At 38.2% G+C, this 72,089-nt stretch overlaps 1 protein-coding gene across 2 annotated transcripts; it reads right to left on the bottom strand.

Annotated features, from left to right (window-relative positions):
* Positions 1 to 20,520: 20,520 nt before the first annotated feature.
* Positions 20,521 to 68,507, bottom strand: GUCY1B1 (guanylate cyclase 1 soluble subunit beta 1). 2 transcript variants are annotated; one of them, XM_045997908.1, is made up of 14 exons: positions 68,362 to 68,507; positions 67,612 to 67,685; positions 50,429 to 50,529; positions 48,847 to 48,965; positions 37,579 to 37,776; positions 33,727 to 33,957; positions 32,385 to 32,501; positions 31,288 to 31,421; positions 28,345 to 28,542; positions 25,217 to 25,454; positions 24,045 to 24,185; positions 23,375 to 23,529; positions 22,903 to 23,029; positions 20,521 to 21,709 (listed from the first exon to the last, which is right to left on the bottom strand). In XM_045997908.1, the coding sequence occupies exons 1-14, from the start codon at positions 68,362 to 68,364 to the stop codon at positions 21,686 to 21,688; spliced, it is 1,860 nt and encodes a 619-aa protein (XP_045853864.1). In that variant the 5' UTR covers positions 68,365 to 68,507; the 3' UTR covers positions 20,521 to 21,685. The 2 variants fall into 2 exon arrangements, with proteins under 2 accessions (XP_045853864.1, XP_045853865.1); XM_045997909.1 differs by having other exon boundaries at positions 67,608 to 67,685; positions 68,362 to 68,506.
* Between the last annotated feature and the right edge of the window lie 3,582 nt (positions 68,508 to 72,089).

Raw genomic sequence — 72,089 nt, 5'->3', positions numbered from 1 at the left:
GGCAAGGACAAGCAGTAAGAGAAACAGGCAGAGCTAAGGTCTGATTGGGTATATTATCCTTCTGGTTTCTGGGATGCATGTCACTTGAACCTGCCATAGGTCAAGGACTGGGCTGTTCTTCCTTGAAAAATTTGCAATAATTACCTCATATCATCAAGTATTTGCTTGCTTGTTTCTCATTTTTAAATTGCAAGCAGCTCCAGCCCCATTCCTGTATTCCTGATCCTCCTTATTCTTATTATTTATTTTTTTCCCATAGAACACATCATCTTCTTTCAGTTTTCTTTTGTATTAGTAATTATTTAATATTATTATATTACAATAGTCTATTATTGTCTGTGTCCCTCTCCCAGAACATAGTCTTCCAGGTGACAAGGAATTTTAGTCATTTTCCATTGATCTATCCCTTGCTCTTAGGACTAGAATCTGACTCTGTGGGAGCTCAGTGAGTATGTGATGAATGAACGAGTAGGCCCCACGTCACTGCACTTAGGGCTGCACTGGGTAGATAACCAACACAGCCCAGAAAAATGGGCTGGATCTCACTACTCAATCCGTCTCCAGCTTCTGAGTGCTGATGCCTGGCTGTGCTAATCCAGGTGAGAAAATAATTGTAGATCCACAAGATGAAATTTAATGCGAACATTGTATATCCACTTAATGAAAAATTTTAAAAAGACAAAGAAAAATGATTGCTTATGACATAGAGTGAAAAGGAAAGGTACAAAATTATGTAATTTTTAATACAAAAGATATGAACAGGGAAAAATGCTGTGAATAGCTGTATAATGGTGTTTCCTGAGCACATTTTCTGAAAAAGAAAAATTTTTTTTTATTAAACTAAGTAGAGTGTAACACAGTGAGTTATTTTGAAATGTTCAAACTACTTTTTATAGGGAAAGGAATCTTCTAACCAAAAATATAAAATAGTTCAGTTCTAGGTACCTGCTGGCTAGTTGGATTTCACTTTAGATTACTACTCAGACTCTCTAGATCCTTCCCTTCTGTCCCTAAGTAGCTAATCCATTAATAATTGCTTCTACTGAAGCAATTCAGTAGAAGAGTTATCCCTTCTGGGAGGAAGAGTTAATCCCTTCTCCCTTATTTTTTTAATTTATTCAGTCATTTATTTGTATCAGTGTGGATTTGGGAAGCTTGTTTTTTACCCTTGGTTATAATCTAACATTATTATTTACTTTGTTGCTCAAGTCAGAGTCATGATATGAATCACTGAAGAAATCAGGTCCTTTCTACACTTGGAACCTGTTACAACACCAGAAGAATGAATAAAGATTTCATATGTCAGTGTCAGGGAGATAATTTGTTTTCAGTCAAGTTTGGCCCCATAAATAACTTATGCTTGGAAAATGGTACTTTTCTGTTATGGAAATAATGTTATCCCATTATGTTAAAACGTTGGTATTTTTGTTTTTGCTGTTATTTAGTTTAACTCATGCTTTAATAAGGAGTAATATTTTATAAATGATACTTTCACAATTTGATGATTTTTGAATGATTAACACAAGATAGTAGATAATATTCAAAAAATCTATTTAAATTCAGTTATTAAAATGAAGATGAAGATATACAATCCTGTGTAAATAATGTGTAATTCCTAAATTTCTTTTTTTTTTTAATTCCTAAATTTCTAAGTGAGAACCAGGAGGATGATAATACCTTATCTTTTGGCTTAAAATAGTTGTTGCTTATTGCAAACAACCAAAAAAAAATTACCAGGGAAAAAAGGCAAGTAAATTGGTAAACCCAATGCATCACATTTAAAAATTGCAAGAAAAAACCATGAGCAATTACATTTCTGAGAAAACCCAATAGATGCTTTAGTTCTAGATTGAAGATCAGCATGATCTTGGTTATATTGCTTGTTTTTGACAACAAGGAAAGGTTGAATACAATTAAATCTTTTACATATACAAAAGCTAATTAAAATGCTAATCTGTTAGTAAATGGTCCATTGGGAGCTCATATATTTAAAAGTTTAAGGAACTGTTAAGTCTTCATCTTTTTGCCCTTTGCTCTCCTTGTTATATATAGATTTATGGGGACGCCTGGGTGGCTCAGTTGGTTAAGCGTCTGCCTTTCGGCTCAGGTCATGATCCAGGGTCCTGAGATTCAGTCCCTATGTCAGTCTCCTCATTCAGCAGAGAGCCTGCTTCTCTCTCTCTCTCCCTCTCCCTCTGCCCCCACCTTATGCATGTACCCAAATAAATAAATAAAATCTTTCAAAAAATATATGTATATAGATTTATGATACAATGCAAATATTAACTAATTTAAAATACCTTTAAAACAGAGGGAAAATAGAACAACAAAAGTTGAGTAAGTCTTTGAATCAGCAGTGAGCATTTTGTGTTTACTTCCATGAGCCCTTTGCTGAGTGGCAAGGATGAATTTTAACACTGAAAGCCAGACTTTGACAGTGGTGAGCAAAGGACCAGGTGGCATTTTCTCTTACTTGAAGCCCACAGATCAAGTAACGGTGGCCTCTCTTTCCATTTCACCTCTTACAACCAGGTGTCTATTAATACGGAGTTACAGAGACAAGTAAACAAATAAGGCTGTGATTCATTTAGGCCCTATTTAAGGTAGAAAAAAAAAGTAAAAGAATATCCAGTTTTGGAGTCTCCTTAAATTTTCAAGACTCAAAAATTCAAATCTTTATATCTAAGTGTGACTCAGATTCCTTTAGATTGATATATAATTACTATTTTAAATCTGGTTAATACCTTCACACACACCCTTGTGCTAGTGAGGAAAGTGGAAAATGTTTATGGGGACATCGAGGTGAATGGAATAAGAATAGGCTGTAAAATCTGTATGCGAAGAGAAGGCTGTTTGAATAAGTAAACTCACAGTCACTCAAAGAACAAACTGCTAAGCAGAAAAAACAGATGCTTTAGAAATTACACAAATATCGTAGTTCCTCCCCAGTGGATTTTTCAGTATTTGGAAGAAGGACACATGACAATCCTGAGCTCCAACTGCAGGGCAAAAACTCTAGCCAGGCTGCAGAGACTGGAGTGGATATGTCAGCTTGGACTTGCATCCTTTCAGTCTATTTGACAAGAAAGCAAGTCATCAAAATTTTAACAGATCGAAGGATGGCAGTGGGTCATGCTCAGGTCCCATGGAAGCAGAGACCAAAATTAGGATAGGGGAAATCAGGACAATTTCTTCTGAATTTCTGAGAGATCTTGCTAGAAGACTTAAGAAAGACTTAAGAAGACTTAAGAAAGAAAACCAATAAAAGTTCTTTGGGTCAACAACCCCTACAAAAACAATGAAAATGCTAGTGGATGGAGGCGAAAAGCATGAGGGTGAAGTTGGCGAACATTCACAGAGGCTTCCCACCCCATCCAAGGAGTTTGTGCTCTTAGAAAACGCCTTCCTCGAAGGATACAGTAAAGGACTTTCTATCCCAACTTCGACCGCCCATCAGAGCATATTCCCGCAACCTGGAAACTCCAGGGTAAATCTGGTTTTCAGGCAGAACATAAGCCTCTTATTCTTAGACAGACCTGCTGTATACCACGTGATCCTCTTGTTCTGTCGTTAGGACTGTTGCTTTGTGACCTCCTCTGAGTTTTATCACGTGTCCCTTCTCTGGTCTTGATTCCGTCCCCTGCCTGTGCCCCAGGCTTCCAAATCCTGACATTCAGTGTTAGGCCTGGGGATTAAGGCTAAAACCACCTGTGGTAGCTCCCTCACAGTCTGTGCTCACTTGTCCAACTGGAACTTCATCGCCTGGCGGATAGCAATCTAGTGTTAAACTCTCAGAAGAAACTCACCTCTGGCCAGCTGCTTTGCCTCCCTCTGATTGGATAGCCATCAGACATGCTGGTTTGGAAGTGGGTTCTGGTATCTAACTGCCATGTGTAATTACTAGCTCTTCCACTCACTCTGTGTGACTTTTGGCAAGTTACCCAAACTTCGTGGACTCCATTTCCTTTTAAGTAAAACAGATGTACAGAAGTGTGAAGCAGAGGCAAGAGCCCAGGGCGGCCAAGGCCAAGGCCGAGATCTGGCTGCCACCACAGCCATGCGCAAGAGGAAGGCTGAAGGAGATGCTGGAGGAGATAAAAAGCCAAGGTGAGGGACAAGAGAAGATTTGCACAGTTATCGGCTAATCCTGCTCCTCCAAAACCAGAGCCCAAACCTAAAAAGGCCCCTGCCAAGAAAGGAGAGAAGGGACAGAGGGGAAAGCTGCTGCTGGCAAGGATGGGAATAACCTTGCAGAAAACGGAGGTGCCCCACAGAAACGGAGGTGCCCCACAGAGCAGAGCGGAGAGCAGAGCGGAAAGCTGAGCGTGCTGGCGTGCCATGTGAGGTGTATGCACTCTAGAAAACCGTGCCCTTCTGGTGACTGTACAGTTTGAAATATTGCCTCTTTTTTATCAAGCTTTGTAAAAATGTAGGATTTTGTTTCACTTTTTTTTTTTTTTTTTTTTTTTTTTTTTTTTTTTATTTTTTTTTTCTCATTTTATTTATTTTTTCAGCGTAACAGTATTCATTCTTTTTGCACAACACCCAGTGCTCCATGCAAAACGTGCCCTCCCCATTACCCACCACCTGTTCCCCCAACCTCACACCCCTGACCCTTCAAAACCCTCAGGTTGCCCCAACCTCCCACCCCTGACCCTTCAAAACCCTCAGGTTGTTTCACTTTTTTTTTTAAGCTATATTGTTAAAATACAGAGCATTTCATTGTTGTTTGAGGAGAAAGGCACATGTCACTAATAGGATATCCCTGAAGCTAGACTGATACAGGGGGGAAACGCCTTTCTCTTCTCAGGGGGAGGGTATTCCTTGATGTTGACACACATTAGCCACAATGTTAGAGATGCTTTGTAGTGTGAAAAAAAAAAACAAAGTTCACTATTCATGATCTCTTCTCCTCTGCCTTCGCCCTAGACTTGACTCCCTTAAACCCAGAGACCTGTTGAAGCCTGATGCCAAAACGCAGTTCCCAGGATGTCAGGCAATCTGGACTTTGCAATGTCCCCATGGAGACAGCATCCGACCACAGAGTTCGTTTTTTCAGCTTGTGGATCTTCGGATTGGTGATTCTGCCATTTCCGTTTCATTTCCTGAAAGTCAGGGCTGGCTTATGGAAAGCTGTTAAACAACATGCTAAACATGAACTGCCAGCCCTCACTCTGATGCTCAGAGAATCCCATGAAGACTTCCCTGGTTTTTATGGTGGCTTGGTGATTTCGGGAGTCCGCTGAAGAAAAGAGTTGGGAAATTGTTGTATACTGTTAACAACTGTCTGTCCATGTCCTGCCTGAAATACCATGATTGTTCACGAGAAGTGTCTTTAATAAAACTGGATACAGTTTGAAAAATTAAAAATATAAAATAAAATAAAATGGAGGTGATAGACCAAAGATGTCACCAAAGGTGATAGAACAAGCCTTGCTGTAAGGATTAAACAAAAGTTTAATGCAAATGCAAAATGTTCCAAACAGTATTGGGCTCATGGCGGTTTGCAGGGACAGTAATATTGCTCCCTGACTGTCATCGGTACTGTAGATTTTATTATGAGCTTGAAGGGCAGTAGAGATGCTGATCACCTCTGATCACATCTTTTTCTAGCAAGTTCAAATAACTGTTACAGTATGCTACAACATTTAAAGAAATGTAGGGGCGCTTGGGTGGCACAATTGGTTAAGTGTCTGCCTTCTGCTCAGGCCATGTTCCTGGGGTCCTGTGACTGAACCCAGCATGGAGTCTCACATCTGGCTCCCTGCTCAGCAGGGAGTCTGTGTCTCCTTCTCTCTCTGCCCCTCCCCCCACCTCAAGCTCGCTTCTCAAATAAACAAATGAAATATCTTAAAATTAAAAAAAAATTAAAAAAACAAAGAAATGTATACTGAAAGAGGTTTGTAATATTTATTATAGCTTTAACACTATCTTTTTTAAAAGATTTTATTTATTTGACAGATAGAGATCACAAGTAGGCAGAGAGGCAGGCAGGGAGAGAGGAGGAAGCAGGCTCCCCGCTGAGCAGAGAGCCCGATGTGGGGCTCAATCCCAGGACCCTGGGATCATGACCTGAGCCGAAGGCAGAGGCTTTAACACACTAAGCCACCCAGGCGCCCCTATTTTTAAAAGAATTTTTAAAAGGGGTTTATATGTTAACAAATGCAATATATATATATATATATATATATATATATATATATATAAAAAATACATAAGCTATATATAAAGTTTCGAATCTCAAAAATGTATAAGGAACAACGTTTTAGCACAAGAGAGAAGAGCATATGGTCAGTATAGTAAGCACCTTCTCTCCCACTAAAGTCTGAAGAGATCCTATATTTTGAGGACATTTTATTGAGTACAAGTGAAGGAAAAATTTTTCATGTTCATTTGCACAAGTGTGCAAAACAGCTAGTAGTTAGTTTTTGCATAATTCATTTTCAGTAAGTACTTTGGTAATATTCTTGTCAAATGTAAAAATAGGCTCAGTCAACAGGTGAAGAGCAACATTTAACATGAATACAAATGAAAAGGAGAAATGGAATGTGGGTGGGAACTGAAAAACTAGATCTTTGTAGCCTTAGCTTTGTCAGAAAACAATAGGTGCTGCTTAGTGCTTTGTAATAGCTTCTTGCAAAACTTTCAAGAGAATTGTCAAGTGAAAATGTAAGGTTCTTTACAATCTTTATAATATTAAAACATTAAGTTGCTACTGTTAGCAACTTATTAAAAAGGTCCAATTTCTCTTTCCTTAAATATTTTTCTAAGACTCTCTCAGCTAGAATTCATTTTCCTTTTTTAGTCTTCTTATCACCTTTTACTTTATATTGTAATACATAGAGTGTTGAAGCTCAAAAGAAAGGCTCTATTTGTGGCGCCTGGGTGACTCAGTCAGTTAAACATCTGACTTCAGCTCAGGTCCTGCTCTCAGAGTCTTGGAGTCCAGTCCCCACATTCACTCTCCACTCAGTAGGGACTCTGCTTCTCCCTCTCCCTCTGCCCCTCCCTCCCCCCTCATGCTCTCTCACTCTCACTCACTTCTCTCAAATAAATAAATAAATTCTTTAAAAAATAAGGATCTATTCAAAACTGCATATTATAAATTAAATTTAAACACACACACACACACACACACTTTTATCTTTATCCCATGACCACTTTCACTTTCAACTATTCAGCTATTTTTCTTGTTCTGGTTTTTTTGTTTTTTGTTTTTTGTTTTTTTTAATTAACACGTAATGTATTATTTGCTTCAGGGATACAGGTCTGTCAATCATCAGTCTTACACAATTCACAGCACTCACCACAGCACATACCCTCCCAATGTCCATAACCCACCCACCTTATCCCTCCCTCTACCAGCCCTCAGCAACCCTAAGTTTGTTTTGTGAGATTAAGAGTCTCTTATGGTTTGTCTCCCTCCCGATCCCATCTTATTTCATTTTTTCCCTCCCTGCCCCCCACAATTCCCCACCCTGCCTCTCAAATTCCTCATATCAGAGAGATCGTATGATAACTGCCTTTCTCTGATTGACTTATTTTGCTTAGCATAATACCCTCTAGTTCCATCCACGTCATTGCAAATGGCAAGATTTCAGTTTTTGGATGGCTGCACAGTATTCCATTGTATATATATATATATATACCGCATCTTCTTTATCCATTCGTCTGTTGATGGACAGAAACAGTCAAAAAAAGCAAAAGACAACTGGCAGAATGGGAGAAGATATTTGCAAATGATGTATCAGATAAAGGGCTAGTGTCAAAAATCTATAAGGAACTTAGCAAACTCAACACCCAAAGAACAAATAATCCAATCAAGAAATGGGCAGAAGACATGAACAGACATTTCTACAAAGAAGACATCCAAATGGTCAACATGACACATGAAAAATGTTCAACATCACTCAGCATCAGGAAAATACAATTCAAAACCACAGTGAAATACCACCTCACACCACTCAGAATGGCTAAAATCAATAAGTCAGGAAATGACAGATGTTAGCAAGGATGGGGAGAAAGGGGAATCCTACTACACTGTTGGTGGGAATGAAAGCTGGTGCAGCCACTCTGGAAAACAGTATGGAGGTTCCTCAAAAATTTGAAAGTAGAGCTACCCTATGGCCCAGCAACAGCACTACTGGGTATTTATCCTAAAGATACAAATGTAGTGATCTGAAAGGGCACAAGTACCCAAATGTTTATAGCAGCAATCTTGTTCTGTTTTTATAAATAACAAATTATGATTCAATGTGCTGGCAAGGAAGAAACAAAACAATCAAGTATTTCAGAAGACTCTTCACTTTTTGTAGAAGATTCAGTCAGCATTCTGTGTAGTTAGACCTCAACTGTCCAATAATGACCATTGGCTTCACTGACCACTGAGAACTTGAGAAGGAGCTGGTGTTAAATTAATTAAATGAGGCCATTAGACTGATGTGAGTGGAATGCCATGGAAACTAACATAAACAACCCAAGATCTAAGCCTGTAAATGCCTCAAGGTTGTGAAATTGAAACCTTCAGACAACCAATCACAAGCAGCTATGTAGTCTTTAAACTATAGCCAATCAGTAATTTCCTTATTTGACTTCCACCTTTTCTCCAGAAAAGTCTCCTGTCAGTGTAGTCCTCCTAACCACTCCCAGTATGGTGCTGCCATATGAACGGCATTTTTGTTCTACTACAAATGGATTTTTATTCAAATAAACTCTTAAAATATTTAATACACCTATTTATCTTTGAACACTAGTCTGAATTGAGATGTATTACAAGTATAAAAGAGACACTGGATTTCAAAGTTTTAGGATGAAATAAATAATGTAAAATGTTTCGTGAATAATATCATATATGGATTACATGCTGAAATGATAATATATTTTTTACATATTGGGTTAAATAAAACAGATGTTTATTGCACCTGTTTCTTTCTACTTTTTTAATGGGTGGTTACTAGATATTTTTTAGTTTAAAATTTCACATATCTGATGTAGCTCAAATTTATATCATATTTCTTTTTGACTCTGCTCATAGAGACCACCCTTGAAATTTCCAAACTAAAAAATATGGAGCTTTGGAGGAAGAAATCATTATACTAATGCATCAAGGAATTTTAACCACCACCCTATTATTTTATATGAAGCTCTATATTTAAAATTGAGGCTATAAAATCATTAAAAGTATGTGTTCATGAATAACATTGCACAGACACAATGGCCACCATGCTTTTAAAAGGCTTTCACCTCCAGACGCACTTATCTCCCCAATCTTTCCCACTTTGAACTATGTAGTTTACAGGCTTCTATCACTAAGACCCTAGGCTTTCTTGTCAGATCCTAAATTTGATTTCTACATACTTCCTGAGACTGATGTTTTCTTCAGGCCCTGCCTTCCCTTTGTCCCAGATTCCAGGATACAGACTCAACTCCTCGAGAAGCCCCAGGGCCACTCCCCAGATTGCCAATTGCCCAGGAGTTGGCTCAGCCTATACTGTACACTGTAATGATTTTTACATAAAAATAACCTAAATCCCTTTGGTTATGTTATTTGTCCTAATACATTTGATCTACAATGCCAGATTGTGGTGCTGTATTGTATTATATGTAAATCATTTTGAAGTTTCTTCATGTGATGCAGGAAACCACAAAAGGGCAAGTGTTTATGAATTTTTTAATTTATTTTTTAATTTTAATTAAAATTTTAATTTTAATTTATTTTTTAAGTTGACAAAACCATTTTTCCCCAGCTTTACAGAGGTATAAGTTAAAATTGTGTACATTTAAGTGAGCAATACGAAGTTTTGATGTATGTATGTATATATTATGAAATGATTACCATAATTGAGCCAATTAGTATACCTATCACTTCTAGTATTTACCGTGTGTGTGCGTGCGTGCATGCATGCATTGCAACCCTTAAAATCTTGGCAAATTTCAAGTATATGATACATCATTATTGCTAACTGTAGTCATTATGCTGTACATTAGGTCTCCAGAACTTATTCATCTTAAGTTTGTACCTTTGTTTTTTGTTTTGTTTTTGTTTATTTTAGAGAGAAGAAGAGAACAAGCTGAGAGAGAGGCAGAGAGAGAGAGAGAGAGAGAGAATCTCAAGCAGATTCCTCACTGAGGGCAGAGCCTGACACAAAGCTGGATCCCAAGATCCCCAGATCATGACCTAAGCAAATCAAGTGGGACGCTTAACTGACTCAGCCACTCAGGTGCCCCAAGTTTGTACCTATAAACAACATCTCCCCATTTCCTCTAATCCCTATTCCTTGGTAACCATCCTTCTATTCCCTGTTTCTAGGAGTTCACCTTCCTTAGATTCTATAGATAAGCTGAAATATGCATTATTTGCCTTTCTGTGTCTGGCTTATTTCACTTGTCACAATGACCTTAATGCCTTCAGAGTCTATCTCTATTGTCACAAATGGTAGGATTTCTCCTTTTTAAAGGCTGAATAATATTCCATTTTATATGTATATATCACATTTTCTTTATCCATTCATCCATTGATGGACATAGATTGTTTCCATATTTCAGTTATAGAGCTTTTTTTAAGGGAAATATTTCATAAGTTAATACAAAATGGGCAATAAATTTCACTAGTAACAATCTTTAAAGTCGTACATGTAACATAGATACTTCCTGTCTTTAAGAGGTAATTTTCTATTCAAAGGATGACAGCTTGAAATAGAGGTACATTTTTAGAGAATCCAAAACACAACTCTTTTTTTTTTTAATATTTTATTTATTTATTTGACAGAGAGAGAGGTCACAAGTAGGCAGAGAGGCAGGCAGAGAGAGAGGGAGAAACAGGTTCCCCACTGAGCAGAGAGCCCGATGCGGGGCTTGATCCCAGGACCCTGAGATCATGACCTGAGCCGAAGGCAGAGACTTTAACCACTGAGCCACCCAGGTGCCCCAAAACACAACTCTTTATTTAAGAATTTGAACTTATGTAACATAATTAAGTAAATAATATAAGGCCAATTGTTAACAGAAACACATACATTAAGACTTTCATAAACTAATTGGGATCTAGTCATCCTGATTTTAGCTTGCAGCCAAAAGCCCACACCAGGTTTTTGCCTTGGATCTGTTTATTTCTTAGAAGTTACATTTAAAATCCCTCAACTGACCTATTCAATGTTCCTAAGCCATTAAAGTGAGTACAGTTAAGTACAGATAATATAAGTATTTCCAAAAGGGCCAAAGTCATATAGCATCACTACACTGGAATTTTTACTGAAGAGACAGTGGAATTTTAAAGTAAGAATTAACTTTAGATATCATCTTTCCAACTCCTTTTTTTAGAGATTAGTCAAGTGAATCTTGAGAAATTAAATGATTTATCAAGACCACAGGGCTTGTGAGAACTGGACTCAGGTTCCTGACATTTTTTTTTTAACATCTTAATTTTATTTTATTTTTTTCATGTTCCAAGGTTCATTGTTTATGCACCACACCCAGTGCTCCATGCAACACATGCCCTCCATAATACCCACCACCAGGCTCTCCCAACCCCCACCCCCCACCCCTCCAACACCCTCAGTTTGCTTCTCAGAGCACATAGTCTCTCATGGTTCGTCTTCACCTCCAATTTACTCCAACTCACTTTTCCTCTCCATCTTCCCATGTCCTCCATGTTATTCCTTATGCTCCACAAGTAAGTGAAACCATATGATAATTAACTCTTTCTGCTTGATTTATTTCACTCAGCATAATCTCAACTTTCTGTCCTTTTGGCTCTATTTTTTTTTTTTTTTTGATGATGGTGGTTTTTTGTTTTGTTTTGTTTCAGTCTACCCTATGCTATTTCTTCTCTCCATATGGTAAAAGTAGCAAGGAAGAATCATCTAAATATGCTTTTAATTAATGCAAAAGAAGTTTTCTAATTTTCTCCCTTAAATAAATAGTACTCTTATTTGTATTTAACAGCTTTTAACATGAGACAAATACAACTCAGTTTATCTATAATAATTCTGTACAAAATTATAGCTTCTGTCACAATTGCCTGTTTTAATAAATTTGGACAGCTTCCTACAGAATTTGGGTGAAGTATTTGGGTGAAATCTTGGAACAAGATATGTTTGAATAGGTTTCATGCTACACAAATGGTTAAAATGAGATAGAAATAATTATTTTCATGACATTCCTTTAAACCTAGGGGAGGGTAGATGGGTGGAAGGGATGGATTCAAGGCTGCACTCAGGAAGTGACCTTCAGTTTGGAGCCAATGTGGTGAATTGCCCTTCTGAGAGATAGATACCCTGTGTCCCACTCAGGTTTTCCAGACTCACATTCTAAAGAGCATTCTCTGCTGCCCTCTAGAGCTTCTGAGAGTCATTAGTGAGGACAGCAAAAAGAGAAATCTACTTACTGGAAGCAGATAAATAAATGACTTTTCCCCTTTAGGAATTCTGCACTCTCCCAAAAAAAATTCTGCACCCACTTACAATGTAGGTTTTGGGTTTTGTTTTCATATTTTCCCATGCCACCAACCAGTCTCAGGAAGTTAACTTGGTGTCTTACATTTCAACTCCACTCTGATACAACCTACTCAGAGACCTCATCAAAATCCATAGGATGAGCTCAGTCCCACAAGATTGTCCCCACTTCAGAGGACAATTGCAAGTCTAGGTTGTCACTTGTGTTTCTGATATAAGATTCTTACAATCCTCTATTTGGGTTTATTAATTTACTAGAGTGGCATACAAACTGAAAGAAACATTTGCTTACTAGATTAACAGTTTATAATAAAAGGCTATAACTCAGGAAGAGTCAAATGGAAGAGATGAATAGGGCAAGGTTGGGTAGGGGGAGGAGCTTCCATGCCCTCTCCCAGGACTACATTCGCCCTTTATCTCCAAGTTTTCACCAACCCAGGAGCTCTCTGAACCCTGTCCTCTTGGGTTTTTATGGAGGCTTCATTACACAGGCATGATTGATTAAATCATTGGCCATTTGGCAATTCGGTTCAACCTCCAGCCCTTCTGTACTCCCTGGAGTTCAGAGCTCAGATGTGGTACTGAAAGGGAAACCCTTTAATCAGTGGTTGGTTCCACTGGCAACCAGCCTCCATCTGTAGGTGGGACCTCAAAGTCAACTCTTTGATGTAAAAAAGACAACTGCATCACTCTCATCACTTAGGAAATTCAGAGATGAGAGATATATATTCTTATCATCAATTACGATATCATACACTTCAATGACAAAGAAAACAGAACATGTCATTTGGTGAATCATTTTGTATTCAATCCAAATAAAACAATGAATTAGTTCTGAAAGATACATTTGTGTGTATATATAAACTGGCATTCTACTGTGAACATTTTAAAACACGTACTGATATCTTCTTTTTTTAAAAATGTCTTTTCAGTGTTCCAGAATTCATTGTTTATGCACCATACCCAGTGTTCCATACAATACATGCCCTCCATAATACCCACCACCAGGCTCACCCAACCCCCCCACATTCCTCCCCTCCAAAACCTTCAGTTTGTTTCTCAGAGTCCACAGTCTCTCATGGTTCATCTCCCCCTCCAATTTCCCCCAACCCACTTCTCCTCTCCATCTCCCCATGTCCTCCCTATTATTCCTTATGCTCCACAAATAAGTGAAACCATATAATTGGCTCTCTCTGCTTGACTTATTTCACTCAGCATAATCTCCTCCAGTCCTGTTCATGTTGATACAAAAGTTGGGTAATCATCCTTTCTGATGAAGGCATAATACTCCATAGTGTATATGGACCATATCTTCTTTATCCATTCATCCATCCATTGAAGGGCACCTTGGTTCTTTCCACAGTTTGGTGACTGTGGCCATTGCTGCTATGAACATTGGGGTGCAGATGGCCCTTCTTTTCACTACATCTGTATCTTTGGGGTAAATAACCAATCATGCAATTGCAGGGTCATAGGGAAGCTCTATTGTTAATTTCTTAAGGAATCTCCACACTAAAACATGTACTTATATCTTCAGTTCAAACTGTCATAACATTTAAATAGCTTTTGGCTCTATTTTTTTTTTTTTTTTTTTTTTTGGTGGTTTTCACTAGGTTTGTTTCACTGAACTTTGATCTGGCTTCAATAAAACTTCTGTTCTGCCACCACATCAAGGCAGGCCCAAAAACAAAGTAGGAGAGGCTCCCTACCACCCTCAATCCTGATTCTCCTCTCTCTAACTCAGCCCCTGCACCAAGGACAGTATGGTTTCCTCCAAGTACAAATTGAGTAAAGCCATTTTTTGAAGTCTTTTTTGGCTTTCTTTTTTGTCCAGTTCCCATTTCTCCTTCCCTGCAATTCTGATTTTTGGCCCCACCACTCAAAGAGACCACTCTCTTCCTTCCTTCACTCAACAAGTATAGAGTGTCCATTTTGTGATGGGTTCAAGGGATAAACCTAGGAAAGGAGGAAATATTTTAGCCTTAAAAAACTTAAATCCTAACATAGAAACAGATATATACACAATGTGCTAACCATGGTAAGTACTGTGAAATAATAAGGTAAGGAAGAACTAAATTTGCCCAGGAAATCTCCAATGAGAGCACACTGAACTGAGTGCCAAAGAGAATTGGAAATTTGCCAGCAGAGTATGGGTACAGGGCATTCCAGAAAGAGCAAACTGGAAAATTACAAAAGCAGCGACTAACAGATAAGGCTGGTCAAGGTGACAATTGTGTATGCTCTCCCAGGGTGTCTAGACAATGGATAGCAATTAAGTTATCTTAGGCAAAGGGTAGTTTTGATTTGAGGAAGACCACTCTCACAGCACAGTGGGGAATGGAGAGGGAAGAGACAGGAAGTAGGAAAACTTACAAAGATCTTGTAATTGTTTAGCTTAGAGACAATAAATACTTAAAGTAAGGAGTGTAAGGGGAATAAAGCAGACTTTTAAAAATATTCAAGATGCCAAAACTGGAATTTAAGTGCCTCAAACGCTGGGATGTTTGTTCACTGAAACATCCCCAACACTTACAGCAGTGCCCGCCACAAGTAAACATTCAATAAATATATGTTGGATTCTGGGAAGATGGCAGTTCACTGCAGTTTTGGACTCTTCCTGAATGTCCCTTAAAAACGGGGCATAACAATTAAAATTGCAAAGTCCAAAACCCACAGATGCCTAAACCAGTACAAAATTACTTAATTGCCACCCAAATGTACCTCAAACATATGGATTGGGAACACTGGTAGCTAAAATCAGAGGGGGTTATTATCGATGAGGGACGAAATAGGAGGAAGGACCTGGTGCTCCAAATCTGAGAATCTGATATCACAAATTCATACGTACTAGAAAGTCCAGTTGACCAATCTGAGACTACAGCAACCAAAACTGGAACAGCAGTCTACAGAAACCAATTATTGAGTGAATATGAGGAAACAAGGGCAAGGTCTGATGATGATGGGATGGGATGGGATCGACGATAACTGAGAATAACCTACAAATTCTCCTTCCCAGGACAACTACCTATACAGAAAAGAAGGTGCTAGGAATAGGATCTCATCAGGACAGAAGAGTTGGGACAAAGAAAAGAGAAAATACAGGGAAAAAAGTGAAAATTAAAAACACATGATTATAGGGGCGCCTGGGTGGCTCAGTGGGTTAAAGCCTCTGCCTTCCGCTCAGGTCATGATCCCAGAGTCCTGGGATGGAGCCCCGCATCGGGTTCTCTGCTCAGCAGGGAGCCTGCTTCCTCCTCTCTCTGCCTGCCTCTCTGCCAACTTGAAATCTCTGTCAAATAAATAAATAAAATCTAAACAAACAAACAAACAAACAAAAAAACCACATGATTATAGAAGTCCTGGAACAAAAGGAAATACCAAATAAAACTGGAAAATTAAAACACAATAATAGTGAAAAAATCATGATAGCTAAAATATGGCATATCAGAATACTTGGTCCAAATGGTTTCATCAGAGGACATTTTATAGCACTCAATTTTGTTTTTTTTTTTAAGATTTTATTTACTTATTTGAGAGAGACAAAGAGAATGTGCATGCAGGAACGAGAGCACAAGCAGGAAGGAGAGGCAAGGGAAGACAGAGAAGCAGACTCCTCACTGAGCAGGGAGCCCGATGGGGGAATCGATCCCAGGATCCTAGGATCAGGACCTGAGCCAAAGGCAGATGCTTAACCAACTGAGCCATCCAGGTGCCCCTATAGCACTCAATTTTTAAGACAAACATATAACTCAAAAAAGTGGAACAAAAAAAAAAAAAACCGAATTAACTACAACAGAAAGAAGAAATTAATGATTAAAGAAAAATTTTAAATTTGGAAAATAGGAAAACTAAGCAATCCAAAAGCCAGTTCTATGAAAACAGAAAAAAGTCACTAATTAACAGGACTAAGGGACAAATGAAGAAAACAAACACTATTTGAGGCAAAATAATCCTCTAAAGTGAGAAAAAATTTAAATATCATAAAAGCTTACTTTGTATGCCCGTTAAAATATTTTTAAAAATCTGAATGGGTAGTTTTTTTTTTTTTAATAAAAACTAATATTAAGTCTAATAAGTTGAAAAGTTAAGAGATCAGTTCCCAGAGAAGTGACAGAGAAAACAATAGAGAGTTACGCCACAAACAAAAATAAAACAAAGGCGCTGAATCTGGAGATCTTCCTGGGAAATTGTTTCCAACTTTTAAAGGATCAGGTAATGAAAATATTAGTTAAACTATCCTAGAAAAAAATTGCGCCAACTTTCACATTTCTTTCTTTCTTTTTTTTTTTTTAAAGATTTTATTTATTTATTTGACAGAGAGAGAGAGAGATCACAAGTAGGCAGAGAGGCAGGTAGAGAGACAGGAGGAAGTAGACTCCCTGCTGAGCAGAGAGCCCCATGAGGGGCTCGATCCCAGGACCCTGAGACCATGACCTGAGCTGAAGGCAGAGGCTTAACCCACTGAGCCACCCAGGTGCCCCAACTTTCACATTTCTTATAAGATGAAATATATAATCAATTCTCCCATCGCTTCTCGGCTAAGATCAAGTGTATGGTCAGTTCACCCAACCTGACAAAGACAGGCATCAAAACATGTACAACTACAGACTGTTCTTCTCTATAAAAATGGATGTAACAAAGTGAAATGGTAACAAACAAAATACAGCGGCACGTTAAAAAATAAAACATACTTATTTAGGTTGTGAGGGTGTTGATGAAATAAACCATCTAAAGTGGCAAGAATAAAACCTTGCACAAAGTACAGGTGCCACCACTATTAGTCATGATCATTAGTCATGACAGATTGGACAAGTGAGATTATTAAAGGCCATGAGGAAGAAATCAAGGAAAGTCGATGCTTAACTAGCTGCTAGAGAACAGTTAGAACATTTGTATTTCCCAGTCTCAAAACTCACTACAAAGCGTCAGTGAACAAGATTGTGTGGTACTGGCCTAAGGATAGACCTAAGTCAATGGGAGAGAATTGAGATTCCAAAAATAAACCCTTACTATGGTCAATTTTATTTTCAAGTAGGGTGCCAAGACAATTCAATGAGGGAAGAATGGTCTTTTCAACAAATGATGCTGAAGTAAGTGGACCTCCACCAGCAGAAGAAGGGCATTGGACCCCTATAGCCACCACATACAAAAACTGACTCAGGAGGTACCAAATACCAAATACTTAAATGGAAGAGTTAAACTATGAAGCTCGTGGTAGAAAACACAGTTGTAAATTTCTGTGATCTTGGATCAGACAATGTTTCTTAGAGACATCTAAAGCATAAGCAACCAAAATAAAACAGAGAAATTTAACTACATCAAAATTCAAAAATTTGAACTTCAAAGTGCACTACCAAGAAAGTGAAAAAACCCACATATTAGGTGAAAATATTTGCAAATTGTGATCTGATTAAGTTTAGTGTACAGAATATAAAAACTACAACTCCACAATTAAAAAACAAATAACCCGGGGCGCCTGGGTGGCTCAGTGGGTTAAAGCCTCTGCCTTTCGCTCAGGTCATGATCCCAGGGTCCTGGGATCGAGCCCCACATCGGGCTCTCTGCTCTGCAGGGAGCCTGCTTCCTCCTCTCTGTCTCTCTGCCTGCCTCTCTCCCTACTTGTGATCTCTGTCAAATAAATAAATAAAATCTTTAAAAAAAAAATAACCCAATTTATAAAGGGGCAAATAATTTGGGTTTTTTTTTTCAACTTTTCAATAGCCAAATATCTTTCATTGGTAATGTTATTCAGCTTATATTTTGCAGAATAGGCACAAGAAGAGGAAAAATGTCCATAAAGTGGTGAGAGAAAACAAAATCCCAAGACCCTCTCACCCATTCATTTCCTCTGAAAAAATTCATGGGGGGGGGGGAATTCATGGGGAGATCATTCCGGTATTACAGATGATGGTAACCATGGTTCAAAGAGGTTCACAGGCCTTCTGACTTTGACCACTGCCAAGTTCCTCACCCATGTGGTGTCACAGTAATCATCCACGCTTTCCCCCCTGACCACAGTCATGATAAACTGTGACACCTCACCAAAGCCCAGCGCACTTCAGCTCTACTTCCCATACCATCACCATCACTCCTGCACCTCTGTGGGCCCCTCATGCATCAGTCTCCAGTCCCAGGTACCGGGAAAGCTGCTGGGTCCCTCTGGAGCTATGGGAGGTCCATGGTGGGAATAAGCACCAGAGAAGAGCTCAGTAGTGGTGGAAGCCTGGAGATGGACGGAGTTGGGGGTGTGGATCCTGGGCATCCCAGCGGACAGCTGGATGCTCCCGCTCTAGCTCTGGATCTTCAAGGAGAGGGCGACTGTCAGGTGGTCATTGCGAACCATGGGTGGCCTGGTAGGGCCACCCACCACCCAACGGCACATGAAAAGATGTTCAACATGATTAGTCATTAGGAAAATACCAATCAAAACCACAGTGGATGGCTCTTCACGCCCACCAGAATGGCTTAGATCAAAAAGATGGACAATATGGCAAGTGTTGTGGAAGATGCAGAGAAATTACAGGCTTCCTACACTGCTGGTGGGTAAGAAAATTGGTGCAGCCACCTTGGAAAACTTGAGCAGTTCTTCACAAAGTTAAACCTGGAGTTCTGTAGGACCCAGATATTAAACTTTTAGGTATATACATAAGAGAAATGAAAACACATAGGCACACAAAAGCTTGTACACAGATGGTCACAAGATCATTATTCACATTAACCAAAAGTGGAAACAACTCAAATGCCCACCAGTTTATGAATGGGTAAACAAAACATGATATGTCCATACAACAGAATATTATTCAAACATAACAAGTAAGGACATACTGATTTATGGTTCAACATAGACAAACCTTAAAAACATTATACTCAGTGAAAGAAGCCAGATACAAAGGCCACATATGTATGATTCTGCTTATATGAAATGCCCAAAGTGAGCCAATCCTTAAAGACAGAAAATAGATTAGTCTTGCCAGGGTTTTGGGGGAAGCTGTCAATTTGGTATAGACTGCTAATGGTTACAGTTCGTCTTTTGGGCATAATGAAAGTATTCTGGAATTAGATGGTTATACAACTGGGTGAATATACCAAAACTACTAAATTGTACACTTCTAAAAAGTGAGTTTTATAGTATGTGGTTTATAGCTCTACAATAAAAGAGCCAAAAAATGGATTAAAAGGGAATTGACAAAAATTTAGGAAATTTTTAATAACTCTAGAATCCAGGTGGCAGGAGAATGGTGGTACCCTGTACAAGTCCTTTGACCTTTTCTTTATGTTTAAAATTCTTACCAAAAAATGTGTGTGAAGTAATTGACCAGAAAAAAAAAAAAAAGAGTGAAAACAAATAACTACAAAACGGTCATCAGGGTCAGTGCAACAAAGAGACTTCAAGGAATTTAGAAATTAGGAAGGGAACTTGCAAAGCCAACTCAGTGCACAGAATTCATGCTGCCAGTGAGGACTGGGCAGGGGAGAAGCTGGAGATACTGAGCTAGGCTGCTGGACTTGGCCTAGGGCCTTGCTAGTGTTTTATCACTGCAAATGTCACATATTTTAATTATTTGTATCTATGTTTTCACTCCTAAAAGACTGAGATCCTCAAGGGCTGCTGTCATTTCCTATTGATCTGTGGATCTGCCCCTCCAGGTCTAGTCTTGCTTCTCCCACTTTGTTGGTACTAAAGATAAGCAGTGTTTGAGGATAAAGCTAAGGGGAGCCATTTAACTGTATAACAACAGTGAATCAAAATTAAAGTGCAGAATCAGGGGCACTGGGGTGGCTCAATGGGTTAAGCCTCTGCCTTCAGCTCGTGTCATGATTCCAGGGTCCTGGGGTGGAGCCCTGCATCGGGCTTTCTGCTCAGCGGGGAGCCTGCTTCCCCCTCTCTCTCTCTGCCTACTTGTGATCTCTCTCTCTCTGTCAAATAAATAAATAAAATCTTTTTTAAAAATAATAAAATGCAGAATTGGGAAAATTATAAAATGTACTTATAAAAATGGCAGTAATAAAATGGCCAACAATAACATTAACAACATTTTTGTTGAAATACAAACTATCTAGAGACAAGTGGAAAAAATAATTTATTGCAGATTCTCTTACACATGAACATGGAACATTTATACATATATAGATGTGCTGATATGAAATGCTAAATTTCAAGACAAACATTTTTACACAAAAATGTTGCACTATATTTTATAAAGGTAAATATTAATAAATTATCAGAGATACTTAAGAACAATAGGCCAATTATTCCAACAGGAATGCATTCGATGCCAAAATTAAAGTAACTTTTCTGAACATGATGGCTTGGATATAATCACATTCTTCCAAGCTAAGAAAAGGAAGCTCATTTCTGGAAATAAAAGGCCAGAAATGGCTCTTTCAGGAGTATCCCAGCGGTGTCTCCAATTTTATTCTTGGATGTGGTTAGAGAGCCTAACATTTATCCCAAGCTAAGGTAATTGTTCAGTGTGAAACAGTACAGCTTTTTGTAACAGCTGCAAGTGGTTAACGAGATTTAGTATAAGGGATATACTACAAACATAGAATTTTAGAGGAATTATAATGCCATATTATATATAATTTGAGTGAGCAACCAAATATTTTGGAAAAGGAATGTGCGCCCTCTATTTTTGAAGGAAAATGAGCATAATTCAAAATAGTCACTATTTTCTTAGTGTGATATATTAATTATTTTTGGAATCTGAAAATAAATGGCATTTTTTCCCCTAAAACTTAGAACTCACTCTTTTAGAAAATGATTTCTATAATGATGTACACTGGCACAATATAAACTTTGTTTTATGTTATTATAGTCATTAAAACATACATAGACATCAAACACTAAACAGATTTGGTACGCCATGATATGATATATACACATGACCAAATACTGTTCAGTGTCATTTAATAAATTCAACAAATATTTATTGGGTGCCTACCACTTGCAAATTACCATGTTTAGTGGTAGATCTTAAGACACAGGAAGCTCACGTCATTCACATCTAAAGCCAAACTTCAGGTAATATTACTAAACCTTGTTAATAATCAAAAGCAGAGCTAAGGTTGAGTAGTGAATCATGAAAGCTATACCAAGGAGAAAGGCTTGGGATAACTGCAAAGGACAAAGCGAAATCTGTATCCACAGGAATAATGGCTTCTAGGCCAGACATGTGACTCGGGGCCACGGGAGCCCTTTCTGCGGTCCTCTTCATCCCATGGTCCAACATTCAGTCGTCATCCCGAGCTGTTTCCTTTCGAGAGTGGAATAAACAATGATTCACTTTCGGTGATAATAAAGCTGGTAGTATCCGCCCAGATATTTTTTTTTCGTCATACGAAAATGTGATCTGCATTCAGATCTGTTTTGCTGCCTCCCGCCCTCATTCCGGGGAAACAGGGCCACCCACCTCAAATGAGCAACACTTGAGGTAGAATTTAATTTATCAGAAGAACATCTGCAAACATGCCAACACCACAAGTAAACTATTTAAGGTAAAAAGACCAGAAAGAAGATGAAGATAAATATTTTAAAATTTGGCATTCCATTCCTTTTAGGACTTAGACCCTACCAGCATTTTTAGGGGATGCATGCCTACGAAAAAAAGAAATACACTCAGTGAGTCTCTCCCTCCCCCTCTAAAGAACCAGTACATCGACACGGGAACAAAGTATCCAACTCGCTTCTGACGCAGCGCTCTGTGCTTGGCAACAGAGTGGGCATGACCTTGGTGTGCGCAGGCCCAGTGGGAGTCGGGGCGGAGGGCCAGTGTCTGAGGACGGCTTAGCGGGCCTTCCAGCCGGAGTGCGACCCTAGCATGAGCACCAACCTGAGGCTGCCCTACGCAGTCATTCAGGTGCAAGAAGGTTACAAATCGCTCTTCTTTCTAGGAAAAACGCCTAGGACGTCTAAAGATCACCAGACTTTCCACAGGGAGACAGCTTGGCCCTCAGATGGATCCGAAGCTTCGTGATGAAGGGACGACCTACAAATAGCGGTCCTGACTCTGCCCGGACGGTGATCTCAGAATGGTTTAGGGAGCTAAGGGAAGAGGACGGGGAACTCCCCCACACACAGCCCTCTCACCTCAGCCGTGTTTAAACCGGATTGTGCAGAAGAACAAAAATAAACAAACAAAAACAGGTCTTCCCCTTCTGGTGCTTTTGGTTTTCATTTCATTAGAGGACAAAAGCTGGCAACGTTGCATAAAGTATCCCCTAAGTTTTTATTGTTCTAACTGGCTCATTAATGTTTCAGTATTTCCGCTGCTTCACTGGAGAGTTCATTTCTGTAAACAAGAGTTCTTTTCAAATGAAACCGATTCCCAGTGATTATAATCTAGCTCTGTCTCTATTTTATTTATTTATTTACTTATTCACTTATTTTTAGCGCTCTGTATTTATATTCTGTCTTTAAAAAAAGGAATTGCATGCTGATTAGTCATACCTCTGTTCCCGTATTTTTTCTGGAAAGAAACCAAACTTGCATTGGCTCTTTTTTGCCCTTCATGGACACGGGGCCTCGGTGCTCCAAATGAAACTGTGGATCTGAGTTTTCTGGTGTCATAAGACATCTAAAAGACAGGGGACAGGGAAGAGGGAGAGTCGTATGGAGTATGGTTGTATAGATAAAGTGGTATGAACCGAAATTAAAAATCGAGACAGTAATGACCCACGCTACAGTTGTATTTAAAGGTAACACAAGGTTTTAGTGACAATGATCATATAGGGAATTCCTAAGGTGGTGTGGAACCATTAAAAGTGGGAGTAATGACCCAGTCTTCTCAAATAAGAAATAAACAATCCTAAGAGCATAAGCAATGACTGTTTAAAAATAATAAAACCACTGAGAGTTAAGCCACACGTTAAGAGACTTTTTCTTGAAAATCAGTCAATAATACTAAGACATGTTTTCTTACCTGTAGGTATATTCAGACACATTTATTTTTCCTTTTTCGCCAGTGGTTTCTGTTCTGCTTGTGAGGTTAACGGTGTTTCCAAAAAGGCAGTACCGCGGCATCCTCTGTCCTATCACACCGGTAACAACCTCTCCAGTGTGTATCCCTATTGTTATCTGCAGAAATCCAAACTTTGTTTCCATAAGTTCAATCACCAAAACACTAATTTTTTTATTACTTTATATTACAGAATGTAGAATCATCATATAAAAATCTTAAGGATTCTCTAGAAGAACCCCAAATGCATTTATAGCATATTTATAAAATAAAAGAACTCCAAGTGTATTTATAAAAACAAAAAACCCTCACAGAAATCTCTTCCAAGAGGAACGTTCATTTTCTAAAGTCTGAAGATTTCAAAGATATGACTCTGGCAACTTAGATGAGACATAGGAAAGAGGTATTTAAAAATAAGCCAGAAAGGACAAGAAGTTTTATCTCACCCTCATGATTTTACTACATGGAATAGACTAGGTAATTTCAAATAGGTGGACAGATTTCCCATCTTTATGAAAAAATGGGATATAAGAAAAGATTATAATCTATACATAATTAATGACTGCCTGGTAAAGAATGGGTCACTTGTCCACAAAGGTCTCCTACTACTATTATATGCGTTTTATTCACTAACCTGAACAGATTCGCCATCCACTTGAACCTGACCAGCAATTTCCATCATGTCCAAGGCCAGGTGGCAGATGGACCGTGCATGGTGGATGCATGGCTCTGGTAAACCACTCACTGTCATATACTTGTCACCAACTGTTTCCACCTAACACAGCACATATAATTCACATGTTCCTTGGTTAGAATAAACATTACCATTTCATTTGCTACCCTTATATATAAACAATGTTTTTTCAAGGCTACCGGTAACTTTAAACTCTCCTTCTCTGAATTCTTTTAAAATTCTAATGCTTTCAACTCCAACAAGATGAAACCTTATAATTTCAGATTTACACACATGGCACTTGAGGTCTTTGATTACAGGCAGGTCCAGACACAGCATTATTCTCTCCCTAGTGATTCCGGGTTTCTCACCCCAGATACCCTTACAATTCAATGGACATTGAATTACCATTAACTCCCTAAAATAATGATGGTTTACGGCACAAGGGCCACTACCCAAAGCCCAGTGATTTATCATGTTCATTAACTATTTATATTTTGATGTGCTCACAAAGTGTTACATTGTACCTCAGAAAACCACTATAAAATCAAAAGTCTTTGTGGCACTCCTATTACTCCAAATGCCTGGAGATGGTTTAGCTAACATTCTTACTTTTATGAAGCAATAATCTCCTGACTTCATTTTTCCAAAATTATATTTGTTTTCGATTGAAACAAAGAGCAGAAATATCTTATAAATGTTTATCTTCAAGTCGGTGTTATCTAAAAGCAGATCTGAGTCCCCAGTACCCTTCTCCTGATCTCCAACTTCTTTCTCATGCTAAGCATTTATATATTTCAGTAAAAACGTCTCCTGCAGAGCATACAACAAATGTTACATTTATATTATGTGTCATAAACAACCTGCACAGATTCATTAACGTAAGTGCCAATGAGCTGCTGAACACTTCATTTTCACTAGGAATCATCAGCACTATTCCTTTTGTTTACTAAGAGAGAAAGTTTTATAACAAGAGGGAATTATTTAAGAAAATGGTAAACAGTAAATACATGGAGGCTGGCTGCTACATGGCTATATGGCTAGCGTCAGAGAAGGTGCTTGTGACGCCTCGGAGTATAGGGCCTCGGAATTCAGACTCAGAAGAGTCCCACTAGGATATGACCTGGACTTGCCTTATAAACAAATGGATTTTTCCGAGAGTCAGTCAATGTGTCAAATCTGGTGTAGAGGTCATTAAGGAGGTTAACAATCTTCATTGCCCCTTCTCCAGATGCGTGCTTGCTACAGAAAGCATTGAAGCCCACAATGCCGCTGAAGAGGATGGTTACGTTGTCGTATCTTTTGGCAGGCACCGGACGCTTGTGTCTCAGCTCATTGGCAACAGACGGAGGGAGGACAGAATACAGCAACCTGTTCAGTTCAGCGGGGTGGGGAAAAAGCCACAGTAAGAAATGATGGGAAGAGCTTTAGTGCTTCTGCTGTCCACCTCCTAGTGCTTTGATGTCGTGTGTACTGTAAAATTCTGGAGTGGTAATAGGACACCCATTACCGGCCATATATGTAAGGGAAGTATCGAAGATACCGCAATTTATTTGTTTTCATCACATACAACATCTGCAAATCCAAACCAGTTCACACCAAATGAAAATAAGCCAAACAAATAAACAGGCAAAACGCAAGACTGGTAATAGGACAAAGTTTTCATGTGTGGTACTGAATTCTGACCTGCCATTATGGTTCAGTTTGAAAGCTGTCATCACTAGCACTTAAAACACTGTCTGAGTAGCAAATACCAGAGCCACATTTCTCTCTTAGGAATAAGAAATCTACCTGAATTTGTGTAAATAAGATTAAAAGAAGTAGATTTCTGGGCATCTGGGTGGCTCAGTCTGTTAAGCACCTGCCTTCCACTCGGGTCACGATCCCAGAGTCCTGGGATCGAGTCCCACATTGGGATCCCTGCTCGGCGGGGAGCCTGCTTCCTCCCTCTGCCTCTGTCCCTATCCCTGCTTGTGCTCTCTCTCTCTCTCTCTGTGTGTCAAATAAATACATAAAAATCTTTAAAAAAACAACAGTAGATTTCTCCCCAGTCTCATTCATGACTCACTCTTCCATAAGACACTGATAAAACAGATGAAGACTGAACTAGGCACGAAAGGATTGTATTTCTACAGGCAATATGGAGATTACTTTGATGACTTCAGGGATTATGCTGAGGGGCAAGTGTGGTAAACACACAGGAAGGGGATGAGGGCCAAGGGATGACAGGAGAGAAGCAGAAACTAGGGCGATCGATGTCTCTTGGCATGAGGACCCAGCAGAACAAATGAGGCTCCTCTGCCTTTTTCCTCCCTAGAGCCAGAGGGCATACCATGCTAAGTTTAATGGTACAGGCTTCATAAAATACGTTATTTTCAGGGATGAAGTTGTACCACTCACCAGTAAAGGATACAGTTTGAATTGGTTTTCAAGCAGCAGGAGGAATTTGAGCTGCCTGCCCTAGGGACTTCCTGAAATTTGCAAAATACCTGGTAGGCTAAGGAGTTCACTTAGGGTCACAAGGAAAGTGAAGAGGTCTCAAAGAAACTACACATAGCTTTCAGTTTCCTCATATAAGGGTCAAGACAAGTGAATTAAGCAGCTAAGGATAAAGATGGACTTTGAATGGCATTCTCTATGGCATCCATGCTATCAATAAATAGTGAACTGGTGTGTTTATATGTGGGCAGAGCATTCATCCAAGGGCAGCTACACATGTATCAATAGAAAGAAAAGTACAGAAAGTGATGCTGTTATCTATATATATGGGTGTTCGAGAATGAAATAGCTCTTATGGGAAGTAAGACAGAGCAGTTCAACTTTCCAACAAGACAGTTGCCAATTATATCGCATTAAAAATGAACACATAAGACCCTGGGTAAAATATCTATGAAACTCCAGTGATTTAGTGCCTTTAACTAAAATATGCAAATGAGACCAAGTAGTGTGCACACTGCATGTTCAAATGAATTTCTTGAAAATGAAGTATTACCTTTTTGTGTTTTTTTAAGGTTTTCCTTTTCTCCCGTGACAGGGAAAACTATTGGCATGAAATGATCAGATCACAAAATTCGTGGGTTTTTATATATCCATTTTGAGTCTAAAAGTTCCTATAAAGATGCCAATATAGCATTTTATTTTATTTTTATTTCTTTTAAAGATTTTATTTATTTATTTGACAGAGATCACAAGTAGGCAGAGAGGCAGGCAGAGAGAGAGGAGGAAGCAGGCTCCCCACGGAGCAGAGAGCCCGATGTGGGGCTTGATCCCAGGATCATGACCAGAGCCGAAGGCAGAGGCTTTAACCCACTGAGCCACCCAGGCGCCCCCAATATAGCATTTTAATTTATTAAAATTCTACTTATTTTATTCAGAAGCACATACAAAAGGCACAATTTTATTCCTTAAGTTTTAATAATATCATATATGTATTTTGAAGTTATTGACACTTACGGAACTATTACCTTTAATGCTATTTGTCCAATAGTTCAGAATTTAATACACCATTCATAGAAAAATAGGAGTTTTAGATTTTGTCATTTTTTTCAAGATTTATTTATTTGGCAGAGAGAGAGAGAACATGTGGGGAGTGAGGAGCAAAAGGAAAGAGAATCTTACAAGCAGACTCCCCACTGACCACAGAGCCTGAAACAGGACTCAATCTCATAACCCTGAGATCATGACCTGAGCCAAAACCAAGAGTCTGACGCTAAACTGACTGAACCATCCAGGCTCCCCAGATTTTGTTATTTTTGTTAACATATCTCATTACAGATGTAATTGTTGTGATTACAGATGACATCACAATCTGCCAAATTCCTATCTGTCAAGCCCTAAAATAACCTAGACTCCGAGAATCCTTTAAAAGACAAAGGCCTATTCTAAGTACAGTGTTCCTCGTAACCCTCAGAACCCAGCCAGCCCCTGGCACACAGAGGTTGCTCAGTACATAGCTGTCACGTGAAGGAATGAATGAATGGAGAGTTCCACTTTAAAGACACGTTTGAATTATTGTACTGGTTTTCCAAGAGAGATATTTTGGCATCTGTTCTTTCAACTTAAAAACTGAAGACATATTCCCACTACCAGTAAGACTGACTTATTTCTGTATGCATAATTTCTTTTTAAGTGACACAGAAGATTTTATTTACTATTCGGAGCTACAGCGGGTTCCATGCCTCTTTGGTGTGCTGATCAGACTTAACTGTAGTGGAGTCACACTATACAAAGCCCTTCCTTCACCACGAGGCTCTGTTCTTACGTGTCTGTCTTTTTCTTTTCATCTTCCAAGGCTCTTAATGTGAGCTGCAGCCGGTCTGTGAGGATTTCCAGTTCCTGGGTCAGTTTGTATTCCTCCCTGAATTGTTCTCCCAAAAGAACGAGGTCGCGCGTGGCATCGTGCAGAGGGATGTCACTCAGATACAGACCTCTCCGTGTCAGATCGTCCAGATTCATTACACTGTTATACAGGGAAATGAGGCAAAATCAGCACCAACTTTTCTACTTTTTTTTTCAACTTTTTTGGGATGATAATCCCGAGCCTGGTAACTGTCAAGGAGTATAATCCTGTCACCTCCTACCATTCAGTTCCTCCTACCCATGCAACAGGTCAGGCTACAGACACGAAAATTTGGGGAGTTACATGAAGGTTATGACTTCATTCTTTTATATATTAAAAATCTATCAAAAAGCAGTGATGAACTTGACATATATTTTGCCAAATCACACTTTTGGTGCCATCTGCCTAAACGGCAAGATAAGGTAGAAACCTGTCCCGTGCGACCTGATCGGGTATTTAACACAAGACTGTTATTCACTACTATCGCATTTCCCCCTCATGATAAAGAGATGAAGAAAAATGTCCTTTTGCCTTCTGGAACAGGATAACAGTGCCTCTCTTGAGAAACCAATTTATTTTGGTCTTACATAACTGGTTACTTTTCCCTCTTAGATGCAATGATTAAAAGTTTACAATCAAATTTATGACCTATCTTCCACATGTATTTTATGTATTTATAACTCTTTGACATGTATTTTATGTGCTACTCTCCGTTCTGGTTCTAATTTCTTCTACTACTCTTGTTTCCTTTGAAAATTTTTCTCATTTTTGAAACATTTAATCCTGCTAGATTTTATGCATCTCTCTAACCTAAGTTATTTTTTTTTTTACCTAAGTTATTTTTAGAATAGCATACTAATATTTACTGATTCAGCTATGATCTGGTAAGCGACTGCTTTTTAAAATCTTATATTTTGGTTAAAATGTCTTAAGGTTACGTTATTGGTTTGAATATAAAGTAATTACTTCTGGGCATTCCCAATAAGAATTTCTCTAAAATGATATAACAAGTTATGACTTTACTGAAGAATTTTGGACTGATAAAAAGTCTCCTTCTTACATATTTTCAGCAGAAATGTCCACAAATGAAAGCAAAAATTAGCATGTCAATATAGAGAAATAAAATGATTGAAAAGTTTACTAATGAAGCACATGGTCTCTTTAGATTGTGTTAAAATGCTTATGTATGTTAAAGCTCACTTTCAGAATAGACCCATCTGAAAAGAGGCCAGATCATCTGACAAATGGTAGATAAGACCATGAGCAGAGGAAAAAAAAAAAAAAGAGATTATAAGCTTAAAATGAAAATGTACATATTGAGTTAGAAAACAATCAAATTATGTCTCACTTTTCTACAAATTTACTTATTATTTTAATGAATTATTAACATATTTTTTTAAAGTTAAACTAATTGTCTTGAAATTATTTACTTTATAAGTAAAACTGCTTTTTTTTTTTTAAAGGTTTTATTTATTTATTTGACAGAGAGATCACAAGTAGGCAGAGAGAGAGAGAGAGAGAGAGAGGGAAGCAGGCTCCCCGCGGAGCAGAGAGCCCCATGCGGGACTCGATCCCAGGACCCTGAGATCATGACCTGAGCCGAAGGCAGCGGCTTAACCCACTGAGCCACCCAGGTGCCCCTAAGTAAAACTGCTTTTAGGTGATCTCACTTAATGTGAAAACAAACCTTTCTATACACATGGACAGGTACCACATGATAAACTGTGAATGTGTCACTATGTGTATTTCTGCATATGGCAATTTACAAGACTCCAAATTGTCTGCTTCTGTTTCCCAAGAGAACTTTATCTCCATGAATAGAAACTGTCTCTACTGAAAAGCTCTCATTCTACTTAAAGCTCAGCCGGAAAAGAGGCAGAAGAAACAAACTTAGGGACAGTCAATGAAATATAGTAGATCAATGTGGGTGACTAAAAAATATAAAGAATTTATGTTCTCTAATTTTGCCTCTTTTATTTTCATGATACATATTCTCAGGAAAAAAAGTCATTAGTCTTACATAGTCTTTAATAGCTTATTGAAGTTGTAGAAAGTTCCTTATGTTTTTCGGAGATTTTAAGGCAGTATATTTAAATGAAAAGTGACCATGGTGGACTTTAAATTTTTAGCCAATAGCTCACCAAAACATGCTTAACTGAATGTATTAACTAAATAATGTGCATAGCTTTCAGTTATGCAAAGCTACAAATACACAAAATATGACCTAACAAGTCTATTACCTTTTTCTATTTTTCTAACTAAATGTAGATATAGTTTTCTTATTGTGAGTTCCCATGCATCTTTTAGTAAAATGGTTTGTCAAATTGGAAACACAGCATCCTACAGTTTTACTGATGGCTATTATAAATAACATAATTTACATATGTTTCAGTGTAATAATATATTTTGAATAGTGAATCCTGATTAAGGTTGCTATATATTTTCGATATAAAATTATTCGAATCCAGAAATATTTTTAAAAAGTAATTTCTCAGTGCCAAACATATCCATGTATTCACACCATCATATCAGATGGTCTACAGAATTGTTTTTCTACGTGACACTCCCTTGGAAGGTATAAAGCTATAGAATTAGCTACCTGCAGATTAGATTTTTCCATTATCCAATGGCATAAACACTCAGCAAGCTGATTAAGACAGGGCAAATAAAAAAGAATACATGATTTCTTCTGAGCTTATTACAAGTGTTAAATGAAATTATCCTTGTTATAGAGAGGTATATAAACAAGGGTTATAAATCTAATTACACTTCGATCATGTAGACATGATCAAATAAAATGTTACCGAATTTCTATTAAAGATAGGTACTTGTATCCATTATAATTAATCAAAAAAAAAATATTACCTTGGTGAACACAGAAAAAGTATGCTATCTGCTTCAGGTAAGTAGATCATTTGACCCTTAAGACGTAAGCAGCTGATCTCAGTCCCAGTCAGCTCATCCTCACATTCTAATTTCTCGACATCCAACAATCCTTCCTTGAAAAAGCAAGACATAACCATTAACTAGTACCTTTTTTCCTAACAGTTCAGCAAAAAAAGAAGGATAGGCATGCTTCATTTCCCACCAAACCATAAGGGAGAATAAATGCACCATGTAGATAAGGAAGGACATTTCACCAAAATGGTACCAGTAATTAAGCAAAGTTGGCTACTAGCAAACAGGGCAGAAAAGCGAGCTGACTGGCTCCTTTGAACCCAAAAAGACAACAGCTGTACTATGGTTGGCATACTTGTTTAAAGCTTCCATGAGTCATACTCTGATTCTCCAGGATGGCTACAACGTATAATACTAAGTTCTAGCAAAGAATGACCCAAGAGCCTCCATTCCCCACGCCTTCATTCACAGAGTAACAGGGAAGAGTTCCAAATACGTCAAGTATGTGGGTAAGGCCTTGGCAAGTGCCACAGGAAGGACAGGATGTTTACTCCAAGACATTTTGGCTGCACCAGTCTGAAGAACAGGAACTATGAGATCTGGGTGCTACCTAAATAATCAACTGGATGAGCATGTTATCACTTTTATTTTCCCACAAAAATGGCATGAAGAGTAATAGACAATTTAAGGAAGAATAAAATCAGGGCTTTGGTTGAAGTTTAAAAGAACATTCTTTATCAGTTTTGATTTCTAAAATAGCACATGGTAGTTTAAGGAGGTAAAAGATGTTTGTTTTATTACGTGAAACTGAGTTGTCCCAATGAGACAGTCTCAAAACTTATTTTTGTTAATTCTGATCCGTTGATAAGAGTTCCACTGCCCCTCAGGCAAACCAAGAATCAGTAACGTTGCCCCTGAAATAGTACTCCCTCTGACATTTTGTTTGGGATCTGTCTATAGTTCCTCCATATCACAGAATGGTAGAGTAGCTAACTTTCCCTCGGGGCCACTTCTAATTTGAAACATCCCTTACTCACTCACACTGAAAGAAATATCTTGATTACCTTACTTCTCAGTACGAAAACCGTATTGATGTGTGAAAGGATCCCATGGAAACTAATGTCAATATGAGGACGAACGAGAGAGAAGACAGACAACAGGCTGCAGTTCCCAGGCTGGAGCTAAGATGTAGATGAAAGGGAAAGAACATGTGATTAGCTGAAATAATTCTTATGATTTGAGATTAGATTAAGCCAGCTCAATAAGACTTAAAAATAGAAAAGCATAATCATTTGGTAGGGGAATTGCTTCAGCCATGGGCTCCTGTCTTGACCTATGTCACTCAGCAATCAAACAGGCATCATATCGTTGCATGAACATGAAACCAAACATGACTTCAGAGTACTCATATCCCAATATAAGCTTATATAATTAAGGGAAGCATTTTGGAAGAAAGAATAAAAATGTGATTTTTAAAAAGGTAGTGTAAGGTATCAAATGCCTGTGGCTTAAGATGAAATTTAAGTAGAAAAACCACCAAAAAACACTCATGGCTTATTAAGAGACGGCTGATAATAGTAATGGGTAACAGTTAATAATTGCTTAGACACTGGACCAAATGTTCTTTATGCACTCTGTCTCCTCACACCATAATAAAGGGGAAATAGGCAGAGAAAGGCAAGGTAATAGGCTCACATTCATACAGCGAAAGGGAGGCAGGCCCAGCACAGGAGCCCACGCCGCGTACTACCCTGCTTCTGGATGCATAGGTCTACCACAGAGCCCATCTGGGCTAATCCGCCATTAGTAAGGCTCTTTAACTACAAGTGGGAAGTATCTCCAACATATTGGATACAACTTCAAAGTTAGTTAGGTGAGAGAGAAAAATAGAAAGGATTTTTCAGATGGTCTGAATAACCCAAGTTAAATGCAGACTCTCATCATCACAACTGTTTTCCTTTGAGGCTCTGTCTGCTCAACCCCAGGAGAATCTATCACTTTCTTCTTTAGTGTTTGTACAATTCCTTTCTCTTCCTGAAAATGTCAATGATTGACTTTGAAAGGTAATTTCAGTCAGCATACAGTCACTCAATGAATAAATAAGTGACAGATGCTTGTTACCAGAAAATCACCCATTTTCTCATTAAAAAAAAAAAAAAATTCCCATATAATTTTCCCACTGTCCCTGTAAGTGACTGAAACAGAAAAATAAGTAAGTAGTTCTCCTTGGGAAAGTTGCATGTGCTGAAATATACTTAGCTCACATTTGACAAACTGATGATGTATGATGTGCTACACATTACATGTAATACACTCAGAGTGTTGAATGAATAAATGGCTGTGTGGAACAACAGCGCCTTCACAGCCTTTCGTCTCTGGCCTCAAGGCAGTGTGAGGTCCTTTTACCTGGGGAAGCACTCTGTAGATGGCGTTGCCACACTGAGTAACCACTAGGTCCCGGTCAAATATTATGTGAAAAGGAAAAGCTTTGCAGAAGGTATAGGGGCTGATGCGTGATTCCTGGGTACCATTTTCTTCAAATCTATCAAGATCTTCATAGAAGTCTTCTTCTTTTGACTCTTTTTCTTCAATTAAAAACTGAGTATGATCACATTCTTCATTTCTTTGCTGAATAACCTGGATTCCCAAGGGGGGAGATGGTGTTGATTATCTGCATTTCAGTTTGGTGAAAATATCTAAACACTCAAGACACTGGTTACAAGAATTGCGTTTAGAGGGTTAATTAGAAATATGAATATACGGAAATACTACGTATGTCTTAAATAGGAAACTATTTCTGGACATTGTCTTGTGCAATGTGAATTGAAGACTGAATAATTATTTATAATAAAACTGCAAATCTGGTGTAGGTCCTTTAAGTAGCCCAGACAGCCTGCTGGATAGAATTAGGAGAAAAGCACCACCTGTGTCTTGTAGGCTCAGCCCACTCAGCCAGGTACACTTGGATCGGTAAATGACCTACCAACCATACAAAGTGGCTCTATTTAATATGTTTAAAAATGGTATTCACAGAGGGAAATGAAACAGTGCAGATACATATTTTAAAATATATGCAATGTCAGGGCGCCTGGGTGGATCAGTTGGTTAAGCACCTGACTTGCTTTCGGCTCAAGTCATGATCTCTGGATCATGAAATTGAGCCCCATGTTGGGCTCTGAACTCGGCAAGGAGTCTGCTTGAGATTCTCTCTCTCTCTGCCCCTCCCCCTGCTCCCACTAAATAAATAAATAAATAAAATCTTTTAAAAAATACATGCAATGTCATTTTCATCCATCAGTTGGCAATTATACAAAATACCAAATTGGGTAAGACAAGAAAGAGAGTCATCTCAAATACCACTAGTGGGAGGGATCTTGATTAAATTTTCTGAAGGGTAGATTGATAATATATAAATAATCCCAAAAAAGTTATATATTCTCTGATATAATTACAAACCTAGGAACTCATTCTAAGGAAGTAATCATAATAGTGAGTAAAGCTCTATAATTTAAAGAAATAACTACATTTATACAATATTTGGGATGTCTGGCCTGCTCAGTCGGTTAAATGTCTGCCTTCAGCTCAGGTCATGATCCCATATTGGGCTCCCTGCTCAGCGGCGAGCCTGCTTCTCCTTCTGCTGCTCCTCCTGCTTGTGCGCCCTCTCCCTCTCTCTCTCTCTCTCTCTCTCTGACAAATGGATAAGTAAAATCTTATAAATAAATAAATAAGATATTATTCATAGGCAAATACATTATAAAGTATAGAGGGTTTTTTTGTTTTTGTTTTTGTTTTGGGCTTAAGAAACTACAAAAATGCATCCCCTTAGAAAGGGAAATACTATATCTCAACTGTGGCCAGATCCAGATGGGAAGTAGCTGGGGCAACAGTTTTTCATTTATAGCTAAATGAAGGCAGAATGTTGCCCCTTTTCACTTTTTTGTTCAGGAGTTCACCACAGCACACTCTGAGACTACAGAACGATTCATAGTTAACATGGACACCATTGTATATATTCTCTCAAATACAGTTTCCTGCTGGAATCAGAACATTCCTACTCTCAGTGTCATACTAATCTACTACACAGGCTAAATATTAGTCTTATTTATGATTTCAACATTCTGCCCCACTAAGGTTGATTTCTCTAAAGTTCCATAAAAAAATAAGAGTCAGTCTTAAAATTCAAGCCTAACTTTGAAGTTCTGCTCTGATCCCATTTTAGCTACAGGAACTGAATTATATACAACCTAAATTTACTAATTAATTCCTCAATTCTGCTCTTTTGCTTTGATTAAATTGTCAAAATGAGTTGTTCTCCGATCATGTTTTTAACATGTCCTTGGTATATTACTTCTTGACATGGTACAATATTCCTTTAGTAGTTAAATTGTCTGGTAGCTCCAGACCTGTTAAGCTTACAGATTTGACATAAGAATGCTTATGTCAAATTAAAATTTGAAATTAAATTAAAACAGTGCCTTTGACAAAAATTACATATACAAAACATAACTAAAAATGAAAATATTGGGGCGCCTGGGTGGCTCAGTGGCTTAAGCCGCTGCCTTCGGCTCAGGTCATGATCTCAGGGTCCTGGGATCGAGTCCCACATCGGGCTCTCTGCTCAACAGGGGGCCTGCTTCCCTCTCTCTCTCTCTGCCTGCCTCTCTGCCTACTTGTGATCTCTTTCTGTCAAGTAAATAAATAAAATCTTTAAAAAAAAAAAATGAAAATATTTCAGAATTCTGTGATGGAGTACTTGAATCAATAAAGGCCATAAGGCAAACTAAATAATGTATAAAGCTATGTAATTAAACCACATAACTAAGTAAAAACTTGAATTTTATACAGAGTATGCTAATGGCTGTCCACCTTCCATAACAGATATGCTAAATACCATAGCAACTACAGTATCCAAGTATGTTTTATGTTTCTTTCCTGAAGTTTCTATGTGCTTGTCTCTTGCTCAACTTGCCTAAATAAAAAAAAAACAAAACCAAGAGTAGTTAGACACAGTGGGATTAAAGCCCCTGATGAAGGCTCACTTAGTACAGAAGCAATGTTAGCTTGGTGCCCGGATTAGAAATGAAAGGCATAATCTAATATTTTGACTAAATTCCAGTAAGACTCCTAATCATGGATAAATTTTGATTCTTTGCCCAAAGTTTTAATTTCACTTTTAAATGTCTCTGGATTTGACAGCATCACGTTACACAGAGTCCCACTCTCTAGTTATAGAAAAACTAAGGCTGCACCTGGGAATCACCAACAAGTGCCCCATGAAGCATCGACACCAACTTCTAAAGAAAGAAAAGCACAAAGCCTAACACGACATCACTAGATGAACTACATGGGACGCCTTTCCAATATCATCAATTTAAATGCTGCAATTTTTATTTGGCCTACTACACTACTTAAAGTTTGAGCTTCACATCTTGATTAGATTGTGATTCTATGTGCTAGAACATAACTCTGGCATCTTGGAGATATCCATAAAGAAAAAGAGAAGAAATAGGATATCCCCCTCCCGAATTTTCTCAGACTTGGGGCAACTGAAAGATGGCTCTCAAGGCTGAAGGTGCTGAGCGTACAAAAAGCAGCTGACAAGGAGAGACTGCATGGGTTACAAAGAGTCAAACGATGGTTCTCTTTATTACATGGAGCTAAGAGCATATATTATCCATAGCAACACAATTTCCAAAGTTGAAGACCTGGCTTCTTTCACCCTGTAATCTAATTTAAAAAAAAAAAAAAAAAAAAGGCAAATTTTTTAGATCACAAAATGAGAGATTCCAGTTCTATTTGGGGAACAGACCCCCCCAAAAAAAATCTACAAAGAAATATTAAACAGCAAAACAATATCTAATTTTATATTCTTTTAGAATCTGACTATCCACATTATGTTTTTTTTTGTTTTTGTTTTTTGGTGTTTTTTTTTTTATGCTAAAGACTACAGCTTAGCCAGTCACATAGCCTTCTGCTGCCCAGCTGGTACGTGCTCACAGGAGATGCAAACTGGTTTTATATTGCCTTAAGCAATGTATAATTGGGAAGAGCTATCTGTCACCACAAGGAAAAAATGTCCTATAGAATGACTTCTAAAACCAAATATAGAATATTGCTGGTGCGGCACTGTTAGGGCTCAAATATACCCTGATGAGGTCCATCAGCAGTGATAACTAAAGGTAAATTCATGGACTATCATGTTTAATATCCCATATGTCAGATGTGTTCAGAAGAGTCTCCCTCACTGACCATTACCTTCATGTCTATTTCGGTGCCATGTATCTGCTGAGCTACCGTTTTGATGATTCCGATGACAATATCCTGAAGACCTTCTCTCTCCGAGTAGTAGTGCAGAATGAGTCCTTTGCCCTTTTCTGCATCGGTGCACCTAAAGGAAGGGGCACGCATACCTGGGTAGATAGTAGCGAGGTGGTCATGCAGAGCATCAAGGTTCTGCAATACAGAGGAAATACAATGAATAAATGATGCCTCCGCAATGGCAGCTGACATTGAGAAAAGAAGATAAGGAAACAGGGCTTGAGTCTGAGGTTGGTTGGCAGAATGACTATTTGAACATTCACATAACACAACCTTCCCCTGTGCACCGAAACAACTGTAAAGTAAGAGCCATAGAGATCTTAAAGCTAAAGTGATATGATTAAGACAAACATCTATGGCTATTAACAGTTAATACACTTGAAAGAAGGACAAATAAGTGGTATGTAAAAAGAATGCCCGAAGCAAGAAAAACATAATTATGGGCTAAAACAAAGATATGCAAATTTATAGGAGCTTGGGAAAGTTGTATATGCATGTTATGATAAACAATATCATAGTTATATTGTGATCACAATATTTTAATAAGTGATCACATATTACCCTCTGTTTACACCACAATCCTAAAAAGTATTAATGCAAAAACCTGTATCAGTGATAAGCATATGAAATAAGCATATTATTTTGTGAAGTAATATTTTAAAATTAAAAGCATTTATAAATTAAAATAACAGGATTGTTTCATATTCATTAGTAGCCTCCAATCAAGATAGAGTGTCACAGCTGACCTGTGAAATAATTATCTTTTGGAACGGAATCTTGGAAAACAATACATTTACCAATAAATATTTTCTGTACTTACAGCTTTGCCATTAGCATAGAACCTAACAAATTCCCCAGCATCCTATATTACTCACTAATACACAAAAGTTATTTATATAAAGATCACCAGGAGAAATGGTGCAAACTGTGTTTCGTTTGGTCCAACATGGTTTTTCAAATAAACAGTTCACAATGTGTTAGCGTGTGTGTGTTACATATATGTAGTAGGATATGCACAGCACAGCAGGTTATAAGAATTAAGAGTGAGGTAGAATTAAGCAGACTTTGATTTAAAACATGACATTGTCTTCAGCCCAATAACAGCAGGGAATTGAACTGTCAACACCTGAATGAACAAGGAAACAATTATGCCCTAGAGACTACCTAAAGGAACATGGTCCTGCTGGCACCTTCATTATAGTCTAGTGAGACCTGAATGGACTTTGACTTAAAAAAATGCAATATGCCTGACAATTCACAGATCTGTACCCCTCAGGCAAATAATACATTATATGTTAATAAAAATAATTAATACATTTAAAAAATAGAATACATTTGTTTTGGGCACTTACATTAGTGGTAATTTGGTATGGCAGCAATAAAAACTAATACAACAAGCAAACAGTAATCTATCAATAACTGGTCATTATCACTAAAAACAAATGGATAAATTAGTTTCAGAATCCCATGAGCATAAAAGAATGCACCAAAAAAAGAAGGTGCTGGAGATAGGCCAAAATTGAACTATGGTTCAGGTTCCAAATGTCTCAAAGAAGCCAGTTTAGGGAAACAGAAGAATCCAGTAAGATACTAGGATGTGAGTACAAGATGGCTCCATGGGTGCTCGAATCCGAGAAATACTCCACCAGAGCACCGATGGCACTGTGGTTTATAGTTTTCTGTCCCTTCCGTTCAAAGATTCATTCTATAGCTATTCCATATGCATTATATATTATGAACTGTATGAGGGACAAGCTGGAGTCAGGGTAGAGGGTCAGATAAAAACCTGCATGACATGGACCTTGATGTTAAGCCCCTCATGGTTCATATCACAAACCAAAGTGCAGAGTGGCTTTTGAGGCATAAATATTGGAGTCAATAGCTCAGACTGAAAGAATGGGGTCCAAAGACTTCAACGTGAAGAGAAGCCCTGAGCTAGGTCATGAAAGGCTGACGTTCTGATTCAGAGAAATGTTTCAACAGTCTGATTTCTTTTTCAATTGCCTTCATGCCTAGCAATTTTTGCTTTCTTCCTGAAAATTACACCTGTTATAATTAAATCAGGTCTGCTCTTAAAAATTTCAGTTCATCCTGATTGCCTCTAGAGGTTGCTATTACCATATAAAATAATCCAATATGGCGGACACTAAGTATTGGCCAGTTCCTAGAAACTGCAAACCACTGAAGGCCTAAAACTATTTTACTTGGTTGAGTCATAGGAAGTTAGTTCTTCCTGTAAGTTTTCCTCATGAAAATTCTTCCCTGGAAAGGGAAGAAGTGAAGACTGTTCCTTTATAACTCTTCCAGATCCCTACCAGTATTGCAGGAAAATGTGAGAGAAAATCTGGTGAGAAGAAACATCACCAACAAAGTGTGATACTTATTTCCATTTCTCACAAAGTAAAAACTGAGCTTATTGCTGCATTTAGGAAACATCCTAATGTAGTCAGGCCCCAGTACTATTCTGTGGTTGATTTCAAAGAAAAAAGGAGTCTAATGAGAACTTGACATATGTATCGTAATTTCTTTACATTTTTCCTCTGCAAAATGTTCAAATATATCATAAATCAATATGCCAACCTCACTTCCATACTCACATATTTTCCTCTCATGTCATATTGTATCATTAGCACATTTCTATATGCAACTACACAGATGGCATGAGACAGTAACAACTGGCACCATTTACATTAGCAGCACCGCTGATGCCCATGAAGGCCAGAGATTGGCAAGGATTGCCCAAGACCACTTTCCACGAGTCACACAAGTCACACAAAGGTAAATACTGTCCCTTAAATGTGCACCCATTTTAACTTAAATAAAAATACTGATAATACTAAGGCATTAAAATTGATAATTAAATATTGCTTATATTTATCACTTTAAAGCAGTGGAATACCAAACAGAAGGCACATCTTTTAAGTTTTTGCGGTAACCAACTCTCCAGAGCTTTATGTAAGCCTCTTTATTGAATTTGCTATTAATTAAATGGACAAGTAAAGTACTTTCCTGGAGCCTAAAAGATTTAACACCACTTAATCTAAGATTGATTTTCTTTAGATAGTATCTAACATACAAAATTCTCTCAGGATTTCTTTAGTTACAGCTTTCCTTACTTGGTTTTATTCTTTCAAAATTCAAGTGATGACTACAGTTTGTCTACTATTAAAAATGGACTTCATGATTAAAAATTAAGTTGATTTCATTTGAGTACATTTCTGTTGCTAAAAATTAGCCTTCTTCATAGTTAGGTTGCACGTGTTTGCAGCAACCAGAAAGACCACAAAAAAAGATTCTCAAAAAAGCCAAGGGACAACTCTGTCTACCTTTTATAATATGATCTCTATACAGTTAATTCTTCATCTACATAACGGTAACTATGTATTCTGAGAAGAAGAATTGCATTTTAAAACTGGTATTCTGTCTCATTTCTAAATATACCATGGGAATAGGTATACGAAAAAGACCTGAATGACCAGTTACAAAGAAGTATACGTACATAAACGAGACATAAAAAATGTAAACACATGTATTTCAGCACACTAGATTCCCAGCAAACAATAAAGCAAAGCTTAAGTCTGCTCTGACTTCATTCTTCTGAGTTTTTTAAAGTCAGAGAACAAGAAAGGGATAAAGATCAGGTCCATTTATCTATTTTCTCTCAAGATGCCAAAAAGGGTAGTCAGATTTTCATGCCGCCTATTATGTTCTGGTATCATTTTACTGCATTTTCCACAAGCAAAACGAATATACTTTTTCCCTCGGGAATTCTGCTAATCCATAAGTCCAATTTATCTTGTCACCTAGCATTTATTAGTTACAGAAGAAAAATGAGTGCTGGCATCCTGGGAAACTGTGCTGGGGTTCTGGATTTAGCACAATCCACAGATTTAGGAAACAGACGAGAATTTATTATTCCTTTGAGAAATACTTTGAAGTTCCATATTTTCAAAGATCTTGGAATGGTTCAAAATAAATGCAAGTTGTCTCCATAATATGCACAGTAAAAATAAGTTCATACATAATTACAAAGGCAGAGTTTCCAGGAATTAAATACCTCATTTCCCTGCTTCCTCGGCATCTAATGAAAAAATCTCTAAATGATCCACATGTTAAGTGGGTGGAGTAAGTCCTCATCTTGAACGTTTTAAGAGAGATTTTTCAGTTGCCAAGTAGCCTTATCCTAATGAACAAGGAGAAGGGAGTTGCCTATGTTACTGGAGAACATAATCGAGGTTTCAAATGGAAAGAAATCCTTAAAAACCAGTCATTTCCAACCTCTCTTTTTGGTGTTTTTTTTTTTTTTTAAGATTTTATTTATTTATTTGACAGAGATCACAAGTAGGCAGAGAGACAGGCAGAGAGAGTGAGGGGGAAGCAGGCCCCCTGCTAAGCAGAGAGCCAGATGTGGGGCTCAATCCTAGGACCCTGGGATCATGACCTGAGCAGAAGGCAGAGGCCTTAACCCACTGAGCCACACAGGCACCCCTCCAACCGCTCTTTTTTAAGGAGGAAAGATGAATGAAGCATTTCTTATCTTTTTACTTCTTATACTTGTGGAAAAACTCGACCAACACCAACGTTTGTGTATAAGCAGCATGGAATTTGAAACATATTTTGTCAAGTTTTATAAGTAATAAGTCATTTCAGAATTTGAACATCAAAAATGAAACAAACAGGACCTAAATAACGATGGAAAACCCAACCCATGTAACGGGAAGCACCAACATTGGGGTGTGAATAGCATGAGATCAGAACAAGTAAGAAGTTAGAAGTAAGTAGTGAAGATCAGAACAAGAAAGAAGAAGCTTTCAAGACACTCCTCCTGCCTTTTCCTCTTGGACTACTTCATGGGAAATAGCCTTCCAACTGAAAAGATACAGAGAATCTTTTTAAGAAGAAATAATGTAAGGCTCTATTTAAAAAGAAACTGTATCAGAATTACTAAAATTATTTCACTGGTAATACTGTTAAAACTACATATAATTATCATTACCATCCTCTCAAGAAAAATATGTTAATTAAAAAAAAAGGCAAGTAGTCATAGAATTACCTGTGTAAAATATTTTACTTATTATATTGCTTTTAAATTCATGTTTTAAAAAATATCCCATTGACATACTGCAATCAGCAATATTTTGTAAAACTGTGAAAATATATGTCAGTTATTCCAAGAAAAAAAGTCTTACAATTCTAAAATACTCATCTACCCTCATAAGTCCATACTTGTCCATTTTAAAACTGCAGGTTATAGAAAGTGGCATTTTGGATGTTGAGAGAAACGGGTCCTTTTGAAATTCAAAAGCTAAAAATAAAATGAATAGTGCATTTTTGCCCAAGAAATATTATAAATAATTTAGGGAAGTATTAGAATTTTACAGCTGTTCAGGAAAATCCTCATATTTCCCAAAATAACACTTCACACAAACATTTAAGAATTTTAGATCCATCATCAATCCCAGACTGCTCCTGATGGGCTGGCCAAATCACCGCTGTGTATTAAAAGCCAAAACCTTGAATCAACCTGAATTTGAAGGAAATTTCACTGCAGACTGCACAGAGGTGCTGGTAGAGGAACATCATGAATGAATGAGTGACTGCCACCACACCAAAATTAGTGCAAGGAACCAGCGTTTCCAACAAATGGTAACAGAATATTTGCTTGCTATTCAACTGAGATTCCGATGCATATATAAGCAGACTCATAATTTAAATCCTTACTAATCTCTAAGATTGCTCAGTGCTCATCTAGTTTTCATTAGGCAACCTGGCAGCTTTCCATGCTCATTTGAATTTCATTTTACCTCTGTAAAAGTATTGGGATGTAAAGAATATACAATGTAATAGTAATATAACACCAGTGAGAATGAATGGGTGGTCCTGCTGTGGATTGACTTGGGTTTCATTCCCTGAGGCTGTATATCATTCTAATCTGATCAAACATGGCGGCTCAAAACTCTTGACTCATCCGTACATGTGTGTATATGTGTACAAGTTCATAAAAAATGAAGAATAGAACAATACTCAGGCTGCTGTTCCAATTATGCACTACTGTGTGTCAAAGCACCCCAAATTTATTGGCTTAAAACAGTAAGATATTGGGGCACCTGGGTGGCTCAGTGGGTTAAAGCCTCTGCCTTCAGCTCAGGTCATGATTCCAGGGTCCTGGGATCGAACCCTGCATCGGGCTCTCTGCTCAGCAGGGAGCCTGCTTCTCTCCCTCTCTCTCTGCCTGCCTCTCTTGCTCTTCCTGACTCATGGCCTACTTGTGATCTCTGTCTGTCAAATAAATAAATAAAATCTTAAAAAAAAAAGTAAGATATTATTATCCCTAGTGATTCTGTGAATTTTCTGGACTCGAAATTTTTGGGTTGCTGTACATGAAGCTGGGGATGGTGTCATCATAATGTTCTTCCAGGCTGTTTCCCCAGGACAAGTCACCCAAAGGGCTGGTGGTATTGTCAGCCTTTTGCTGGGAGTTCAGCAAGCACCGCTGTCTGAGAGCCCACATGTGACCTCTGCATGTGGCTTGAGCTTCTCACTTCGAGACCCTGGGTTCCTGGAGTGAGCATCCCAAGAGTAACTATTCCAAGATACTCAGGTGGAAACTTTAAGACTTCTTATGAACAAACCTAGGTAGTATCATAATGTTACTTCTGCTACGTTCTATTGGTCAAATAATCACTAAAGTCAACCAAGATTGAAGGGAAGGCAAATTCCGCTTTGTGATAGGAGGGGCAAAACCATATTTCAGGGGAGCATATGAAATGGGACATATTAATGCAGTGATTTTTGGAAAACTCAATCAGCAATAATGCAAATAGGACACTGGAAGTAAGATGAGTGTGGATTAAGGTGGAAATACTGTCAAATCGGACATTCTTTTCTTTTTTTTTCTTATTTTTTTAAAAGATTTTATTTATTTATTTGACAGAGAGAGAAAGCACAAGTAGACAGAGGCAGGAGAGGGGGAAGTAGGCTCCCCACTGAGCAGACAGACTGCTGCGGGGCTGGATCCCAGGACCCTGAGAGCATGACTTGAGCCAAAGGCAGAGGTTTAACCCACTGAGCCACACAGGTGCCCCTTTCTTTTTTTAAATGAAGGTTTCAAACCCTACATAGTTTTTGCACTATTTTAATCAATACGCTAGAATCTTCAAATAGAAATCTACTACAATAGCCGCGTGAGGGGGCACCTGGGTGGCTCAGTGGGTTAAGCCTCTGCCTTCAGCTCAGATCATGATCCCAGGGTCCTGGGATCAAGCCCCGCATCGGGCTCTCTGCTCAGTGGGGAGCCTGTGTCTCCCTCTCTCTCTGCCTGACTCTCTGTCTATTCGTGATCTCTGTCAAATAAATTAAAAAATCTAAAAAAGAAAAAAAAATAGCAGCATGAAACTGCACATTTTTTTCCTATTTACAATTAAGAATATGGCAGAATAGAAGAAAAATTCTTGCTGAAACATGGTCTTATCTGTAAGACAATATATCCAAGTAAAATGTATAAAATTTAAAAATTAGAATGTCCTCCTGTTTTTCTTTATCTCTTTGATAAATCATATTTCCATTTGCTAAATCAACTAATGGATAATAACAAATTTGAAGGTTTATCTACTTTTTTTTTAAGAGAGCAAGAGAGAAGGGAGTGGGAAGGGACAGAGGGAGAGGGAAAGCGAGAATCTTAAGCAGTCCCTACACCCAGGGCAGAGCTGACATAGGGCTTGATCTCAGGACAGTGAGATCATGACCTGAGCCAAAATCAAGAGTTAGATGCTTAACCTACTGAGCCACCCGCATGCCCTAAGATCCATTCTTAATAACGTATTCAACTGAGAAGCTGAGGAAAGACAACTTCTAAGGAATTCCTCCTTGGAATCATGATGAGTGGTCACAGCTGTCCAGCGTAAAGCATAGTCAAATGGTTTTCCATGTTGTAATTCCAGTAACTATTTTATTGTTGCCCGGGAACTCCAAGTGGAGATATTAGAATGATGATTTTAAAAGTTTCTAGATACAAATAATGTAACTTATAAATTAATTAATAAACAGCAATTTGTCACATCCACACGAGGTGGAAATTGGTCTACTGTGTCTATTATTATACATTTCAAATGATAATTCATTTCTTAAAAAGCTGTATAGTCACATTAACAGAATATTAATAATAAAATAAAAATAAGTTGTCATCTCTAGTAAAAGAATTAATCTTGAGCTGTTGATGTATTTGCTTCCTCTTTTTATACAAACCACAAATCTTCATTCTCAACTTTCAAAAATGATATTTCTTCATTCCCAGATACAGATCGTATCTGTGAAGATACCATCATTAGGAGATTATACATGGTCTCTGGCTCCATGAAGTTTACATTCCAGCCCAAGAAACAGGAAATGATAATAGAGTGTGAGAAATACGAGGGCTGGGGAAATATGTGTGCTGTGAAAATACGGGAAGTGCCAGTTACCCTGACTCAGAAAGGGCAGCTATTGGAGAGGAGTGGTGTCCTCCTGGAAGAAGTAATTTGACCAATGGGATAAACCGGATTTACTTAGGTGGAAGTATCAGTAACAGTGTTCCAGACAAAGAGAAGAACAAAATAAAAACAAAAATTCTAAAAGAAGTTCTGTTTGGCTGCAGGAGAGGAAGAGGAAGGATGGATAGGGGATGTAAGTAGTTTCAATCATTTTAATTACTTTCTACCTTTTCTAGTGAATAATTGGGAATCATTGAAGGATTTAAGCAAGAAAATGATATAATGAAATAGATTCGCATTTCAGGAAAAACAGTAGAGTTATAGAATGGAGAAAAGATTAGAAGAGGCTTGAAGAGAGGCTGGGAAACCATCCAATCTCTAAAGAATAATAGCTCACGCAAAAGTGTAGAGGAAATGAAAAAAAGTGATAGAATTCTCAAAATATAGCATTTAGGAAATAGATTTTAAGGCTTTGATGATTTATTAAAATCAGGGAGTGAAAAAGAAAGGTTTTTAAACTCTTTCAAATGAGACCCAGTTTATCTTACTCTTTAGTGAAGGATTAAAGTCTATGAAAAAGAATGTTTTATTAATTTATATAATGAAAAATGTAAATTTGTATATGGAAATGAGGATCGACAATGTATGAAAATCAGTTGCTTTATTCTGTCATCACTTATACAGAAAAAATATTCATTTAATTTCTATGTAACTAGCCTAATCATAAGATAAATACCTAAGTATTTTAATTCATTCCATTTGTCGGTAAGATATGCAATTTGAAAAACAGGGAAAAAAAGAGATAAAAAATATCCACTATTGGCGAAAACTTTACAGTATTCTAGCTCTCTAGTTTCTTCATCATTCACACTCACAGTGAAAGAAACCCAAAATCATATGTAATTTAAAGATATATTAACTAAAGTTGCACATTGACTTGGAGGAAAAGGACATAGGGCTACTTAAAGTAACACCATCCAGTGGAAAAATAAGGTGACAAAAGTCACCAGAGCAAAGCACTGATATTAGCCACATAAGTAATGTTCAAGTTTCTTGTGGCCATGGTTAAAAAAGAAAAAAAGAAACAGGTGAAATTAATGTTCATGATATATTTTTATAAAACTCAGCATATCCAAAATATTAACATCTTAACACGGAATTCATATAAAATATTTACCAGCAATTTTGTATCCTTTTTGTACTTTCTTTGAAGTCTGTTCTGTATTTTACCCACAGCCCATCATCTTTCAAATACTTAGTAGCCATATACTTAGTGGCTAGTGGCTATCCTATAGAACGGTGCAGCTTTAGAACCTAGGGAAACCCACCAAGAGGCTGCTTACTCTCCTACGGCACCCTTACAAATTGAGCGGGATGATCACAATGAGTAGAGGTTAAAACAAATCTTTGTAAACTCCTTTGGAGAGATGTTCTGCTGTGGAGATGTGGCCACTGAGAACAAACGTCAAAGTTAGGACAGAGGAACTGCAAATTGCAACTTTGCCAATAAAGTGACAGCAGCCAATCAAAGTATTAAAAAACAGAATATGTATTCAAAAATCCAAAATCCCAATAAACTTTAAATATCAAACTTTGATCCATTTAAAATAACTCATTTAAATACAGCCTGTTAAAACTTAATTTAAAAATCTCCTGGCAGTGACTTCTCTTGGAATTGGCAGCTTTTTTTTTTCCTTTTGACACCAGTAGTTCTATAAATCCATGGCAGGGCATTGCAAACCAGTTTCCATCTTGATTTAATGCTGTCTTAAGTTTATAAGAAAAATGTCACTATGTAAACAACAGATATTTTGATTAAACACTACAGTTCTTATTTTGGCTGTTAAATCAATAATGCAGCTGGACTGAAAGTAGTTTACATTCCCTCAAAACTGGGCTTGGGTTCAGCTAGTATTGCGCTGACATCATTTTCCAGCAAGATCTGGCCGCTTTTAGCGGCTGGTTTAGAAATAATCCTTTACAAACAACCACATAATTTTCAACCTTAGCACATTTCAAGAAGAGGGGCTTATAAATGCCTGTGCTTAAAATAGGGCAGGCAATCCAAAAATAGTCTCTCATCTAATGGGTAATTTACTAGTACCAACTTTTAAGGTAACTTAAACAAGCACAGAAGACAAAGGCCGTTGGGTACATTATTTCTTGCACTTCACCTGAAACTGACTTTGAGAATGCTCTCCTATTCTCTTTGCTACAGTAGTTTAATTAATATGTAACTGGAAGCAATCCTTCTCAAACTTGTTTTGGTGGCCAAGCACCTGAAAGCCATGTTGCTTTCTCCTAAACTTTGAGTCCAACAGAGAACATCATGGACCCCGCCATAGTATTTAATTACACTATATAAACTAAGAATACCTTGAAAGAGAAAATAGGATCAGATTATATATCTAAAACATAAAACCACAACTACTAGCACATATAAGCCATGGAAAAGGGGGCAGTTAAACAGATCACAATAGGCCATGTTGAGATTTTCAGAGAACGTTAATTTACAACCTGAATATTCAAGGTCAGCAACCAAAAGTTCAACAAAAAAATATGAAACAAAAATGCTAAAACGTATTCAAGACCACCCAATTACTTGATGGGATTCACTGTGATTCCATTTCAGCAGCAAGACACTGTCATCCAACTGGCAGAGCAAAAAGTATTCTAGAGTCTCTGTTTGAGAATCACTAACTCAGAGCTTTTAACTATGGGCTTTCAAATTGCTTACCTGTAGAAATTCTCTGACATTAGATCCCAGGACACGCAAGATTGTATCATAACCAGACTCTTGACAAAAGACAAAAAACATCTTCCCGAACATTTGGAGGATTTCCCCAGCATTGAGATCTGTTTATAGGTTTGGGAGAACAACGACAATAAAATATATTACAGCTAGAATATTGTTAATGGGAAGAATGAAAACAGGTGCAAAATTAAAAAATTAAACTATCCTCAATTTTTGTGCAAGTAGTCATTGATCACAAGAAAAACTTCTGGCCTGAACAATACAATGAAATCTACAAAGAGAAAATATTGACATGTCAAGAGCACAGATATGTACCTACAGGCAAAACAATCAGTTTCTTGGCTATCACAACAAATTCTGAACTTTTTAAAACTTATATTTAATGTATTGACTTATTTTTTCTGAAAAACACAGAAAAAAATCATCAAGAATGCCCATGACAGTATTTTGGCGAAAAATGGTTTTCTTCACATAAATATGCATATTTAGTAAGTTGGTTACATATAACATGTACCCCAATATCCTGTTTTGTTTCTTAATGTTCAATCATTAATATTTCCTAAAATCTTTATATTTTTTCGGTAACATCAATTTTAATTGCCATCTCATTAACACAGCAATTTATTTAACAATCCACTTGTATCAAAAATATAGACTTTTCTAGTTTTTGATAATGTAAGTTATCCCAAAATGAAAACATACATCAACTCAATGAAAATAGATCTAACAATTCTTTGAGGAAAAATTCCTTAAGGGTTTGTACATTTTTTAAGAGACTTGACTAATGATACAAAATTATTCTCTACAATGTTGTCTTAATTTACCATCAGATTAACAATGTGTGTGACTTCCTCTTTGACTCTACTTTTGAATCTACTAGATGCTTAATTTTAAAAATTACCAAATCTGTGAATAAAATTTCATATTTGTTTCAGTTTTGATTACTAATGAGGCAGGATATTTTTATTATTAACAATTTTCCATTCTTTCTTTGTAATTCTTGTGTCCTGTAATAGATATTTGCTCTTCTAGTTATTAGTGGCAAAGCTAAAAACTTCTTTCTATTCTACCCAAATAGGAGCGTAATTGTAAATTAAGCACATGAGAATAACTCTGAGAACAACTTTTTTTTTTTTTTCCCCATAAAGCTGTTTTTAAACTTTGCCTACTTTGCAGGAACTTTCATGTAGACCTCAGTTTCTTGTTTCTTTTACCAACAGTTAATGGAATGCGAGATTACAAGAGAGATTCAGGGACAGTATTTGCTGCTTACTACACTTTTGTAATTACTGTGTATTGATACCGTAACTGAAGTTATTATTACATGAAGTGTCAAAAGTTTTTCTTCCACCCCAACACATGGTTTTCTATGAGGGGCTACAGAGAGCTTCTCCACTCTTTAAAGAGCTTATAAAGGAAAACTAGGACTCAGGAAAGCCTGAGCCTTCCCTCCACCATTGTGCAGTGTACAACCAACCTAACAATATAATGGGATCTCGATTCATGTATTCCTTTGGGCTTCTATGTGTAACTAGCCAAAGAAGGAAAGGCACATTCAACTTACTGAGGACTTTGCTTGCAGCAGCAACCAAATCATAAGTTTTAGAATCATCATATATTATTCTGACAAGAAATTGTCCTTCTTCATCTAACTGTGCCTCTTTTCTGGAAAACAAAAACAAGAGACAGTTTAATTTATATAGTGAAATAAATAAACTTATTTATATATTTACATGTTTATAAATAATAAATTTAATTTATATGCTGAATAAAAGAATAGCTATTATAGATAAAACTACTGTATAAATTGTGTATAAACTGAATAAACAGTGGTTTTATGCCTAAAATGGGACGTTTCTGGCAAATTTGTTTAAATCAATGCCGTGTGCCTAAAGTCTAATGATTAAGACAAGATCATTTCATATTCCCAATTAAAATTCCCTAATTAAAATGATATATTTGAGCATAGTTTAGCAAGACTAACATTTATATAGTACTGTAATGTTCAATACAATGCCCAGTATTAACTATAACCAAGAAATAACTTTTAGTTAAACAAATAGTCAGCAAATATTTGTTGAGTTCCTATATGTGCCAGGCACAGTTCCAGACATTGGGGATCGAGCCTTTAGCAAAACAAACAAAAATACCTGACCTCTTGCAACATACACTTCCTAGGAGAGGAGACAGACCAGGCATAAAACTAATAAGTAACATACAATGGTAAGTAGTTTGAAGGAAAATAAAGACAGGTATTCAGGTAGGGAGCTTGAGTACAAAAGCCAAGAAGTCTCACTGGGATACTGGCAATTGAGAAGAGCCTGAAGAAAGCTCTAGAAGTGAGCCATGAGCCATGTGGGGAAAAGGGCTAGGCAGGCGCAGCCCGGAGCCCTGGAGGAGGAACAGGGTTGGGGCCAGAGTAGCTGTAAGGGAAGGGGTCAGCGTGGTAACAAGGGCCCTGGGAGGACATTAGAATGACTATGGAATTTACTTGAAAGTGATGGATGGTTTGGGCCTTTGTGGTGTTTTTGTTTTTGTTTTGTTGTTGTTGCTGTTTTTTAATATCTATACATTATTTTTTAATTTTTTTATTTATTTCTTTTCAGCGTAACAGTATCCATTGTTTGTGCACCACACCCAGTGCTCCATGCAATACATGCCCTCCCTAATACCCACCACCTGGTTTGGGCCTTTGTGACATGAGAGTGAGAGGAACGGACCTAGGTTAAAGTCATCAATCCTGCTGTTGCACTGAGACTGCCCTAGAAGGGGTTAGGACAGAGCAAGGAGACCAGTGAGGAGGCTATCGCCAACGCTCAGGTGAGACAGGCCGGTAACCTGATTCAGAGTGGAAGCAACCCAAGGAGGGAGAAGTAGTCCAAACTGAGTATGTTCTGAAGGCGAATTCAACAAGATTTGCCGATGGATTGGATACAGGCTGTGAGAAGAGAATTGGATACACAGATGACACTGAGGTTTTAGCCCAAGCAACTGGAAAGATATTGTCACCAAAGACTGAACTGGGAAAGGCTGTTAGAAGTGGACTGGAGCAGGGGTGGGTTAGATCAAGGCTTATGGTTTAGGGGCGCTTGGGTGACTCGATTGGGTAAGCGTCCAACTCATGATTTCAGCTCAGGTCTTGAACTCAGGGTCTAAGTTCAAACCCCGCATTGGGCTCCACACCCAGCATGGAGCCTAGTTTAAAAAAAAAAAAAGTTATAAACATATCAGGTTAGAGATGCCAAATAGACTGATAACTTCTCTTAACATATCCTTAGCTTATTAAACACAGTAGCTCAAAATATATACAGTATTCATGAAAGGAAATTATACTTAGCATTTTTAATAGCTGTCATGATCATAGAAGTATTTTTATTTTGATAAGATTTGGATTATTTTTCTCAAACAAATGTCCAAAGGAAAAATCTATTATTCAAAATATTGCCAGCCCTGGGGCACCTGGGTGGCTCAGTGGGTTAAAGCCTCTGCCTTCAGCTCAGGTCATGATCCCAGGGTCCTGGGATCGAGCCCCAGATCGGGCTCTCTGCTCCGCGGGAAGCCTGCTTTCTCCTCTCTCTCTGCCTGCTTGTGATCTCTGTCTGTCAAATAAATAAATAAAATCTTTAAAAAACAAAAAAACAAAAACAAAAATGAAAAAAAAAATATTGCCAGCCGTAGAAGAGAACTGACAAGTTGGCAGATAGCTTTTCCAATGTTAAATTCACAAAAACAGGTGCAGCTTGGAAATCAATCTGACTCTCAGGCCAATTCATCTAAATCCCTGTGGGCTGCCGGGAGAATGCAAGACAAATCAGCCACTATCATCAGGTGAACTTGCAACATAGTAGCAGCTTGAACAGCTACTGATGAAATGCTGCAGGCCACAATCCCTTTCTTTCTCTCTCTCTGTAGCAGAAGCTGTGCTTCACAGCTACTGTCTGTAGCTAGAATACGGACATCTGCTCAAGGAGAAAATTCCAAATGATGGCATGTATTAGGTCCAGGGGGGATGGAGATATTCTTAAAAAGTACCCTGTGTTCTTGGGGCACCTGGGTGGCTCAGTGGGTTAAAGCCTCTGCCCTCTGCTCAGGTCATGATCCCAGGGTCTTGGGATCAAGCCCTGCATCAGGCTCTCTGCTCAGCAGGGAGCCTTCTTCCTCCTCTCTCTCTGCCTGCCTCTCTGCCTACTTGTGATCTCTGTCTGTCAAATAAATAAATAAAATCTTTAAAAAAAAAAAGTATCCTTGGTTCTTAAGAGCATACACCATTTAGTTGCTTACAGTTGTGCATATCATTGCATGTAAAAAGCTTTTTTAAAAGCCTGATTTTGGTAGGCACAGAGATCTGAATTTCAGAGGCCAGAATTTACCAGCTGAATGAACTTGGACAACTCATACAAAGCACATGAGCTTTAAACCCCCACTTTTTAAAAACAAGAGCCATAATATAACCTTTAAATATAAATTAATAATAATTTAATTTATATTTATAAATATAAATTGATATATTTGTTAATTTATCAATCATTAATATTCAATGATATAATCATTAAATGTATTTTATTATAATCATAAATTAAACTGATAATTATTTTATTTTAATAGTTTTTGAATTATATGTTTATATATTGATTATATACTTATATATTTATTAGTTATATATGTGTCAATTGCTATAAAATTATTATATTTATTATGTATTTTACCAATTATATATTTATTATATTTATTGATTATCTATTAATTAGTATTTGTATTTATAATTTGTAAGTTGTGGATTTATAATTATAGTTTAATTTATATTAAATATATAAACCTTTAAATGGAACTTTTTAAAAACAGCCATAATATAATCCAGCTTTCTCGCTGTAAGAGATACAGTGTGCAAAAGTATGTTCTAAGCTGTTGAGGAGTGAATGTGTGTGTGTGTGTGTGTGTGTTTAGTACTAAAGATCATAGTGCTTCCCATGTGCAGGTATTCAAAAAATTAAAGAGTTGTATATAAGATGTGGAAGTCTTCCATTTGCTGAACATACACAGCTATTAAATTGAAGAGAACACATCTTCCAAACCTCAAGTCTTTTTAACACCAGATGTCAGTGAAATGCCCCCAAATTATGAAGGTACAGTACAAACACTGACTTACCTTTTGATAAATGCTACTATGTATCTTGTACATTCCAATTTCTAATTGTATAAAAATATGAATACAAAATATAAAATACAGGCAGGGAAACCTTTTAAAGAATCCTCCACACTACCCTGATAACCACTGCTATTATATTTGAGTTGTTCATAATTGAATATACTTGTATGTATGACACACACCACAATTTTACTGCTTTAAAATCTCCTTTTTTGACTTCGTACTTGATGGATATCTCATTTTATTAAATACATTCTGTACTTTGCAAAAAATTGCATTGTATAGACATTGAAGTTTCAGTAGCTATTTAGATGGCTTTTATTTTTTTTGCAAGTATAAACAATATTGTGATGAGTAACTTTGTAGTTAATAATTGCATTTCTATATAAAAATGTAATTAATTCTTAGGGGATTGATGATTTGAGGGATATGGATAGCCTAACTCTTCTCATTTTGCCACTAACATTTTATTACAAAATAGCACTGGTCAACAGATCAGCATTTTGAAGCCACTAATTTAGGGCATTCTAATAAAATATAGATACATTTTAATTAAATATATAATAAAGTATATATAAATTAATTTATATTCTCACTCTGTGATATTCTCTCTCTTCCAATTGGGATAAATCAGATAACATAAATTTCTATAATAAACTCAACTGCTCAGAAACACTCACCAATCCATAACAATAGATAAATAAATGAGGTACAAATAGAATATGCCCTCCCTCTGCATAAAATAGAAGAATGGCTGTTTCCCTAGAAATCCCCTAACCATGAGTCAATGCATTCCTTCTTTCCTCTCTCTTGTTTTAGTAAAATAAGCTCCCTTATCTTTTAAGCTTTACTTCCTAAAATGATCAGCCCAACATGCTTCCTAGAGGAGGGCTGAAATATAAATTAAACAGCAGTACATGGAAAGAAATAAGCGTCTTCTTTGAAAAATGTCACACTAAATTCTAATAAATTATTTAAAATACTTAGGATTCCTTATTTACATTTATCTTAGAAATCTTTCAAAATTTTGGGTGGCTCTTTAATTACTCTCTCCCCATCACCCTGAAAAAAGGGTATTTGCCACAAATATTCAAGCACCTATTATGCCCCCAGGCACTTTACTAAGTACTTTTAATATATCAGTGAAGGAAGTAAAGATCCCTGCCTTCAAAGAGCTTACATTTTAACTGGTAGAAACAATGAGCAATAGATATCTACTCAAATTTTATAACCTACCATTAGGGGACGAATGCTATAAAACAAAGTAGATGAGGGTAAAGGGATAAGAGTAGGGATGTAGGAAGAAGAGGAAGGATGCAGTATTAAAGATAGGGATTATAAGAGGCTTCCTTGAGAAGTTAATTTCCCAGCAAGATTTTAAGAGGTAAATTGATCTCCATGACCTAATCTTTCTGGACCCATTTTCCTTTCTTCTGTAAATCATTCATCTTTTTCCATCTTCAGGGGAAAGGAAAATTTACAGTGCAAAGGAGTAGCATGCAAAAGACTTAATTTCAGGCAAAATGGTCAATGAAGCTAGTAGAAAGGCTTTCTCAACGTGTCTCAATTCTCAAGACTACTGTTCTTCTAGCTTCTGGACAAATTTATATTTGCTCAGGCTTTATGCTGTCAAATGGTTTAGCCTCTGGAAGGGGCAGAGATTATGGTCATAACCATCTCTCAGATACATCTTGAAAATATGTATTTTTCGAGGGAAGCTTCAACAGGCACCCTTCTGACATTACACTCTTCCTTCACTCCTCTTGGAGGTGTTTGTTTTGTTTTGTTTTGTTTTTCACTAGCTACTTAACACCACAGAGGGTGACTGGCAAAGAAAAGCTGGAAAGTAAGCTAATATTCAGATTACACAAACGATTTCTATAATTCAGGTAACATTAGCTCACCTCATTCTCCATAAGTTTCTAGCTTTTTTTCTTAAAAGTAAAAGTAAAGGATGTGTCAAATATATAGATAGAACATTTCTAACAATATTTAAGGTTTATCTTCTTGACAGTTTCCTTTGTGCTTAAATTATCCAAATTCAGCCAAGTACATTAACCAAATTTTCTAGATTTTCAGAATGTATCTTCTGAGAACTAACTTTGTTTAAACTGTTGCATACACAAAGCAAGTATGTAATTTCCTGTTATTTAAATTATACTTAGTTTACATGTGAAAAAAACCCACAGGTTGCTCTGAGAAACAATTTTAAATTTTCTCAAAAATGAAAGGTTTTGGAAATGCTTTTTTTCCCCCAGTAACTTTCAGATGACAGCAAATATCATATGAAACCAGAAGTAAACTGGATTAGAATGTATTCAATAGTGCTCATGTACCAAATGGCAACCAAGAGAACTATTATTCACACAAACTTATATCTGAGTTTGTGTTTTATATCCTGCTGCTTCCTACTATGTTAAGTATCTCTTGGATTACCCCCAAAGAATAAAGCTTTTCCTTCTTTCCAAATAGTATCGCTTGCAGTAGTTTGTGTTACCTTTACCTATATACTCAAGAACTGTATTTGGGCTAAGCATTACATCTTTCCACTTGGTGCATTATTCCATGAAAGAAGTCAGCAGAAGGGAAGACATACTGAGAGATTTATTTTTAAAGTGGCTTAAATGAGGTTGGGTGAAGTGGGAAAAAGAAAAAAGGCACTTTCTTGGGTTAACACGCAAACCTAGATGGAGAGAAACCCATCTGGTTTCATCTGCACCATAAGTAATAGTGTTTTCTCACACAGCACGCAAAAGCGGCAGCTAAGCTATTTCCATACGCGGTTGTGCTAAGACTGGGCCAGTTCACCTCTCAATATTTCCGTTTATTCATCTGTGAAATAGAGGAACAACAGTACTTACCTGGAGTCCTGTTGGTTGGCAGGTTTAGTCTACCTAACGGGCTTAGAATAGTGTTTCCCACTCACTAAATGCCCAATACAGCCAACCGACAATAGTCTAGTTGTTGAAGAAGAGGAAGGAGGAGGGACACGAGAAGAAAGAGCAAATGGCAAGTGGAGGAAGAGAAGGAAAGAAATGGCAATCAAATATTGGGAATTTGTATTCAACATCAGAAGAGTCAAACTAAAGGTGCACTTAATTTGTTCATTTGGTGATAAATTCTCTTAATTCAAGTAGCCAAGAACAAACAAATCCTGTCTCCCCTAAGGATTTTTTTTTTAAGATTTTATTTATTTATTTAAGAGAGAGAGAGAGAGAGAATGAGAGGGAAGAAGGTCAGAGGGAGAAGCAGACTCCCCCATGGAGCTGGGAGCCCAACGCCGGACTCAATGCTGGGACTCTGGGATCATGACCTGAGCCGAAGGCAGCCGTTTAACCAACTGAACCACCCAGGTGCCCTTCCCTAAGGACCTTTAAAAAATAAAGACCAAGCTCTCACCTGAAGATGGAATAAGAAACCATCGTATTCCATGTATTTGTGGCCACAATAAGTGTTTAAAAATTAAGTAGGAGTGCATGAACAATTTCCTTGTATCTATTTCCTACTTACTTTTAATGATGGCTATTTGATGGGATTTAAATTCATCATTTATTTACACTAATTACCACTCCCCAAAAGAGCAGTAGGTATTTTTACGGTGATGTTTTGTGGTTTTGGCTTTTGAATTTTGCTTTCTTAATCACTGATGCCAAACCCCAGTGCTGGAATAGAACATGTGCTCAATTAATGTATGAATGTTTTAAAAGATGTGAATGCATTAATTAAACCCATTTCCTTCACATGTTTCTAAACTGCCTACTAAAAATCTAACAATCAAACATTACTGGCAAAAGTGAGCAGTTTGTTTTCAAACTACTATTTAATTTTTATTTTTTATTTATTTTAAAGATCTTATTTATTTATTTGACACGGAGAGTGATCACAAACAGATGGAGAGGCAGGCAGACGGAGAAGGAGAAGCAAGCTCCCAGCAGAACAGGGAGCCTGATGTGGGGCCCAGTCCCAGGACGTTGGGATCATGACTTGAACCGAAGGCCAACGCTTAACAGACTGAACCACCCAGGCATCCACCATTTAATTTTTAAAGACTAGGTACACAATTCATCATAAATATCTATTTAGCGTTTCTCATAACTCCATACTTGAGATAATGCTTAACTGTGAAATGTGAATATACAAAAAACGGAATTCATATTCTGACACTGAATTCCTGCTGTTATATACTTTTCAGAAAAGTTCAGTATACTAGAAGGTTCTGACTTTTCAGTAAAGAGGTTTCCCATAGAATTATGAAAGCAGGTGTTCTGTGTTAGTAGACCCTGAATACAGGCATCTTAAAAATAAAGTCCCAAAACAGGGTCTGATCTCAGAAGGAAAATGTCAGCACACATCAAACAATCAACCTGACCAATTATCTTTAAAAACCATTATCACAAAACAAGTTTAATTCAAAGGCAAAACGTAGATGTCATCTTGACAATAAGCCCCAAGATAGTCTATTTCAGTGTACTGGAAGGACATCATAAATGCTGAGTTGTGTCTAACCAGTACTAAAATTAAAAGCCCCCACTTATAAAACAGAGATAACTATATATAATACCTGAAAAGTTAAATATTCACATTTTTTTTCTGAGCGCTGGTGAAGTATTAATGACCCCTCAATTTTCAGTAATGGGTTCGCGCTAAGTCTGAATCGGCAGAGGAGAAAGTGGATTGAGGCAGTTGCAGAGGGGAGAAGCCAGGGGGAGAGACCAGCCCTTTAAGTGCAGCGATGCAGGCTTCCTGCTTGGAGCCTCTTTCAGTTAATAAAGGTCCCTCCTTAAGCCAATGTGTCCACTCATCCAAGTACTGTAAACGGTAACAATAAATCCTGTCAACAGTGACACAGACTGAAGCAAAGTGGCATCACTCTAGATACATAATTGCATTTTTTTCTTGATACAGGTGGCCAGCCACAAGGGTCTCATCAGTAACTGCCTGAGTTCTGAAGACACATCCATAAACATCTCCTGTGAACCATTTTCAGTAGCTTCTTCAGACAAATGAATGCACTTAGATCTGTGTGTGTGCACTTCATCGTGAACTCACCTTGTGCGCCCGCTGAGTCACAGCTCTTCTAAAAATAAATAGGTTGCTCAAAATTTCTGAGGCTCTGGTTTTCTTTAGCAGATGTGCTAGTTGGTGGTAGATAAAAACCACCTCTAAAAATGTCACAGCCAAAATCACCTGTCTGTGTGCTTGAAAAGCCCAGGGAAACAAAAACAAAAATGAGTAGTGCTAATACACATGCAATTGCCCAGGCCCATGGTAAACTGGCTGGGAAGGGTCAGAGGTCCTTCTCTATAGAGGAAAGCACATAATAAGATCATTGCAAGCCTACCTCGGTTCAGGTTCCTGCTGTGATCATTAGATTAACAGCTGAGTGATTTGAAACAAGGTTTTAAAGTTGTGAAGCTTCAGTTCCCTTACTTACAAAATGAGGACAATGAAACAACTCTATTTTCTCTGGTGTTTGTGAGGATTAGGTGAGACAATGAGTATAAAGCACTTTTCAATCCTGCGAACTGTGACTGAGGAACCCTATGGTAAATGTGTGGTCTATAAGAGCTGTTACGTTCAAAACCGAATGACATGATGATCATTCTCATCAAGTTTTTAGATTTAATTTCAGTATTACATATTACAAACACTTATCTACAGCTTATAACACTGACTTCAAACAGCACCATTATCTACCCAGCTTTTAGACACCTGCTAAAGGATTCAGTCTTGTCCTGAATCCAGTTCAATAGCTGGTTTCTGGTATATGAAATTGGTCATTCGACAGTAGTGTTTTCTTTTAAGATTATTTATTTATTTATGTGAGAGAGAGAGAGAGAGAGAATGAGAGAGAACAAGCACGCATGAGAGGGGAGAAGTCAGAAGAAGAAGCAGACTCCCCACCAAGCAGGGAGGCTGATGTGGGACTTGATCCTGAGACTCCAGGATCATGACCTGAGCAGAAGGCAGTTTCTTAACCAACTGAGCCACCCAGGTGCCCCTCAACAATAGTGTTTTCAATCTTTTATTATAATCATACACACAGGGAGATGACACAATAGAACTCTGACTCTTCCAGAGGAGATCCCATTATATACTGCTCTATCTTCTGCTTTTACTATTTAAAAAAAAAAAAAAAAGTCCATTTCAACAGAGTTTATATTGTGTTAAATAGTGGTTATAAATGTCATCACTCTGACATAATAAATCCTGGTTACAGAAAAAAAAATCTGTGAATGTGCATGTGTTCTACTCCCTGGAAATTAAAAATATGAAGGATTTTTATATATATGTATAATATTTTATATAATATATTAAATATATATTTTATATATAGACAAGAACACATAATATATAAACATATACACACATACACATGGGGGAAAAAGAGAGTGAACGAGAAGAAGAAAAAGACAACAATATACCAGCCTCTTTTCTAGGTAACTGTTACAAAGGCTAGAATCTACTAAGACAAAACAAACATTAATGAACAATAGAAATACATAATTATAAACCCTGGTAGGTATTATGAAGAAAAACCACAGTTTCGGAGGTGAGAGAAACCTTCCCTTAGGAAGTCACATTTGTTTTGCCATCTCAAAGCTGAGACACATTTCCATTTCTGGTTGGGTGATGGGGAGGGTGAAGAGAAGGAGATTCTGCTAAGCACAGGTGTTCTCCTGATACATAAAATTCAGTCTTCAGGACTGAAAACTGGCCCGCAAGGCTGGTGTGCTGAGACAAAGCAGGGTGCGTGGACTGAAAGGTCCCCATGTTTGAATGATCTGAAAATTGATCCCAAAGCATTTCGATAAAACAACAATTTAGTATTTCTTGATTTGACAAAAAATGCCAAGGAGATCAGAATACACAATAGATCTAAAACCACAGTAACAAAGAGGTATAAAAAATACTTCCAAATATTTGCCTTTTACCTGGAATAGAGACTTCTTTAACCTCAGTATTTTTTGACAGAAAAAAAAAAGGTGCTCCACTTTACTGGACAAAAAAATCACCATTTTCCCCACTGTTTCCTCTTTAATGACCAATGAAGCAAAGAAGCAGATGGAAAAGCTGCAAGTACTCATGTCTTCTGAGTTGTCACTCTCTGAACTGGGCCAGTTCTACTGATTTCTTAAGGCGTGTTTTCCTGTTAATGTCTACATGCTATCGACTCATAACTATCGCTTTCCAACACACTGAGGAGAAACATGTGCTCAAGTCCCTTATCCTGCAGAGAGGCAAGAGAGTGGAAAGGATGCTGTTCTTTGTGAACAGTAGCAGTGTCTCATTAACATCACCCACAGCTATGTCCAAACAGATCAAAAGGGAGAATACAGATTTTCTAATTTTTCCTCTGCCTCTGATGTTAATGAGCAAAGCTCCTTCTCTGAAATACCTAATTAAATAATGTTTCTATGATTTTTTTTTTCAATTCTCAAAACAAAGACCTAGCTTGATTTCAGGGGGATACTTTGAATCATCAAAGAAAAACCCTGAGATCAGGCTATGACCTATACTCTCACCTAAGTATCATGTTGCTCACCACGGATGGTCCAGGTTCAGGGAGAGTCCTATGTGAAGAGCATCTACTCTACTTCCTCCTGTAAGAATAACTTCAAATGCTAGTGAGCTTATTAACTAGTAGACTGTGCCTACCTCTTTCAGGCTAACTAGCAGGACTTCCTACAGAAAAAGATCTTGATCCTAACAATTATCGAATTTACCTATTTTTATCTGTATATTATTTTTTTTTATTTGGACTGAAGACGTTTCTGGGTATGGCCGTAAATATTGTTTCATTTTTGTATGTGTATTACAATAGCTCCTATTTCTATCTTAAAAGAAGCATTTCTAACCTTTGGCACCAGAAGACCAGGGTTGGAGTCTCGACCTTTTAGCTTCCTGTATATAATCCCTAGGACAGTCCTTTAACTTCTTGGAAACTCAGCTTCATCACCAAAAACAAACAAGAAACAATATCGCACTCCCTTATATGTGGAATCTACAAAGGACAAACTCAGAGAAATGGAAGTGGTAGCTACCTGGGGGTGGGGGTGGGCGAAATGGGGAGCTGTTGTGCAAAGGCTAAGATACCCAGTTACAAGATTAACAAGTTCATTATAACTAATAACATTGTATCATATACTTAAATGTTGCAAGAGAGTAGATCTTAAATGTTCTTACCACAAAAAGGAAATGGTAACTGCATGATGGAAGTGGTAGTTAATATTATGGTAGCAATCGTTTCACACTTAATAAATGCATCTAATCAACGCATCTTACACCTTAAACCTACACAATGTTATGTGTCAATTATATCTCAATAAAGCAGGAAAAAATTGACCTGGAAAAGCCTTTCAGAGTCCTGGGATCTAGCCCTCCTCAGGCTCCTTGCTCAGCGGGAGCCTGCTCTCCCTCTGCCTGCTGTTCTCCCTGCTTGTGTGTCTGCTCTCTCTCTCTCTCTCTCTCTCGCTCTCTCTCCCTGTAAAACAAGAAAGTAAACTCTTTAAAAAATAAAATAAAATAAGGCAAAGCACAGTGCCTTATTTTGCTTGTTTTTTTTTTTTTAATAAAATGTATAGGAGGAGCATTTGCTACATTTTCAAACAATAAATAGGGATTAGGGGAGGGGGGACTAGAAAAATATAATGTCAGATTGATTCCAAAGTGGAACCAGCATCACGAAAGTAACAATCTTACCATAATCTGCAGAATGGAGAGGGTGGGTGGGACAAGTCAGACACAGAAAGCCCAGTCATGAGGCTGTTGGATAAGCACAAAAGAAAGTGCTAGGAGCCAGAATGAAAGAAGAGGAGAGTCTAAGGGGCAGTTCAAATTCAAAGAACTAGTACCAGTTGTACAGAATGGACAAAAGAGAAAAATCAGTGAAAATGACCAGGAAGTGACTACTTATCCTAGAGTGATGAGGAACATTTAGTCTCTGTACACCTTAGTGAGCTACTATTGCTTAAAGGAGAACTTCCCATCTTTCAAGGGAGCTGGGGAAGAAAAAAGTCAAAAAATTTTGGTTCTAGAGTGAAATTAATAGTTACCATTTATTAAGCAGTTACTTTTCAAAAACCATGTTAAGCATTTTTGGACATTTTCCAACATGTTACAACAACTCTATACAATAGGAATTATGTTTTCCTTACTCCCAGAGACTCAGAAAATTTAGGCAATTTGGAAAAGTCACATTACTAGCTTATAGCAAAGCACTTGCCTATATGAACCATAACAATTTGTGATTAGCATATTCAACAGATACATTAATTTCAAAACTGAAGATCAGCATGTTTCTATGCTTGAGTTACGAGCAGAAATCTTTCCATGTCTGAGTTATAGGCAGAACAAAACAGGAAAAAATAAGACAAAAATATCCTAACAACTCTTAAAAGAGTTAGTAGTATGGTAAGATTTTATTTAGAGGCAGGGAGTATATCTTACTTTTTTACCCTCATGTCTAAAACTACATTGTTCTCATTAAAAGTAAGCTTAACTAGAGGGACACCTGGGTAGCTCAGTCGGTTAAGCTGCTGCCTTCAGCTCAGGTCATGATCCCAGGGTCCTGGAATCAGTCCCGCATTGGGCTCCTTGCTCAGCGGGGAGTCTGCTTCTCTCTGCCTCTGCCTGCTTCTCTGCCTACTTGTGCTCTCTCTATCTCTCTGACAAATAAATAAATAACATCTTATAAAAATTAAAAAAGATAAAAGTAAGCTTCACTAGAGAATGAAAAAAGGAACAAATCAATGAAGGAAAAGGTAGGCTGCCTTGCTGTTGGTAAATCAGATAAAACCATACTAAATATATATGAATTCTTTATTCAAGAAGGATGATTGACAACCTTCTACAGGAATTTGCTCCAACACACAGAGTTTGGAGCGCACACAGTTGTGTGCTCCAAACACAACTAACAGTGTGATTACATCACTTTCAAATCTCATACTAAAATTTTGATCCAAATATTTATCTCGTACTTTTTAGTAAGACAAAGAACGGCTAAGCTACGTACTGTACAGCACTATGGAGCTTCAAATCTATTTTTAATTTGTTCCTTGGCCTGCTCAACTCAAGGCAAAATAGTTTTTAGGAAGGTATTGTGGGTTGTTGTTGTTGTTGTTGTTGTTGTTTTTGATAAACTTTATTCATGTTAGATTTTTTTTTCAATTTTTTGAATCCATTTTTATGTTTCAGTGAAGTTAAACCAATCTAAAATTGAATCCATTAATCTGATGCAATGATTAGTTTCATCAGGGATGGTGGAAGAAGATATGATATGATGGAAGAAGACATATGATTAAATCAAGTAGTTAGGTGCTTTTCTAATATCAATAACCTGACTTCATGTCTTCTCTGAAATTACTGATTTTTTTTTTATCACCTTTCAACCATGGCTTCTAAAAGGACCATCTGAAAACTGAAAAGAAACCAACAAAACAAGATTTAAAGTAGATTCAGAGGTCTCTTTTTCTTTTTCATATGTATTGGTGATCTAGATCAGAGGTAGTAAACTACAGCCCATGGATTAAATCCAGCCCATTGCCCAGATTGTCTGGTCTGAGAGCAAAGAATCATTTTTACATTTTAGACAGTCACATTTTAACAGTTATGTACATACCTACATAATATCCTCCATATTGACTTTTGACCGGCAGCACCTGGATTATTTACTATCTGGCCTTTTAGGAGAATGTTTGCTGACCCTTAGTCTAGACATTTTTTTTCTTAAACGGAGGAATTTAAAGCCTCTGTGAAATGGTTATATTATTGCTAAGAGTGTAAGTGGATACAGAGTTTACAATGAAGCATTTTTGGCTCCTACCACTTAGCATTTGCTGCCTGGAATCTGTTACTTAGGGTTTTATTTGTCATTAAATGTTTGGCATCCTTTCTCATGAAGAATGGATGGCCATTTCCTACTAAACCCAAAAAAAAAAAAAAAGTGTTATATTACGTTTTATAAATATCAATTTACATAGTTTCTCACAGACCAAAAAAGGAAGATAGAGACATTTGGTGCTTACTGAGACCAAAAAGAAAAGAAAAATATTATACATTTAGTCTTTCATAAAAGGTTAAAACAGAAAGTATATTGCATATTGAACCCTTGGTCATGAAGGCCATGATCCTTCCTTCTTGGAGCAGAGGAGGAAATTGAAAGGAGGCATCAGAATCTTCCAAGAAGCATTTTCAAATTAAGCTCCTCCAAATTCTCCTCTCCTGCCCCTATGCAATGAACATCTCTTTGCTGTGCTAAGGGAATGCTTTTCCAAGGAGTGCGAAGTAACCCCTCAGGGGTACTGACTGGGTTGGGAACCAATGAGCTGCTTTAATCCCTCTCAGTCCAGAAAAATGAGCAATGTTCTCTATCCCAGATCGTCCATGGTACCCAAGAAAATAAGGGCTCCAACAGAAGGGATGCTCAGGCAAAAAAGGATCAAAGTTAACACCTGCATTCCAACACTAGTTTAACTAAAATAGTATTCCCCTTGCTGGGGTACATAATTGTTGCAGGGGTACATATAAAAAAGACTCATATGATTTGTTTCATTTTACCAGAAAAAAAAGATTTTGAATGATTTAAGTTATTAAGACTTGAACAAATTAAGACTACTATTCAAAAATACTTAGAGATAAATTAATGAGTTAAACCAGATTGATGTTTAATTAAAAATTAATATGCTTTTTAAAAGTAGAATGTAACAACACTCTTAGCCTACTCTGACAGAGTTAAGTTCTCATACCAGTGGAATTTGAGTATTTTTTGGTATTTTGATCTTCTCTGGTGAAAATCTAGCCAATACAAACAAACCACTTGGTAATTTAATTTTTGAAAGTTTCTGATACATTTCTCTATGAAGTATAATTTTTCCTCTTAGTATTTAACCATGATTTAAGTTGATAATGGGTGGCACATACACTCTAAATTTGGCTAAAATACATAATAACTATTTCCCCATAATAGCTATCTTTTATTGTGCTCTCAAAATTTCAGATATATTGTCATAGCATATTCACCCAGAAATTTGGAGATTTCTACATTATGGATGAGAAAACGTGGGAGATACGCAGGATGTTTTCATAAATTCACAAAGTGGCTTAAAGATAATCCCATACTTAAATTACACAGCCCAAAATCTTGCTTTTGACATCTACCTTCTCTTTAACTCTAACAAGCAAAATAAAAATTATGAAGGTATTAATAAAGCAGACAGATTCAAATCCCAAAGTAAGCTTTGGTGCCTGCATGCTCATTTGATTCAATCCATAATTTCCAAATCCCCACTTCTCTTTATTATATGTAGATATGTCCTGGGGGTAACATAAATGGCTGATGGAACATGAAACCAGGCTCAACGGTACAGACCCAAGGAAGGGAAAGTCGCATTCTAGTGCTTAATATTTAAGCCTGGCCATCTCCATGGAAACAGACATTTAAAAGAAAACATTGTCATGTAACTGCATAATAAGACTTGTTAGAATTGATTGCCAACAATTGCAATGTATTTAGAAAAAAAACTGCATGAAACACCACCTACTTGATAAAACAAATGAAATCAGTGAGGTCAGGAAATGAAAGTAAAGAATAACAAACAAGGCGCTCTCCTCAGTCCACCCAGGTAATCACTCCCTCTCCCTCCATTTCAATGTGGCAGATTGTCGTTCCCCTATGAAAACCCATATATTTGGTTTTGGTGTAACTAGTTGGTTGTGCTACCTATACAAGTTCAATGCAAATTTCACCAGAGTAAGAGAAGAAAAAGAGAGAGAATTTCCTTAGACCGAAATGTTCAACCTGCCCGCGGAAAGGACCCATCATTCCAACAGGCTTTAAGTCTCAGGTGTCTGTCGTATTTCCGTCCACGTCCAAAGTCCTGCCAGTGCTAGACTAAAACTAAGATGCTCTCCTACAAAGCAGCCTTGTAGGAGCCAAAAAAGGGGGAGAGATAGATTTTGAGAAAATGAAAGAAAAAAAATTCCAATTTTACTTTATTTCAAATGAATAAATGCACTTGATTCAATCGCTCAAGAGAAGCGACGTTTAGCACACTAAAAAGGCTTAACTATTTTATGTGTCTGCGAGGTGTGTAAATGCTAAACGACCCAAGGTTTCCTGTTTGTTTCTAAGGCCTCAGGCTCTTTGCACGTCGCGGAGGCCTTAGTGGTCCCCGGGGCCCCTTTCCGCGTGGGAGTCTCCGGGCTTGCAGAGGCTCGGAGCCGCCGCCCGGGCGCTGGCAGAGAGTTCCCACGCTCAGGCCGGGTCGGGAGGCCGCGATGACCCCAGGGGCTCCTTCCCCTGGTTCGCCCTCAGGGCCCCGCCCCGGCCGCCCCTCCTCCCCGGGTCCCCGCTCCGGAGCGTGGGAGCGCAGCTGCAGCCGGGAGCGGCGGGCGGAGGCATCTCCAAGGATGCGCGACCGAGACCCAGGCAGGAAGAGGAGGATGCAGTGAGGCGCGGGGGACATCGTGGGGGCGGCCCCGGGATGCCCCCCACCCCACCCCATCTCGCGCGCGCACACGCGCGCACACACACACACGCACACGCACACGCAGCGCGCGTCGCCCGAGCGGGGCCCAAGCTAGAGGGGCCTGTCACTTACTTGATGTCTTCCCACACCTCCGGCCCGTAATTGCGGATCACCAGCAGCTCCAGCGCGTGATTCACAAATCCGTACTGCAGGGGCAGGGGAAACCTGAGCGTCAGGGACCAGCGGTAGGTGGGAAGAGGCTCGGGGGCGAGGTAGCAGCATCGGCCGCCACAGCTCTGGTTTCACCTTGTCCCCTGCCCCCTGGCTCCGCTCCGTTCGGGGTACTGGGCGCTAAAGAGAGGCATCAGAGGCGCCACACCCCCACCCCAATAAAAGGCAGATCCTCTCCGCCACCGACCGCCCCATCGCCGTGCCACCTTCTTACCCCTCCGCTCACCTGTCACCGCTCCGAGGCGGGGTGAGGCGGGGGCGGGGGTACCGGGAAAGTGTGGCAAAGGGGACGCGAACCCGGCACTTCCCCCGCCATTGGCCCTCAGCCACCCACACCGGTGGGGTCCGCCTGAGCCGAAAATCCCCCGCGCCTCAGCCGCAAGTCCCCTTCCCGAGCCCGGGAAGTCGCAGCGCGATGCCGAGCGGTGGACCCTCCGCTGAGGAGCAAAGACAATGACCGCCCCCGTCGCGACCCCCAGCGTTCCCAACACCGCTGCCCAGGACACAGGCAAGACGGCGAGACTGCTCCCGCGACCCGCGGTGCGATCCTCCGGCCCCCGCGCCAAGCTCGGGTGGCGCGGCCGGTTCCCTAGGGCAACCAGGCCGGGCACAGCGTGAGGTTCCCAGCCTAACCCGACTGGAGACACTCACCATGGTGTCTGCGACCCGAGCAGAGGAGGCAGCCCCCACGCAGACGCACGGCCGAAGGGACCCGGGTGGCGGCTGCAACAGCGACAGCGCAACAGGACAGCGGCGGCAGCATAGAGCTGGAAGCCGCACAGCCGACTCGGCCCGCCCTGATTGCCACCTCTTCGCAGCCAATGGGGAGTCGAGCCGCTGGAGGCCGGTCGTTGCCTCCCAGTTTTCAACCAGTGAGCGACAGAGGAGGGAATTCGGATGCTCTGTGCGCTGCTGCGCTCCAGTGCCTTCCAGCCCCCGCCCCAGTGACAAGGCTTTCATTTGAGGCCATTACATGACGACGGAGAAGCCCCAGTCTTGCTTCTTGCATGAATTCTGGGGGAGGAAGAATGCAGCTGTTGGTGTCTCACCAAATGCATTCTTTCCCAAAGATCTGCCTTCAGGGGTAGCAAAAACTAAGGCTGTGTGTGTGTGTGTGTGTGTGTGTGTGTGTGTGTGTGTGTGTGTGTTGCAAGGATGAGTGGGTGTCTGTGTGTATTGCAACAGACAAGCCCTAAAAAGGAATAGGCCCTCATGGTCAGCATCCTCATGTTCATCGTCCTCTTGCAGATAAACATTTCCTTTGTGGCTTGATTCCTCAACAGCTTTTGGCAAACTGAAAGCTAATAGTACTGAGTTTAACACATATTACTTAGAGTTAATGAGACTAGTTGAGTGAGCCAGCTAACGTATTCAGCTTGATGAGTGTAATAATACAGTTTGGTGAGCAGCCTGTCAAACCCAACTTTGCCCTTCCCTACAAGATTCAGTGTCCGTGCTTGATGCTGGTGAGACGTCTGACCCTGTACCATAGAGAAGAGCCATGGGAGTTTTTAACTGCCCAGAACTCACTTCCTTTCCCCCTTCCCAGAGGTTAGCAGACTAACTGGAAAACAAAACAAAAACAAAACAAAGTGAGCAATAATCTTTTCATTAATCTATCTCCCAGTCTACATTCTACCAGGCACTTAGGTTCCTTACTGCTCTGAGCCCCACCACAGGGCAAAGACGAGAGGAACAGGAGCTTTCTGTTGATTAAAAACTCTGCCTGAGGTGCATGGATATGGTTAAATAGCATTAGGTCCAAAGTGAGGAAGAGAAAGAAGCATTGCTACTAGGTTGCCAGTCTCAAGTGGACCTGAGAAGCCAGGATAGTATTCTGTACTGTGAAGAGTTTACTGTGAGAACAATTTCAATATGGCAGAGAAAATGTCAAAGAAAAGTGTGCTGGCATTGGTACCCAGAGACCTATGCTGAAGTGTGACTGATACAGAAATAATATATAAAAAATAAAACAACAAATAATTTATTAAAAAAACTAACTTTATCAATGATGATCAAATAAGTTAGATTCATACAATGGGATACTTTACACAATAAATAAAATACTAAACCATTATTTATTATTAACTATTAATTTTTAACCATTAAAATGGCCTATTACTCTCTACAACTCTGAAAAAGATAGATACATCACAATACAGAAAAAACATATTATTAAATAAAGAAATGACACATGAATGTAATGACCCTAGTTTTTTTTTCATGGTTATATAGGATAAAATGCTGTTTGGGTAGTAAGACCACACACACACACATTGCCTTGAGCATAACCTCAGGAAACGCATAGGAAAACTTCCATATGCCTATTGTATCTAATTCAAACTAGTGGTTGGACATACCAAGGCTTTTACATTTTGTATTATGACCATCTGTACCTTTTGATATTTCTCTATGAAGATGTAATAATTTTTTACCTTGTTGAAAAGAACTTTTATCTTATCTTGACCTATCTTCTTTCAACCAGTGGTAGACCCCTGTTGCATCTCAGTCTGGAGTGTGCTTTGGTGTCCTCTACTTTAGACTTTTCCTAGGCAAAAGATAGAAAGGAAACTGCTGTCTAATTATGAAAAATAAGAAAAGTCCACCTGGAGAGAGATATGAGAGGAAATGAAGGATGAGCGTCCCTGTCAATTTTTGTTCTCTCTCCCTGAAGTCCAAACGTTCCTCTATCATTGCTCTTCTGTCCAGTAACTCTTTGTACTGATTGCCCTTCTGTCCAACACCTATTTGCATTTGTAAATATATTTTACAGTTTTGTTTTCTAATTGTTTCATATTCACTCTGAATCCAAAAGAAATTCTGTTCACCAAATCTTTGCCTGCTTTTGTTTGGCTCAGATTACAAAGGATATGATGTTCTAGGAAATGGAGGTGCCCATCAGCTGTGGGTGATCCCAAAGAAGGTCACTCTGTTTCTACAACACCTACCAATTGTTGCCGCCATCATTCCCGTGACAAAGGAGCATAGTGATACAGTCACAAATAGTCTATGTTGTATTCTCAGAAACAAAGTACTACATTTGAAGGCACCAAGGGCAGGCTACTCCAAGATGGGCCACTTCGATGTACAGACTATTTTTTTAAAGGTTGTTTCTTTTTTAATAATTTTAATTTTATTGATTTTTAAAGTGAACTCTACCCTTACGTGGAGCTTGATCTCACAGCTCTGGGATTAACAGTCAAATGCTTTACTGAGCCAGCGGGGTGCCCCTGGTAAGGAGACTTTTTTGAACCAAAAGCAGTCTAAGATCCTGTAAGCTCAAGAGAAATTTTACCCCTCCCTTAACTGCATAGAAGGATCTAAATTGAGGGTTTTTTGTTTTTGTTTTTGTTTTTTCCAGAATAAAGGTAGAGACAAATTTTATCTGAGTGACACATCTATATGGAACGACAAACATCTAGTTATGAAATGTCTGCTCCTCTTATTGCCCTGTAAATTGCTTTTCTCCAATTAAAAAAAAAAAAAAAAACAAAATTAAGGGGTGCCTGGGTGACTCAGTGGGTTAAAGTCTCTGCCTTCGGCTCAGGTCATGATCCTAGGGTCCTGGGATCGAGCCCCACATCAGGCTCTCTGCTCAGTGGGGAGCCTGCTTCCTCCTCTCTCTCTGCCTGCCTCTCTGCCTACTTGTGATCTCTGTCCGTCAAATAAATAAATAAATAAATAATCTTTTAAAATAAACAAAAAAAGACAAAATTAAACCAAGTCAGTGTGAAGATCTAATTGTCTTTATTAAAGAAATCATGAATCAGGCAGCACCCTCTCCAGTAAGTAGAGAAGCACTCCAAGAGTTGTTCAAAATGGAAGGTTTTTATAGAAGAATGGTGGGGGGCAAGCGTATTAGCAAAAGAACAGGATTGTGCCAGGTGAAGGTGCTTTCTAGGGGAGAAAGCGAGATGCCTTATGCAGAGTGCCTCATCTTTCTTTGGGGGATGGAGAGGACCCAGGTGGCAGACTCTGGGGCACAGATTGGAAAAATTCTACTTTTCTGGGGGGATATTGAATTGCAGTAAGATTAAGTATTGGGCACTGACTTGAGAACTCTGATGAAGTGACACAATTTGGGGCCCGTGTTTGTTTTTTCATACTTTCTTCTAAAGTCCCAGACCCTTACCCCCTTCTCCTTAGTTCAGATGATATATATACTTCATTTTGCCTGACCGTCTTTGTGATTCCCATGCTGTGTGGATTGCCAGTGCATACACAATTACATTTTATCATCTCCTGTGAATCTCTCCATTAATCCAGGTAGAAAACCACTTGAAGACAACAGGAATTCTTGCTCCAGGACAATTGGCATACTGGACAATAGTATCCTTTCACTCGCCGGACACTGCGTGGCCTGGGCACACCATGTCAGC

The sequence above is a fragment of the Meles meles genome, chromosome 2, assembly GCF_922984935.1.
Source record: "Meles meles chromosome 2, mMelMel3.1 paternal haplotype, whole genome shotgun sequence".
NCBI lineage: Eukaryota > Metazoa > Chordata > Mammalia > Carnivora > Mustelidae > Meles > Meles meles.
The sequence above is the reverse complement of the archived record's forward strand: the minus strand, read 5'-3'. Positions and strand labels throughout refer to the sequence as shown.

What these genes read in the sequence shown, in the direction of transcription:
- GUCY1B1 (XM_045997908.1), bottom strand. An exon ending in TGCTGCAAGCAAAGTCCTCA is followed by an intron (nt 48,966 to 50,428) that starts GTAAGTTGAATG and finishes ACCTATAAACAG; the next exon opens with ATCTCAATGCTGGGGAAATC. An exon ending in GTGTCTGAATATACCTACAG is followed by an intron (nt 23,030 to 23,374) that starts GTAAGAAAACAT and finishes CCTGTCTTTTAG; the next exon opens with ATGTCTTATGACACCAGAAA.